Consider the following 60,948-nt stretch of genomic DNA (forward strand, 5'->3'; position numbering starts at 1 on the left):
TTTAATTTTTTTTTCCTCTTTTTATGAGTAATGTTTGATGTAATCTGTCACTCTTACGACATATGTGTACAGCAAACATAGTATTACTTTTGTCTGATTGACTGCTTTAGTACCACCTTTGTATTGATTGTTTACTGACACACTTTTATCACAGTTGGATCTATGGAGTAAGAAATAAATAAATACAACTTTTTTGACTGTCGACAGTAAACTGCATACTATCATTAGAGGTTACTCTGCTCCACTTTTTACAAATCTTTAAAGAAATTCGATTCAAAACAGGGTTTCTTTAACACTTTTGTTTTTCAAAATATTTCAGTAGTTAATACAGTCTTTTGCAAAGTAATCTATATTCATATCTCTTCATATAACCTTTTCTTTCTATTTTAGATCATTTACAAAAAAGTGGAGCAAACTTTCCTTGCCCTTCGGATACCTCTCACAGAATGTCTAAATTACAGTAAAAATAAGGTTTACAGAGGGCTGGAGTAATGTTTTACTCTAGGAATGAAAGAAAAGGCAGCAGTTACATTAGAAATAGTGATGGCTACTGCACCCTAACTTTCAACACCTTGCGGACTTATTGGTTATTTTCCTTCGAATGCTGTTAAACATAACATAGTGTTGCAACCTGGAAGAAGTGGCACTTAAATCTACTGTACTACTGCTCTTCTACACTCTGCAAAACTTGGTGTCAGGATCGTGAGCACACATTCAGTCGTGCACGTTTTAAGGAGGTTTAGCGCATGTGGAAGTGGGGTGACGTAATTGCCTTATGGGCCAAGTACTTGTGGATTTGACAAGCAATGTGCATGGTTCACGATGTGCACACCTAGACTTTACAAGCCAACTGCAAGTTTACACGAGTGCCACCAGGTGGTAGCACATTGCGGCAGACTTTTATCCCTGTTCGTTCGGTGTAAATACTGCTAGATGATAGCACACTCCTCAGATACGCCAGTGCACTCACTATATAGTAAAATTAGATCATACATCAGTATATTTTATAGTTATACCGACAGAAAAACCTATTTTGTGTGTTTCTAATGGAAATGGAAATGGAAATGATATCCTAGCCTTCTTGACAGAGCATAGGGGAACGATGCAGGAGACCCGCATTGCTGTGCTAGGCGAATTCCTGATGGAGGCGGCTCGCCATTGCCTTCCTCTGACCGTAATGTGGATGAATGATGATGATGAAGATGACACAACACCGAGTCATCTCGGGGCAGGTGGAAATCCCTGACCCCACGAGGAATTGAACCCGGGACCCTGTGCTCGGGAAGTGAAAACACTACATTGAGACCGTGAGCTTCAGACATTTCTGAATGAGTTACAGTGTATTACGTTTTGAATTTTATCATACAGTAATCCATTTGAGTTGCTAAGAATCATAAGGGCCTGAAGCACATCACCGTTGATTGTGGCATTGTAGCATTTATTCGTGGTTCTGAAATCTGCCGATCTTATGGTGAGTCAGGTTTATTTGAGTTGTACACCCACACTGTAAGTGATGAGTAGCACTGTGGTGTAGTGCTTGTGATACTAAACTGATGCATGGAGGGTCGTGAGTTCAAAACTCACCTGGACTGTACAATTTTAATTTCAATATTCGGTTTGAGTACATTCTAGAAGTATCCACGAATGTCAGGAATCATTGTACTGGAATTTTCTGTGGCTGTATATATACTGTATGTGTTCTGGCCAGAGGCAGTTCACTCCGTGCTCTTGTATGTGCAAGTGCTGAATAAACCTTCATTAAGTCAAGTTAGTGTTCGTCATTCATTGAATTACACCTTCTTCTATGTGACATTATTCTGGTGGACGTGCTGGGAATTGAAACTTGTGATAGCGCACATTATCAACGACACAGTGTCTCCATCAGGTCATAACAGAGGCGCCATTTACGTGGCGAGAATCCCGAGTTTGAGCCCTATTTGACAGATCCCAGTCTATCGGAGACAGAAGAAGAAGAGGACGGCTACGATGACAGCAACTGTGTGCCACCACATGAGACATCCTTCTGGGTTCTCTGGTGACGATGGCCAAGATCCAAACAAGTGGCTGAAGGTATATGAGCATATAGCCAAATTTAACGAATGGGATGACACCGTGTGTTTGGCTAAAGTATTTTTCTACTAGGAGGGCACTGTCAAGCAATGGTATGAGAACAACAGGGAGAAGTTCTCAATCTGGGAAGTATTCCAGGCGGAACTGCGCAAGTACTTCGGTGACACACAATGACAGAAGTGCAAGCTGTCCAGGAGAAACTACAGCATCCTACATTCAAGACATCTTGGAGCTGTGTAAAATAGTGGATCTTAGAATGAAGGAGGAAGATAAGGCTGCACATCTCATGAAGGGTGTTGTTGAGGACATGTATCAAGCCCTACTCCTGAAGGAGGTTTCGACAGCAGGTGACTTCATAAAATGGTGCCAGTATATCGAGACAATGCACCAAAAAGAATTACAGACAAGAAGTTTGAACGGCTTCCAAATGTCGTATCGATGTCTGTGATAGAGGAAGAAACTGATTTCACAAGTGTTCTTCATCAGATAGTGAGAGAGAAAGTTCAGAAGGCACTTCAATTGCACGGTGAGCAAAAACCTGAGACGCTTCAAGAGGTCATAAGGGAGGAAGTGGCCGTGCAGATCTAGTAGTTCTAAGTTCTAGGGGACTGATGACCTCAGATGTTAAGTCCCATAGTGCTCAGAGCCAGAACCAAGGGAGGAAGTGGAACAGACACTGAACCCAATCTCTCGCCCTTCATTCCCCTTTAAAACGGTGAGAAAGTCGAGACCCAGGTGAAGTTACGTTCCTAGAATGCTTCATGAGGAACCTGTTTGGGCACCAAAGAAGACCGACGCCTATAGGATCCAGGACAACGAACCAGTATGTTTCCACTGCGAACGATTGGGACATGTGGTGTGCTACTGTCGAGAAAGGCGTCAGATATTTTATGACGCCCGCGCCAGAAGACAGCAGACCGATCTTAGCCGACGCCAACTCCAGGACGACGAAGATGAACAGGAAGATGTGGGTGCAGAACTACGTAGGTCACCATTGCCGCAAGCTAACCGCTAGAGAGGACACTCCCCAACATGCCGATCGAGGTCTCCATCGCTGTTTAGAAGCTCCAGCCGATCACCTAGCCACTGCAACCTGGAAAACTAAAGTGTACGACCTTCCTCAGAGGTGAGGGCACCGAAGATAAAGATCCTCCGCTGTCGATCTCTACAGAAATGATAGGAAACTACGTTGATATCCTCACGGATGGCCAACCAGCCCGAGCTCTTGTGGACTCTGGAGCATCATATTCAGGCATTTCGGAGAAGTACCGTCGAAAGTTGCACAAAACCACATTCGTCAACAGCAAAACGTCTCTGCTGAAGGTGGCTAATGAGAAATACGTAAAACTTACAGGAAGATGTGTCATTCATGTGGGAATTAGTGGCCATACACAGCCCTTGGAATTCATTGTCTTACAAGAGTGTAGTCATGACATCATTCTCAGATGTGACTTTTTGAAAGCTTCTCAGGCAATTATAGAGTGTGGTCGCTTGAAGATTATGCTAGACGAGATGAGATATCGTGGACAGGAAGATGTGCATCTGAGTGTGTGGAGACTATGTGTGCTGGATGAAGTGATCATTCCCGCAATCAGTGCTAGAAAGGTAAGTATCACGTGTCGTACCATGCGTCAACCCATAGATCTTGTGGTGGAATGTAAGAGAAGCATACCACTGAAGAATAACTTGGCCATCTCAGCCTCTGTCGTCTCGAATAAGAACGGATTCAGTGAATTGCAGATAGTTAACTGTCGCCGAGAACTGCAGATCCTTCCAAGATGCATGTGCATAGCAAACGCCGAGCTATTAATTGAAGAACTGCTGAGTGTCATGGAAACCTCCCATTCCGAGTCTGTGGGTGAAATTAGTGCTACCACTACGAGACAAGATCTTGTAGCTTGACTATCACCACATTTCACTAAGGAACAACAGAAGAAGCTACTTTCCATTCTTCAAGAGTTCTCTGAATGCTTCAATCCACAGGTGAAGAGGAAATTAGACAAATTGATGGTGAACCACCAGATTAGCACTGGAGACCATCAACCAATAAGCCAGAGAACTGAACGTCGAATAATTTGCGACGAGGTAGAGAAAATGAATAATGACATCATTCAGCCTTCGCAGAACCCATGGTCGTCACCAGTGGTCCTCGTCAGGAAGAAGGATGGCAGTTGGTGCTTTTGTGTTGATTACAGGAAGCTTAATAAGATAACGAAAAAGGACGTTAACCCCCTTTCACGAACTGATGATACACTAGATTGTCTGAAGTGGGCTAAGATTTTCTCACCCGTAGACATGTACTTGGGATACTGGCAAATCGAAGTAGATGCGGTTGATCGCGAGAAAACTGCATTCTTCACCCCTGATGGCCTGTATGAGTTTAAGGTAATGCCGTTTGGTTTGTGTAATGCACCAGCAACTTTTTAACGAATGATGGATAATCTTCTAAGTCACCTGAAGTGGATGATGTGTCTCTGTTATTTAGTTGACATTATAGTGTTCTCAGAGACATTTGATGAACACGTCAAAAGACTGAGGGCCATTCTTAAGTGTCTCCAACAAGGTGGACTGAACCTTAATCCAAGAGAGTGTCTCTTTGGAGCAAAAGAAATCAAAATACTTGGACACCTTGTGTCAAACAAAGGTGTGCGACCAGACCCAGGAAAGGTGAGGTCTATAACGGAATTTCCTATTCCTAAAAGTATTACTGATGTGCGAAGCTTCCACAGATTATGTTCTTATTACCGTCATTTTGTTAAAGACTTTTTGTGTCAAAGCCAGGCCACTCCAAGAGTTGTTAAAAGCCAGTTCTAAGTTTATCTGGGGTGGTACTCAACAAGATTCTTTCGATGTCCTGTGAAAATCTCTGATGACTGACCCTGTACTTGGTCTGTATGATGAGAGAGCACCTACAGAACTACCACACAGACGCCAGTGGGCATGGGATCAGTGCTGTTCTGGTGCGAATTTCGGATGTAAAAGAGGAGGTTATAGCCTATGCTTCTAGGACACTTACAAAAGCTGAGAGAAACTACTCAACTACAGAAAGAGAATCTCTTGCTGTGATCTGGGCCATGTGCATATTTCTACATTACCTCTATGGAAGGCCATTCACAGTTGTTACAGACCATCTTTCACTTTGTTGGTTGACATGTATTAAGGATCCAGCAGGACGACCCACCAGGTGGGCACTACGTCTTCAAGAATATGACATTACCATAGTGCACAAAAGTGGAAGAGAACACCAAGATGCTGACTGTCTCTCAAGAAACCCTGTGCAAGACCAGCAAGACTTTGATGAAGATAGTGACTGTCTCACTGCACTCCAGGATCTCTCTGCTGAGCAGAAGAAGGATGCCAAGATATCTTAAATTATGCTTGCCTTAAATCGGTCAGAGGATGTGAAAGGACAATTTAAGGTAGTTAATGGATTACTTTGTAAGAAAAATTTGATCCATTTTAAAAGAGGTGGCTACCAATGATCCCTAAATACATGTGCATAGATGTTCTACAGAAATTCTGTGACACACCTGAGGCTAGACATGTAGGATTTATTAAGACCTACAATACCAGGTTTATTTAGGAGTGTCCGTCACTATGTGTCGCACTGTAGAGAGTGTCACAGAGTAGAAAGTCAGTTCCTCAGAAACCACCTGGCTGACCCATACTAATTCCACCAGCCGAAACACCTTTCCAGCGTGTTGGGATTGACCTCCTTGGACGATTCCCAGTGTCTGCTAGTGGCAATAGATGGATTATTGTTTGCACTGATTATCTGACACGCTATGCCATCACAAAAGCCGTGAAAACAGCTGAAGCACCCGAGGTAGCCAAATTCATGGTGGAAGACAATGTATTAAAACATGGTGCCACAGGTCGTTAATTATGGATCGAAGGAATGTTTTCAATCGAATCTTGTGACAGAGATAAACCGTCGGTGCAACTTTACTCATCACATGACGACTGCCTATCATCGGCAAACTTATGGGCTTACTGAAGACCTTGGTCGACATGCAATCAATGTTTGTCAATGTTGAGCAGAGCAGTTGGGATGAGGTGCTACCTTTCGTGATGTTTGCCTACAACACCGTCAAACAAGATACCACAGGATTTACGCCATTTTTCCTGGTGCATGGTCACGAGGCGTGATGGACACTGTGTTTCCGTTAGATTCTGACAACGTGGATGGCGACTACATCAGCCAGGTGTTAACCAGAGCTGAGGAAGCTCGGCAGTTAGCTCGACTCCGCACGCTGCAGGCTCAAGAAAACGATCGCCGAAGGTATGATGCGAGCCACCGCCCTGTTGTCTACCAGCCTGGTGACCTCGTCTGGATCTTTGGAAGGTCGGTCTCTCTGAGAAGCTCCTCAGGCACTACTTTGGGCCTTATAAGGTTGTAAGACAGTTGTCTGATGTTACTTATGAAGCTGAAGATTTCAACCCCGACACAAGACGACAAAAGATCAGAGATACGGTCCACATCCTTCGAATGAAGCCCTACAAGGATCCTGCCACCCAGAGTAAATTCGAAGTTCCAGCAACAGGCAACAACTGAAAATGTGACGAAGAGCGTAAAGGCAAAAGAAGTTGTAAGAAGATCACTGCCAGGGCGAGCATCAGTCATTGGGAGTCGGAGCGTGCAGGACCGATGACTCATTCCCGGACTAGGAGGATGTAACGCCAAGACACTGTTCCCTTAAGGAGGGAGCAGTGTCGCAGAAGAAGCTGAGTAGCACTGTGGTGTAGTGGTTATGATACAAAACTGTTGATGGAGGTTCGTGAGTTCAAAACTCACCTGGACTGTACAATTTTAATTTCTATATTCGGTTTGAGTACATTCTAGAAGTATCCACGAATGTCAAGAATCATTGTACTGGAATGTTCTGTAGCTATATATATACCGTATGTGTTCTGGCCGGAGGCAGTTCGCTCCGCACTCTTGTATGTGCAAGTGCTGAATAAACCTTCGTTAAGTGAAGTTAGTGTTCGTCATTCATCGAATTACACCTTCTTCTATATGGCAATATGAACATTCACAAAAGCTGTCTCACTGGTTTCTCCAACAATCACTTAAATGTGGGATCATCAGCTGTGTGCTTTAAGACCTTATGGATTTCTGTGCCTCATCTGTACTCTAGCCAATTGATCGGGTAGACATTACTACTTAAATTAATCATTTCCACAAATGGCACTTCGTCTTTGGAGTTGGTTGTTTACCATGCGAGGATCAGCTTTCGCGTACAGAGTAAATATGAACTGTGTCAAATCTATTTTAAGTGCTAACAGAAAAGTAAAGCTATGTTGACGGGCCGTGAATCGTGCTCGGGTAGCTCATTTGGTAGAGGACTTGTCCACGAAAGGCAAATGTCCCGAGTTTTAATCTAGGTCTGGCACACAGTTTTAATCTGCCAGGAAGTTTCATATAACTGCACACTTAACTGCAGAGTGAAAATCTCATCTGGGAACAGAGAAGTAAATAACCAGAAAAATTTAGCTTCAAAGTGACTATGACCATCGAGACCAGATCTGTTGATTGAGAGAGTACGAAATCAAATAGACGTGACTGTAGACAAACATGTAACAAGGAAGCGTACAATTAGCATAAGTTGTAGTGTGGGTGCAACATAAGAACATCTGATTCTCAGCTTGGGAGTAAATTTGTGGACTAATACATCTGTTGGGGATCTTGTACATTTGTCTGAAAATATGGAAAAGCACAAAAACTCATTACTCACACAAAAATGTGATATGAAAAGTTGCAAAAGTTTACCCATTATTTCAATCTTGCCCTAAACTGTATTTAATTATGTATAAAACAACAAATTCCACAAAAACAAGTCTTTCTTTTGTCAGATAAATTATGCATATTATTATTATTATTATTATTGGCAGTGGCTGTAGTTGTTTAAACTTGTTGATAAGCGTAACTGTTACACAGCAGACACTATTAGTTTCACAGTCTCAAATTTATCTAAATTTGTGAACACCCAGAACATACACTCATGAGCTGCTACTGATTAGAAATAAGGGTTACAGAGCTGCAAAGTTTGACCATAGGAATGAAGGAAAAATAGCATTCATGTAAGCATAAACAAATTTTATTACCAATATATTTTTACAGATCAAACATTTAACACAAAAGGTAGTCTACATTGTGAGTTATTAACTCCAATATCTACCAAGCGCTGGCACACAAAAAAATAAAAATAAAAACAAAAACCACATTGGCTTATCTGTTTTGGAGGCTGAATGGTGCAAGTTATTTCATCAAAGTCACACTTCATGTCTTTCAGGATTTACCACTTCTGTGATTTCTCAGACGTTTTAATTGAACTGATTGTAGCTCTATCATCAGTAACATCAGTAATTAATTCAGGAAAATATTCCCCTTCCAGGCTGCTTTCATGGGTCCAAAGAAAGCAATGTATAAAGGCCATGTAATACGGGTGCTGTTTGCTGGTGGACAGATTAATGAAATGTTATTCTCACCAGAGAGCTCTAGGACATAGTTTCTCAAATGTGAGGACAAATTATGACAGATTACTACCTTCTTTCCTTCTAGCTTTTTCAATCTCAGTAGCATCAACTTAGTGAACCTCTCACTGAATGTGTTACAGTCAAATCATCCAGTAGGGCTATGTGAGTAAAGGCATCCAGTGCACCCATTTTCTGTCCGTGTAGATCATAAATGTACTGATTTGTAAACAACGAATGTAGGCAAAATTTCTTCCTCGTCCTTGCCGGCAAACATTACAGATATGCTGCTCTTGGGGGAGTTACGAATGTTTCCTGAATATTTTGAACCTGCTTTTGTGAGGACTTTCTTTTTCTCGGGATTGTCAGTGAGATTGGTTTCATCGAAGTTCCATATACTGCTTGCTGGGACATTTTTCAGTTCAGCATGCAAGTGTCAACATATCCTCTGAGAAGATGCTCTCAACAGTAGCTCTACACCTTTTAATATTGGTTGCAAAAAGTACAGAAACTTTAGGGCGCTTTTTGATGAAACCCAAGAGCCATTCATGGCCTGGACAATTGTCTTTGAATTTGGAAAGTATACATGTCTGCATGGAGAGGTATGACTTCACAATCATTCTGAGTTCCATTGGAGTGACAGGAAACCCAAATTCACTCAACTGCAAAACACATTTTACATACTGTGCTTCTTCTTTATTAGTAAAAATCTGAGGGAAACCTGGACATGAATTAATTCCTCCTCTGACTTCAGTTTATTGATTTTGGTTCTTGCTGCAATATTAAAAAGGTTTTCAGCTTTCCTCTGCAATATCTCATTCCTCCTAGTGGCTTGTAGGCATTTCACAAGAGTGTCTGGGCTGTAATACAGTTAAGCCACTTTTTAATAAAGGAGATAAAGAAATGGGTCAAATTTCTGTCTAATTTCATTTTTTCCAGCATTCTCAAAAAAATTAGAAAAGGTAATGTACAATCAGCTTTACAACCATCTTATCACAAATAACATACTGTCAAAGTCGCACTTTAGATTTCTAAAGGGGTTTGATATTGAGAAGACTATCTAAACTTACAGTGAAAATGTACTTAATTCATTAAACAAAAAATTGCAGGCAACTGGAATATTTTGTGATGTGTCAAAGGCATTAGACATCACAATGTCTTTTTAAGTAAATTAGAATACTACAGTGTAATAGGAAATGCTGTAAAATGGTTCAAATCTTATATTTCTGGCAGGAAACAAAGGGGATTATTAGGAAAGAGACATGTATTAAGCTATCAGGCATCATCCAACTGGGAAATGATTACATGTGGGGTCCCACAAAGTTCCATCTTAGGGCCTTTACTTTTTCTCATGTATATCAACAACTTTTCATCAGTAACATTACCAGATGCCAAGTTTGTTTTGTTTGCTGATGATACAAACATTGCAATAAATAGCAAATCAAGTGTAGTCTTAGGAAGATTGACTAGTAAAACATTTGTGGACATTAATCACTGGTTCCTAGCCAATTCTTTGTCACTAAACTTTGAAAAAAAAAAAAAAAAAAAAAAAAACCACACTACATGCAGTTCAGAACTTGTAAGAGATGTCCCACAAGTACATGCCTAACATATGATGACAAGGAGATGGAAGAAGTGGACAGTGTTAAATTCTTGGGATTACAGCTTGATAATAAATTCAACTGGGAGGAGCACACCACAGAACTGCTGAAGTGTCTAAACAAATCTCTATTTGCAATGCGAATTCTGTTAGACAAAGGGGACATAAAAATGAAAAAGCTGGCACACTATGCTTACTTTCATTCCATAATGTCATATGGGATTATTTTTTGGAGCAATTCATCAAGCCAAGCTACAGTTTTCTGGGCACAAAAATGTGCAGTGAGAGTTATATGTGGTGTGAATTCAAGAACATCCTGCAGAGGCCTGTTTAGGGAACTAACTTTTGCACCATTTCAGTGCAGTAATGTGCTCATTGCAAATAAGTATTGTAGTATCTCTTTATATGTTTATTACTTTATAAATAAAAAGAAACATTTTTTATTTTTTTATTTTAAATTCAGTGCATTAATGTGATCTTAGTAAATGAGTGTCGTAAAATGATCCTTTCATATAGTTCAAATGGTTCAAATGACTCTGAGCACTATAGGACTTAACTGCTGAGGTCATCAGTCCCCTATAACTTAGAACTACTTAAACCTAACTAACCTAAGGACATCACACACATCCATGCCCAAGGCAGGGTTCGAACCTGCGACCGTAGCAGTCACGTGGGTCCATACTGTAGCGCCTTGAACCACTCGGCCACTCCGGCCGGCTTTCATATAGTGTTCATTAAAATAAATAAATAAAAAATTAAATAAAATAAAATTACAATCATTCCACTTGGGACCTGTGGAAGGTTCATTAGCTTATTTGCTTTAGTTGTAAAGATTTGTCATGTATTAATGTTTTTCTGACATGTTCCACATCTTGGAGGACATCCTCACTATGGATCAATTGGAAAGAAAGTAAATCTAATCTAATCTAATATCACCTACTGCCAACAGTTCTCTTGTATTTCAGTGGCGTTTTCACCTATCTGAAAGTGGTTACAAATGTTGTTCACAGCCAGGAGCACACCATAGTGGTAAACTAGGTCTGAAATGTTTGTAGGAATGAAATGCACCCTGGGGATAATTTACTCCACTTCTATTGTGGTGCAATGTTTTCCCAAAATAAGAAATTTCGTAACCTACAAAAGTAAACTGACAATGACACAAACAATATTCCAATAAATGAAAAACTACAATACTTTTCAGCAGTTAGACATCCTGAGTAATTAAAATAATGGTGACTGGTTAAGAATGCGAAAAAAAAAATTTTCCAGCACACTTCAGCACGTGTTTACTTTGATGCCTGTGAAAAATTCAAAATGGCTGAAATGGACCAGACAAGCAAGTTTGCCAACTTAAAAGTGTTATCTGACTTAGAAAAAATAGTTCAAAGATACACAGCAAGTAGGACAGCATCTAGGAGCCAACTTTTTTTTTAAGTGGAGCAATGTTTGACTGTATAGAGCAAAGTGACCCAGAGACAGTATTGAAAACATTTGAAAATGTAAACATACATCAGAAACACTTGTATCAACAAGAGAAAAATAAGTTTGAAAATCGGATGTATAAAGCCTGCAAAATTCAAAAATTCATGTTACTTCTCTCATCATAGTTCATTTGTTCATTGATGAACCAGGGACCTTCCTGAGGTGGGATGGCTTGTGTACTTCAGTGATTACAGACAGCCATACCTTAGGTGCAACCACAATGGAAGTACTACCTGTGGGGATTCCAGACAAACATGAGATTTCTGATAAATGAAATAGCCCTCTCGCTAGTTGCACGTGCAACAATCTGGATGATTGATCTGGCCTCATAACATCAGCCAACATGGGCTTGCTATGCTGGTACTGTTAAGGCTGAAAGCAAGAACACATTACAATCATTATTTTTCCCAAGGGCATGCAGCTCCACTGTCCAGTTAAATGATGATGGCATCCTCGTGGGTAAAATATTCCTGAGGTAAAATAGTCCCCCATTTAGCTCTCCAGATGGAAACTATTCAAACGGATGTCATCATTAGGAAAAGCAAAACTGGCATTGTCTGGGTTGGAACATGGAACGTAGATACCTTATTGGGCAGGTAGGTTAGAAAATTTAAAAAGGTAAATGGATGGGGTAAAGTTAGATATAGTGAGGATTATTTAAGCTCAGTGGCAGGATGAGCAAGACTTCTAGTGAGGTAAGTACAGGGCTATAAATACAAAATCAAATAGGAATAATGTTGAAGAAGCCTAATAATGGATAAGAAAATAAAAGTCCAGCTGAGCTGTTGTGAACAGCATAGTGAATGCATTATCATAACCAAGACAGACACAAAGCCAAACCCAGAATTGTAGAACGAGTTTATATGCCAACTAGCTCTGCAGATGATAAAGAGATTGAACAAAATGTATGATGTGATAATAGAAATTATTCAGATAGTTAAGGGAGGGGAAGTTTTAATTGTAATGGGAGACTAGAATTCGATAGCAGGAGAAGGAAGGGAAGGAAAAATGTTAGGTGAATATGGATAGGGAGAAAGTAGTAAAAGAGGAAGTTGTCTGGTAGAATTTTGCACAGAGTGTAATTTAATCATGATTGATACTTGGCTTAAGAATCATGAATGAAGGTTATATTTGTGGAAAAGACCTAGAAGCACCAGAAGGTTACAGAATGTCAACATTATGTTAAGTCAGAGAGATCAGAACCAAATTTTAAACTGTAAGACATTTACAGGTACAGATGTGTACTGATTAGGAACCATAGATTAAAACAAGAATTTGCAAAAAGGTAGGATGTGAAGGAGATGGGAGCTAGATAATTTGAAGAGAGGAGGAGTTGCTGAGAGTTTCAAAGGCCCATCTGAAGCAGAGGAAGAGAATACAGTAGAAGATTGATGGGTGGCTTTGAAAGAAGAAATAGTGAATGCAGCAGAGGATCAAATACATAAAAAGACAAGGCCTAATATAAATCCTTAGATATCACAGGAGATATTGTATTTAATTGATGAAAGGAGAAAATGTAAAAATACAGCAGATGAAGTGGGTGAAAGGGAATACAAACATCTAAAAAATGAGAGTGGTGGAAACTTGCAAAATGGGTATGCAAGAATGGTTAGACAACAAACGTAGGTCTACTGAAGCTTGTATAACTAGGGGAAAGATAGATACTGCCTGCAGGAAAATTAAAGAGTTCTTTGGAGAAAAGAGAAGCGGTTGTATGCATATCAAGAGCTCAGATGTGCTAAGCAAAAATGGGAAAGATGAAAGATGTAAATGGCATATAGTGGAGCTATACAGAAGGGGCAAATAGAAGTGGCTCGGATGAATGGAAATGACCGGATGTGAATGTACGCATATAACCACACTCCATGACACCCAACAGGATGGAGCAACTGCCCATACTGCTAGCCAAACCTTGGAGCACATTTACACAGTCTTCATGCCCGACAGAATTGTTAACAGAGCCCTAGCAGGCCATCCAGAGCATCTGATCGGTCAGTGTGCAATTGCTTTGTGTGAGGAGTCTTCAGGTCTAACGTGTATTGCAAGAACCCTCATAGTCTTCAAGAACTGCAGCAGAACATTTCGGATAACACTGCAGCAATTACAGCAGTCCAGTTTCAATCTGCTTTCAGCATCTTGCTGACCAGGCAGAGACGAGTGGTGGTCACTTTCAACATCTGTTATGGTCAGGTTAGTATTGTATTTCCTTTTCTCTGTGGTGCTGCTTTGTACCCTGGAACTCTGTTCTCTGGGACACTTTTCTTTGCCCCACAGAGAAATGAACGTGAAGGCAATATTAAAGGAAGGCAAGAGAAAGTAAATAAAGAAGAAATAGGAGGCACAATCCTGTGAAAGAATTTGACAGGGTGCTGAGAGCCCTAAGTCAAATGAGGCCCCTGGAGTACACAAGATTCCCTCAGAACTACAGATATTTTTAGGATAGAAATCCAAGACAAAACTATTCCACCTGGTGTGTAGGACTTATGGCGCAGGCAAAATGCCCATACAATTCGAGAAGAATGTACTAATTCGAGTTACAAAGAGAGCAGCAACTGGCAGGTGTGAATATCACCAGACTGTCAGTTCAATGAGTCATGATTACAAAATATTGACGCAAGTTATTTACAGAAGAATGGAAAAGCTGGTAGTAACCAGTGTCAAGAAAGACCAGTTTGGTTTCCAGAGAAATGTGGGAACACACAAGGCCACGTTGAGCCTAAGACTTAGGTTAAGGATAGGCAAACCTATGTTTATAGCATTTGTAGGGTTACAGAAGGTTTTGATAATGTTCACTGGAATATTGTCTTTTAAATTTTGGAAATAGAAGGGGTAAAATATAGGGACTGCATGGAAACTATAGGGCAGTCATAAGAGATGAAGGGCATGAAAGGGAAGAAGTGGTTGGGAAGTGCTGTGATGTTTTTTCTGAAGAGTTTGTCTGAAACATGGATGATAATAAATTCAGAGGAGAAGGGAATAATAGCTTTTGAAATGTGGGCCTACAGAAGAATGCTGAAAATCAGAAGGGTAGATCATGTAACTACTGAGATGGTAACGAACTGAAATGAGAAGAAAAGGAATTTGTGGCAGAACTTGAATAACAACCAGTTTTGTACTGGAGGGAAGTAAGGGAGGTAAAAATTTTGGAGCAAGACCAAGAGATGAATATAGTAAGGGGGCTGAAATGAATGTAGGTTGCAGCAGTAATTCATAGACGAAGAGGTCTGCACAGGGTAGAGTGGCGTGGAGAGCTGCGCCAAGCCAGTCTTTGGCCTGAAGACCACAACAAAAACAATAATGCATTGATCTAACATAATTCTCCCGGAGACTCAGTCCAGAATACTTTGCTCTGAGAATTTTTCAAAAGGCTATTCCTCAGAAGATGCTACAATGGCTCACTTTGGTCACTTTCAATCCCTTGCAACTTATGGAATAGTTTTTTGAGACAAACTAAGAGTCAGTCAAATAAAATGTTTACTTGACAGAAAAGGGCTGTGCAAATCTTGACATGCAGTCCTACAAGAGCACACGCAAGCCCTTATTTCAATGATGTACATAATTACAGTATCAGAAGAAAAATTACATTAATTACACCACATTAAGATTGTCTTCAGCACAACAAGGGGTGCAAAATGCTGCAACCAAAATTTTTGATCACTTACACAGCAATATAAAATATCTGACAGAGATGATGATGATGAAGTCCCATACTCCGTGACGGAGCGTAGGAGAACGATGCGGGAGACCCGCACCGCCGTACTAGGCAAGGTCCTAGTGGAGGTGGTTTGCCATTGCCTTCCTCTGACTGTAATGGGGATGAATGATGATGATGAAGATGACACAACACCCAGTCATCTCGAGGCAGGAAAAATCCCTGACCCCGCCGGGAATCGAACCCTGGACCCCGTGCTCGGGAAGCGAGAACGCTACCGCGAGACCACGAGCGGCGGACATCTGACAGAGAGCAAAGTAATATTTGAAAATAAACTGAAAAAGTTTCTCTTTCACAACTCCTGTTCTGCAGAAGGATTTCTACTATTATTTTTGTGTCATAATTGCCACTGTAGAGTCTTGTACCATGGGAAGCAAGGAGAGGACATTGTTTTGTTGCCAGTATCCTATTTCTACAACACAACTGCATACATGTACTAACAGGATTCTTTATTCACAAGAATAAGAAGCTACTTATCTTTAAGCAAGTTGTTGTGGTACAAGCTCTTCCGCAATAATCCACATTCGCCTCACTGCTGGTGAAGTACAAGTCCAGCTATAATCACTAGACTCTCTAAGCCGGTACATGAACTGATGGATGCCAACTAGAATAGTGACTGAGCTAGTAACTGAGCTGACTCTCTGGTCAGGACTAAAACTGTAACTGACTAGCTCAAATGTTCAAATGTGGGTAAATTGCTAAGGGACTAAACTGCTGAGGTCATTGGTCCCTAGACTTACACACTACGTAATGAACTTATGCTAAGAACAACACACACACTCGTGGCCAAGGGAAGACTCGAACCTCAGGTGGAATGGGCCACGCAATCCGTGATGTGGTGCCTCAAACTGCCTTCCAGTCTGTGGCAGCAATCTAAATACTTGCAGTCAAGGGGGCATTGTCGGCATGTTGCTTGCGAGTCTGTCTTTGGCCTCTCTCCTGACAGGTATGCTCGATCCAGCACCTACTATCGATCTTCTCACAACCTCTTTGCCGACCGGTGTGCTGGCGACAGCTTACGCCAGCACAATTATAAAGTAAAAAAGATGGTGGGTGGGAATTACTAACTCTCATGTGTAGGTCTCCTTTTTTTATTAAAAAAATAATAATTGAAAAAATTGAAATAGCTTGTCAATGATCAGACCCATATCACTGACCTCAATTTGCAGTAGGATTTTGGATCATATACTGTACTCAAACATTATGAATCACCTTGAAGAAAATGACTTATTGATACATAATCAACACGGATTCAGAAAGTATAATTCTTGTGCAAAGCAGCTAGCTCTTTATTCCCATGAAGTAATGAGTGCTGTCGACGAGGGATCTCAGATCGATTCCATATTCCTAGATTTCCAGAAGGCTTTTAATACCGTTCCTCACAAGCAACTATTAATCGAATTGTGTGCATATGAACTATTGTCTCAGTTGTGTGACTGGATTTGTGATTTCCTCTCAGAGAGGTCACAGTCCGTAGTGATAGATGGTAAATCATTGAGTAAAGCAGAAGTGATATCTGGCGTTCTGCAAGGTAGTGTCATAGGCCCTCTGCTGTTCTTGATTTACATAAATGATCTAGGTGATAATCTGTGCAGCTCCCTTAGGTTGTTTCCAGATAACACAGTAATTTACCATCTAGTGAAATCATCAGATGATCAATTCCATTTACAAAATGATCTAGAGAGAATTTCTGTATGGTGCAAAAAATCGCAATTGGCACTAAACAAAGAAAAGTGCGAGGTCATCCACGTGGGTGCTAAAAGGAATCCAATAAATTTTGAGTATACGATAAACCACACAAATCTAAGGGCTGTCAATTCGACTAAATACCTAGGAATTATGATTATGAGGAACTTAAATTGGAAAGGCCACATAGATAATATTGTGGGGAATGCGAAACCAAAACTGAGCTTTGTTGGCGGAACAGTTAGAAGATGCGACAAACCCACTAAAGAGACAGCCTACATTACACTTGTCCATCCTCTGCTGGAGTATTGCTGAGCGGTGTGGGATCCTTGCCAGGTGGGATTGACGGAGAACATCGAAAAAGTGCAAAGAAGGGTAGCTCGTTTCGTGTTATCGCACAATAGGGGTGAGAGTGTCACTGAAATGAAATGTGAGTTTGGGTGGCAGTCACTGAAACAAAGGCAGTTTTCTTTGTGGCGAGATCTATTTACGAAATTTCAATCGCCAACTTCCTCTTCCGAATGCCAAAATATTTTGTTGACACCCACCTACATAGGGAGAAATGATCATCATAATAAAATGAGAGAAATCGGAGCTTGAATGGAAATATTTAGGTGTTCCTTTTTCCCAAGTGCCATTTGAGAGTGTAATGATAGAGAGGTAGTATGAAAATGGTTCGATGAACCCTCTGCCAGGCACTTTAATGTGATTTGCAGAGTAACCAATGCTTGTTGAAGACAAGAGCCTGCAGACTAATAGTGATTACCATAGTTATAACATAGGCAACTATGTGTCCCTCCAAGTACAGCAAACAAGAACAACTTGTACTCAAAGACATGTGAGCTGCATTGGTGTCATACTTCATTATACACTGTCATCGTATATAAAGAGGTTCAAAAATGAAACAACTTTTAAAACAGAGACAAAAACATTTCTTATTGATGAGCATTTCTACAATGGAAGTGGATGTCCTAGCTTTCAGAAATACTAGACTATTGTTTGCTGTTGAGTACTTTTGAATCTGTTAAGAGATGTGCCATCTATAATGTGCATGTCTTTTCACAAGAATGTTTCTGCTGTTCATTTCCTGTTTCCTCTGTCTCAGATCAGGTGCAGTACACCTCCTGAGAGAAGGGAACCCGTTGCCAGAATAACTGTGACGGTTATAACGTCAACAGATGTTCATGTGTTCACATTTTCAGAAGTGTAGTATAACATGTTCATCTGTTTATATCTTTCAGAATTTTAATGTAACAAAGTTCAATGTTGTAGTGATATCACTGATTATACTTCTTGCACATGATGTATAATCGTTGCAGAATAGGTATATGTGGTTCTCTTTCCAAACCACATAACAAGCAAGGTGGCTAAGGCAGTATTAATGCAATGGACTTTTGTTCAGGAGGAGCATGGTTTGTACCCTCTCCAGCCATCCTACATTAGGTTCTCACAAGTTTCTTATATGAATGCTGGGATGGTTCCATTGATAAGGCCTAATCCTTCCTGCATTGAATATTTTGTATATGTGTATATTATTTCTGTAATGTATCTAGCATGTCATATACTGTTGTGCCAAACAATCAAAGAATGAATAAATAAATTTTAGTCTAGCTGTTCTGCCAAACTTGCGAATTTCATCACATTTATTCAATTAATACTCAACCCTAGAAGTGTACACCATGGTCACTCTGATCCTTTAGTTTTTTTTTTTTTTTTTTTTTGTTATTGTGCGTGCACCACCGCACGTACGCAGACCACTGCCACCAGTTTAAATGCAGCATTGAGCAAGACCGAGTAGAGGACTGACATCCAAAGCTGTGAGACGTCATTGTTTAATTAATTTGACGTAAATGTTTTTTAAGGCTCACTGTGACCCTGGAGTGCACATTGTGTAATTGTTCTCTTGCTGAGTGTGAAGTTCATTTATGTGGAAATGGCATGTGGGACTAACATTTTACTAACAGAAGATGCTATGTGGGAACTATTGTTGAAAGAACTCAATTGTGAAAGTCAAACAATGAAAACTCCAGGTAGCAATATCAACAATGTAGGAAAAGATAGACTGCTACTTAACATAAAGACGACATGTCCAATTGTGGAGAGGTACAATTAAAAGGCACTCAGATGCTCACATGTAGCTTTCGGCTACAGCCTTCATCAGTAAAGAAATGAAATGAGCGTATGGCATTGTCGGCCAGGAGGCCCCATCCGGGAGAAGTTCGGTCACCGAGTGCAAGTCTTATTTCAGTTGACACCACATTGAGTGACTCACGTGTCGGTGATGAGGATGAAATGATGAGGACAGCACAACACCCAGTCCACAAGGGGAGAAAATCTCCAACCCGGCTGGGAATCGAACCCAGGCCCATTTGCATGGGAGGCAAGCACATTACCACCCAGCTAAGCAGGTGAACGTCAGTAAAGAGAGAGAGAGAGAGAGAAACACACACACACACACACACACACACACACACACACACAAGCAAGCACATCTCATGCGCACGTAATGGCCCAAGATGCTGGAGTTGGCAGTCGTGTTTGTCTGAAGTGTGCTTGCTTGTGTGGTGTGGTCTCTGTCTCTGTCTCTGTCTCTCTCTCTCTCTCTCTCTCTTTCTCTCTGTCTCTCTCTCTGTCTGTCTCTCTTTACTGACAAAGGCTGTGGCTGAAAGCTACATATGAGTGTCTTTTAATCGTGCCTGTCTGCAGCTTGATGTGTCTGTCTTCTTTTTGGTAAGTAGAAATCTACCTTTCCCTACATCGTCTGTTGTGAAAGTGACATAAGTGACTTTCCGATGGAAGTGATTCTAAAGCTGATGTTCCTGCAGTAGTTATGGACAACAGAGAAAATTACCAGTCTACTGAATCCTCAGACAGAGATGAAGGAAATACAGTCATCCACAGTGAGAGTGGTTATTCTTGGAAAACAGTTGTCCGTAATAGTTAAGACCTGCCAGCTGCCAATAACAATGTAGGTCCATGTCCTAAGAGTGTGGAAGTAATGAATGAACAGATTTATGAATAACTGAGAACACCTCAAAATATTCATGTAATATGTGCAGTTCATTAAATGAATAGCATCTTCATCAAATTAAATGATAAAGCCTTTGCATATGCCTCACTTCCAGGTTCTTCACTAAAAAGTTTCCATAGCCATTTTCACTTAGTCTCAAATTTTCAATTTATTAATACTAATACGGATTGAAAAAGTACATGAGGGAGGTGAAATAAAATGAATTTGGTTCATGAGAGTCCAGTTTCATTACAAAATATTATATTTTCTGGCTATTTCTCTAGCAAATAATTGAGGCTCAGTGTGACCCTTATGTACACTTTGTGTGACAATTTGGTGGGTTAACTAATTGCATATTGGTAAACCCTAGCTGAAATGAAAGCAGTTTGGTAGTATCACATTTTGACAGAGTTTGTTAACTGCAACCTTGGAAAGGAAGAGACAGGAGCTGTTACCAATGGTTCCAAGAAACACCTGATGATGTGCTTCTTGAACCTGAATAATCAGGGTGTAATTTCAAAATCAATCAATTCACTTTGACCTCCACCCACCACACCTCTCCTGAGCAAATAATTTGACTTAAAAACTACAACAACAACTACTGCTACATGCTGGACAATTCATATTACACAGTCTAACAACAGGGTATACGACTTAGTTACTATCGAGATGTTACTGAGGCACTTTTTGTAATACGAGCAGTATATAAATAATGAGTATCAATTTGGTGGTTCCTCACTTTTAAGGAGAACTTGAACTGACACATGCACAATGTAAAATTTTATGTGGTATGCCTATAATGTACCAGTTTTGTCTTAGTTACAGAGCTTTTCTTATGCTCACATCCCATCAGTTCTGAAACAACAATATTGCAGAATTATGTTTGATGATTCAAATACATATTTTTTCCTATATGAGCCATGAAACAGACCTCACAGACCTTACACTAACCTTATGTGCACAGTAGAAACTTCAGTGCCATTAACTTTCTCTATATCAGAACTAGAAAGCATACATTCACCGCAGACTAGTATAAACTGAACAGCCAGACCAATATGGCATTCAACCTGTAGAAAAACATTTCCCCTGTAAAACTTTTTTGCAATGCGACTTCTGTTTGAGAACTTTGCACAATTTTGTGTATGTAGATAATTTCAAAACCTTCATTGCCCTTATCGAGCATTTTGCACAAGTTTTCAGTGCCTTTGAGCTTCCTACTTGACGTACTAGTAGCAGGGGAAGGTGTACAACTTTTTCTGGGGTTCTGTGTTTCTACTCCATTGATGTATCTAGGTTCTTCCACTGTTGAAGACAGTGAAACAAAGATGAAATAGTTCACGGATGAAAGGCCAGATGTCAGTGTCCAGCACACAAAATATTTCATCAAATCACCACGTTACCATCACTATGTCTGTCTGCGCACCTATGCCAAAATATCGTGCCTGTTGGACACTAACATCTGGTCATTGACCTGTGAAATATTTCATCATGAATTATGCCAAAAGAAGTTGAAGTGTTGCATACTGAAATAGTGTTTCCCATTGACTACAAGTTGTTCTTCAGTTTCTTCTGCTAATTCACACATTGTTTTGAATACCTCTCCAATAGCCCCCAGCTGTCTTCCCAAATAACTTTCGTCACCATGACAAAAAAATTTCCATTGCTATTATATTGGACCATAGAAGTGGAGTGCTCCCACGAAGGATGACAATCACTAGACTTTTTGGAAATTCAAGCGGCATTTGGCGATACAGTTTTTGAAGAGATGGTCATTATTTGTAAACTCTTGAGATGTACAACAAAATGTAAAGAAGAGCAGTGGGTACACCCCCTTTTGAGTGACAGGCTAGCAAGTGGAAAGTTTTACACAATATTTCATAAACTTAAACAAAAACCAAAACATTTTTTCAATATTTTTGAATGAGGGTTGAAAGTTCTGATGACTTACTTTGCATTTTATTTGTGTTAACATACAAAGATACAAACATAAAAGTGTCTGTCCCAGCTGAACACAAGTTGTCCCAAGCATCTGAAAATATTATTTGACTGATTTCTACTCGTGCTTCAATTTTCGGATTTATATCTGAATAATCCTTCAAATTTGTGTTGAAAAGTCCTGGTCTTTTTTCCACTTCTTCTGTTAGAATATCATTATCATTATCATCTTTGTGCACAGCCATGTTGTGCAAAGGTATTGATGCTGTGAGTACGTGTCACTTTGTGATTAGTTGAAAAACAAATACAAAGTAGAGAATGCATGTAGAGTGACAATTTTGTCACTTGTGCATGCACAGCAATAAAAAACTTAGTGATGAGGTAACAGTTTTGACGTGGAATCGTTTGCAGGCTGGCGGAAGAAAGTGTCACCCCACGGTCACATCATAACACGGGCACAGCTGTGTATAGATCCACAGACAGGTTAAGAGTGACACAACAGTCACAGAGATAAAAGTCACCTGTGTGCACTAACTGTAAATAGAAACAATAATCAAGAATTTTCTTGAAATAACAATACATGTAACAAATATACCGATGTCAAAGATGTAAACAGAAAATGAGAGCATCGTTTCCAGGTTGGCAAACAGTGAAACTAATCATCGGAAAATAGGAGTCTTGACATCACGATGAAAGTTTGGAAAATTTCCAGTGCCCTGACTGTCTGCAGTAACAAAAACTACTTGCACCACCTGGGAAAACTGATGAATTAATATGAATAAAATTGTAGTAAAACAGCATGCAATACACCATTTTGTAGAGGAAGTCCAATAAAATATTTCAAGACAATAAATAATTATTTTCACCAAAATTTCAATTCCACTTACCCTTTTAAAGAAAGAAAAAGCAACAACACAGAGATCTACTGGTGCCAAAGTGACACTTTAAAAATATTAAGTATAAATTGCAATACAGACAGGTAGAGGTAAACTGTTATCTACAACCGACCTAATAATCCCATCCCCTGTAATCTCCTCATCCTCATTGACTGTACCTTTTCCATCTATATTATTGCCGCTGATATCGATGTCGAAAGTAGATCCCCTCCTAAACTCTGCAGTGGGGTCAGTTTAAAGACCTCCTCTGAGGTGGCATTACATCCCACAGCTCGCCCGTCCTGAAAGCGACACCTCCCCCAGTGTCGTCCTAGCACCTCTCGACCTCCTCGGATGCTTCACTGCGGAGGTCCTCGATCCGAGTGGAAGTGAACACATAGTAGTTCTCCTCACTGTCTCCTACACACAACCTCTTCCCCACGCACCCCATCCCACTCCCCTCGAAAACTCCCGTGCCGACAGGAATACCCATCAGGAATCCACAGATAACCAGAGTGGAAGCAACGAGCATCCCGACAATGTCTCCCGTGCCACGGCCTCCCTGTGGGAGACCTTGTCGGAAGCAGTATCCACCCACATCCTTACCGAGGCTGCAAACCCCCTGGCCCCACTCTCCCCGCACGATCCCTGCTCTGAGAGCCCCCGTCACATGTACCACTCCTCCCTGAGGACTCACAACTGGGGTACACTCGTCCGCCACAGGTAAATACGGAGATGCATCAGGAATTTACTGAATGCTAAAAGAAGCTGTGACTGATACCGGATGTGCACCAGACTCGACACTATACTCCCTGTTAACTCTTCCAAGTACTGGAAAGCATTCCATAAACTCACTGGCAGTAACCCCATACCTCACTACCCACTTCTCCACCTAACAATAAGAGCAAAGCTGACCACTTTGCATCCTATACCTCCAACATCTCCTCCATACCTGATACCCTTATTTTGATTACTCCCTTTTCCCCACCATCCACCAACACATCCCACCGAAATGAAATTTTCACTCTACAGAGAAGTGTGCACTGATATGAAACTTCCTGGCAGATTAAAACTGTGTGCCGGACCGAGACTCGAACTCAGGAGTCAAAGGTCAAATCTTGGTCCAGCATGCACTTTTTATCTGCCAGGAAGTTTTACATCCCACCAACCTTACATCTACACATCCTCCACATATTCCACCAAATGAACTTCGACCACCTCCCCCTCTCAGACCATGAACTCTGCTCCGACGTTTACCCATCCTACCAGCTATAAGACTACCCCATCTATTCCACCTCATCAGGGCTACCTCGCCCTCCTCTCCCCACATTTCCTTTTCCCCTGTGTGCCTTTCTTACCCCACCCCCTTTTTCCAATAACTATTATCCTCATCAATTACCCCCCCCCCCCCCCCCCCGCCCCACACACACCTACCCCACCCCCTCTTCTGCCAGAACAGCCACTCCTACCTCCTATGCACCAGCCCTCCATCCTTATGACACCACATTTCCAACCTTCTCACAGGCCAACCTTTCCCTCTTCAACCCGCTAGCCCAGAGTCGGTCCTTCCAGTTGCTTTTTTCAAATATCAGTGTTTTGGCATTGTGTTTTAAGTGTCTCATTTAATTTTTATTGTCAACTGGCTGCACAGATGCCGACTCCATGGGGCCAGAGGGGGCCCGATCCCCCTCTAAAACTCTTTGGGGGGGGGAGGGGGGGGGGGGGGAGCGGAGCACCTCCAATCTTCAATAATTTAAGAAACTTATTAGTTATATTATGCTTTGTAAAATCACAAAATTACGTTGGAGTTTTTTTTATTTTCCTTGTTTGACAATAGTTACCTTTTAAAATACATTCAGTAATGAGTTAAAACAAATAAGTATTACAGTAGTAAGCAGGTTCCCTGAAAACGAGTGGTGTGAATCATGATTGTGTTACAGTGCTGTGGGCACACTTAGAATTTGTCCTGGTGCGAGAACCTTCGGGTAAAGTCTGGTGCCGTGGCGCAGTGCTACGGCCACGCTGACATCAAAAGGACTGGAGCAGAAGCACCTGGAACACGCCGCTTCGCGTCGCCTTGACACTTCAAGACTTCACGATGCTGTGGCTATATAAAGCCCACCCTGCTGTCTCAGTCATTCAGTGCGGATAGTTTCGTTCAGTGCATGCTGTTCTGACTTTAGTGTCTAGTACACTATTTTATATGGCTATATTTTATTCATTTACTTTAGTCTCTTAGTGTATTGTGAATTAAGTTTGCAATGGATAAGTTTGTTACTAAAAAGGTGCACTTGGAAGTTGATGATACTGCTAGTCAACCTCAAACAATTATTGTGCCATCAATTGCTTCATCATCTTCAGGCGAGAACCATTCACAGCCGAAACCTCAACAATCCGGTAAGGGAAGATCAGTTCAGAAGTATTGGTTGATCAAATATACATGGCTAGAATATGAAGCATCTACTGAAAAAGTTTTTTGCAAAACCTGTAAAGAGGCAGTTGCTAAAAATCTATCACAATTTTCTTCAAAAATAGAAGATGCATTTAATTCTGTAGGGTTTTTATAACTGGAAAAAAGTCTTTGGAAAAATTCCGTCTTCATGAAAATACATTTATGCATAAAGGAGGTATTCTGAAACTACATTCTATCACTAACTGAAGTGTGGCCTCCCAATTGAATGAACAGTTAGATAGTGATATGAGGAAAGGCCGTTTAGCTCTTGAGACAACTTTTACTACCATGCAATTTCTGTGCTGACAAGGACTAGCAATTAGAGGGCATGAGGATGTAAACTCAATTTTTTTCAACTGTTGGAACTCCAAAAGAATGTCATACATGAGTTTAATAATTGGTTAGGGCATTTGGGTATAAGTGGACGTTGCACAATGTTCAAAACGAGATCATTGGTCTACTAGGAAAGTCTGTGTTGAGAAAGGTATTAGCTTCAATCAAGAAGAGTGAACATTTTTCTATTATGGTTGACGAAACAAGTGATTCTTCGATTCACAAACAAGTATCATTTTGTATTCGTACTGTCAGTGATTCCTTAATCATCAACAAAGACTTTATTAGCTTATACAAGACCCCAACACTGAATCACAAACACTGTTTAGTATTTTAAAAGAAGTTTTTGCCCATCTTGATTTGTCAATGGATAACTTAAGAGGGCAGTACTATGATGGTGTCTCGAATATGAGAGGTAATTTCAAAGGACTAAAAAAAGTTCATTTTGGATATACAACCAAAAGCACATTATGTGCACTGCACTGCTCACAGTTTATTCTTGGCAGTTGTAGACAGTCTTCGCCATCTTACGTCTATGAGGGATATTATGGCTTTAGACAAGGACTTAATAAACATCATAAGGGAATCCAACAAAAAGATGGGACTTTCCTGAAGCATATGCTTTGAGAGTGCCAACGACCAAGCTGGTCTACGACCCCTTCACCCAACTCCAACTATGCAACCTTCTCGTATCTTGAGAATATTGAAAAACTTTGAAGAATTTCTAGAGTTTTTTGAAACATTTTCTGCAGAGGACAAAACAGAGGCAGGTTACAAACATGCACACTACCTTGAGACAATGTTATAATTCAAGACTTATTTCTTTTTACATCTTTATTGCCATCCATTGAAGCCAGTAGAGGATGCCAATGAAAAAATTCAGTGCCCTCATCTAAGTGTTGCTGATCTGGAAAAAATATATGAGGGCTTGATTTGTATATTGAATGGAAGTTGTGATAGTTTTGAACACTTTTGGGAATTGTGTTTAAAAGAAAATCCTTCACAAGTTGATGATCCTTCACTTCCTCGGAATTAAAGTATACCAAAGAAGTATGAAAACAATTAAGCCAGCTCGCTGCACACTTTCAAAACCGCAAAGGTATGCTACAAAGCTATTTACATTGAAATTTGTGAAACAGTGCACTCTTGCATTACTGAGTGGTTTATTTCAACTGGACTCACACAAGTCATTGCAATTGAACAAGAGTGCTTGCTTTTAGTAAATAGAGGTAAAACAAATTTGAAAAAATCAACAGAGTTTCTCAAAAATGACCTAGAAATTGAGAGACTGCACTTACACTTGAATATGTTAGCTGATATCACTAATAAAAATACTGGTCTTAAAAAACATGCCTGGTGTAAGAAAATATATTACACAAGAGCCTGCAGTTGGAGGTATGTAATGTGAAGTAGTGAAGTGAATTAAGCTTCTCCAAGTAGTTCCAATCACAACAGTAACAGCAGAATGGCCATTTATCTCCCTTAGACGTCTGAAGTCATATATCCAATAAGCAAAGTGACAGAAGTAATTGAAGAACTTCAGATTCAGATTCTTTATTCACCATTGACGACCTGAGGTGGAATAGGCAATTTACATGGATATCATATAACATTTTCCTTGAATAGTACCTTAAAGCTAAATGAGCATTGCAAATAGTGCCCATAGATGATAACATACACCATAACATAAGATAAATACATTCAGTGGCATCACATAATGAAATCCTTACAAATTAATGTCGATTGATTTTATATTCATAAATTCTGTTATATTGTAAAAAGGATCTAGTAGCTTGCTCCTAAAGCTACTCATGTGAGCCAACTGAGAAGAAAAAGGAAGTTTATTAAATATTTTTAGACTATTGATTAGAAGGGAATTCCCTGTTCTTGTCAGCCTGTGCCTAGGTATGTCTAATTTTGTTTTGCCTCTGGTATTATGGTGGTGTATGTTTTCCCTTATTTCAAAATCTGCTATATTGTTTTTTGCATACAATGCTGAGGCGTATATATAAATATTAATAACTGTTAATATTTTCAGCTAAATGAACAGTGGCCGGCAGTGCTCTAATCTACCAGAATTGCTCATTGCCCTCATCACTTTCTTCTGAATTTTTAGAACTTCAGTGATGTGAAGCTAGTGTCCCCATATCAGCAGTCCATACTCTATATGAGACTGAAACAGTCCAAAATAAATAACTCTTAAATATTCTTTTGTCACCAGGCTCCTCAGTTTCCATATTAAATACGTAACTCGAGACAATTTTGTGCAGGTATGGTTGATGTGTGTTTCCCACATTAACTTAAGAGTCTACATGAATTCCTAGAATTTTAACTGCTTTCACCTCTACCTCTTTTGACAATCCTAGTATAATCTGTTGGTTTTTATCAGGATTGCAAAGCAGTGTATTTGATGAGAACCAATTTAGTGCTGCTTCCAGGACATCTTGCATCATATCTTGCAGAACTGATATGTTCTCATGCTAAGCAAGCAAATTTGTGTCACCAGCATAACAAATAACAATTTGGGGATACAATGGGGTAAATCATTAACTGCAATCATAAAAAAGAAGGGTCCAATGACAGAACCTTGTGGGACTCCTGTCTTAACTTCTAGCAATTGTGAGTCTTTGTTTCTGACAGAGGCAAACTGCTTCCTATTGTTTAGGTATGTTTCAATTAATGCCAATGCAGTGTCTTGTACACCATAGAATTTGAGTTTAGCAAGTAAGATATCATGATAAATGCAGTCAAATGCCTTACTTAAATCACATAAAAGAAGTGAGGCTTTATTTTTATTCTCAAAGGCTGTTATTACTTCATTTACAATTGAAAGAACAGCAGTGGTGGTATTTCTTCCCTTGCGGAAGCCAAATTTACTATTAGAGAGTAAGTTATGCGACTCAAAGTAGTAGTTTAATTGGTTATAAATAAGAGATTCAAATATTTTCGATAAAATGGGAACTATTGAAACTGGTCGGTAATTTTTGAGATCTTCATGCCCACCGAGATGTTCTGGATGAATTGGATATCGGACCAGTTATCAACGAGTTCATTTTCAGACATCCAGTCAGACGGTTGACATTTGCACCTTTCTAAAGACACTCTAGCCTTAATAATGGCATTTGCAGCAATATTAAAAATCTTTATAAAATAGGGAATTAAATCCATACATACTGTTAAATTTTCAGTTTCGAAATATTAGTACTAGTTTAGTGGTGTATTAGTATATTACTATAGTACTGCATTAGTTATTTTCAAATACTTAAATATTTTTAGGGTGTAAGACCCAATTAAAACCCGCTATTTGCATGCTTTTTGACTGAAAGTATTAAGCATACTGTATTAACTGTATTAATGCGTTAACCTTGACATTTTGTTTTTATTTAATGAATCCAGAGCATTTTTCAAAGTAAGCTTAAATTAGCTATTTCACTTACTAATCAAAATGCTATTACTGTCCGACAGCAATATTGAATGTTTTATTCTTTTAATGATAGTTTAAGATTTATTTAAATATAATTTCAGTTTCTTCAGAGCTATGTATTCACTGTTTTAGTAATAGTCTATAAGCATGATTATTACTGTAAATTAATTTAGCTTTTTACGAAAATACCGCGTGTGTTTATGTTTTGTTTCTTATTTCAAAAACAAGAAATGTGTCAGTTTCAGTTTCAGTTTATTGAGCACCCGTTTTATCATGTACAATGATATGCGATTTGTCATATGTTACATACAGAAAAAATATGAATAACAACATATTATGTAAAAACTATCAGTGAATAACCTGAATTAAATATATGGGCAAAACAATTATAGCTTACACGATATAAATTTGTAACAATATAGGACACAAATAAGTTACATATATTCTGTGTATAATGGACAGCAACAAGAAACAATGATTATAACACTCTATATTGACAGATTAATTAATTTTTGTGTGTACATAAAAGAGTCTACCCCACGACATAAGTTTGTATATGAGTAACTTACAAGATAGGTGAAGGCACTCTATCTTTCTGAAGAATTCATATATTCACTAACACTGTAAAAACTATTACTGATTAACATTCTTTTGAGTTCACTTTTAAAACTGCTCAGCTGCTGAATCCTTTTTATTTTTAAGGGAAGAGCACTATAGAGAATTTTTGGGTGGTATATTGCACTCTTGTTGTATTGGGCTTTCTTATGCACTTCTCTGTGAAATTCATTACTCTGTCTTGTTGTATAGTCATGGAACTCACTGTCTAAAGAAGAAAACTGCGGGTGAGACTTCAGAAAGCATATACTTTCATAGATGTAAATGGATGGAAGAGTCATGATTTTATATTCCTTGAAAATTTCCCTACATGGATCTCTAGGTGCAGCTCCTTTTATGATTCTTATCGCTCGTTTTTGAATAATAAAGGAGCGTTTTGCCTGACTTGAATTGCCCCAAAATATGACACCATATCGCAAAAGACTATGCATAAATGCATAATATGTACACAATACTGTTTGATCACTGCAGGAATTTTTGAGCATTCTAAATACATAGCAACATTTACTTAACTTTTTATTGAGCACATCTATATGCTTGTCCCATTTTAGATGCTCATCTAACCAAATTCCTAAGAATTTTGTATTCGGCGTTTGTAGTATATTCTGTTGGCCTAGCTTCACAGTTACATTGGGCTTCATATTATTTGAAACATGTCTGTAATTCATCCATAATGTTTTCCCCTCATTCACAAATAAACTGTTGTCCCTGAACCATTTACTTGCTTCAACTGCTGTTGTTTCAATTTTGCTGTTAAGGTCAGTCTCATTCTGAGCTTTAATAAAGAGACTTGTATCATCAGCAAAAAGTACACAATCAGCTTGTGTTAAATAGTTTGGCAAGTCATTTATAAAGATCAAGAACAACAGGGGTCCCAACACCGATCCTTGGGGCACCCCATAACTAACTTCCTTATAACCAGAAAAGTATGACTTTCCATCATGAACTATTTCTACTTTCTGGGATCTGCCAGATAAATATGACTTAAACCATGCATGAGCAGTACCACGGAGTCCATAGCAACTAAGTTTTTTGAACAGTAGTTTATGATCAATAACATCAAAAGCCTTTGATAAATCTAAAAAGAACCCACAATTTACTTCATTATTATCAATGGAATTTAGGACAAGTTTTAGAAAGTTGTATATAGCTGTTTAAGTTGTTCTATTCTTTCGAAAGCCATTTTGTTCATCGACCAATATTCCACTTTTTTTTAGGAAAGTAGAGAGTCTTCCATACATTACTCTTTCTATAATTTTTGAAAAACAAGATAACATTGATAAAGGCCTGTAGTTTTTTACATCATAATGATCCCCATTTTTGTATAATGGTTTTATAATTGATTGATTCAGCTTTCTAGGGAAAGTGCCAGTACTGAAAGATGCATTAATTATATCTACAAGAAGAGGAGAAATATATCTGCTGTGTTTAATGATTTTGTCTGGAATGCCATCGGTGCCACAGGATAATTTATTTTTTAGTTTGCTGATGGCATTCTCTACCTCATGTACTGTTACAGGATACAAAAACATAGTTTCGGAATTCAATGTGATGTTATGACTGATGTCTGTACTGCTTTGGGTTTGTATGAGGTTTTGAACTACACTTGTAAAATGACAGTTGAATATATTGGCAATTTGTAATGGATCATTTATAGTTTTGTCCTCAGTTTTAATAACAATGTTGTTTCTTACTTTGCTTCTTCCTAAGTTACTATTGATCACTTTCCAAACTGATTTCATTTTTTGTTGCCATTATTTCTACTGATATATGAATCATTATTTAACTTTTTTGCTGTAGTGATTACTTTCTTGTATAATTTCCTATAACACTTAACACGTTGTTTCAAAGCAGGATTTTGCCTTGCTGATTTACTTAACATTCTGAGTTGCTCTCCAGATTTTCTTATGCCCTGTGTTATCCATGTGTTAATTTTGCCTTTTACTTTCATTTTCTTAAGGGGAAAAGCAATTTCTATGTTATGTTTGTAATCTGCTAGAAATGACTCAAACTTCATGTCTATACTATCATGTTTATCTAGATCCCAACTTGTATTTTTTAACAAGGAATTAAAAATCCTAATGTTGTCCTCATTAATACATCTCCTGTGGATGTGTTTCTCACTTGGCCTAGAGTTTTTACAGAGTACATTATTTATACTAAGTTTTAGTGCTTTATGATCAGAGAATCCAGTGTCAATCACTACTACAACATTGTCTAGTTTATGTAAGTCAAGAAATATTTGGTCTATTATTGTTTCAGAGTTCTTTCCATATCTAGTGTATTCAAAGATAGTTGGTGCTAAATTATGCGAACAAAAGACATTGGTCAATTTTGTAACATTTAAACAGTTGATTTTGAAGTTGACATTGAAATCTCCAAGTACAATAATGCTTTCTGTAGAATGTCTTAACTCACTAAAAAGACTTTCAACACTGTCCAAAAATTCCATAAAATTACCTGATGGGGAACGGTATACACACACAATAATTATTTTAAGGTCTGTTAGTTTGCAAACGCAATATTCAAATACTTTTTCAATGTTTTTTATCTTACTAAACTTGATTTCTTTATATTCAATTCCTTGTCTGACATAAATGCATGTTCCTCCCCCTTTAAAAGTTTCAGGCTTATCGAGTTTCCCGGAGTGTCGTGTTACCGAGACTCCAGTTTTAGGGGTTCTAATGTTGATCGTATGATTCTAAAACGCTTAAAAAACTTTAAAACTCACTAGTTTTCATCTAAAATTTATAAAATTTCCCGGGGCAAGACCTCCAGTATGACCCCCTCCACTCCTATATTTGTTATAAGTCGGCGCCCCCTGATTTGCTCAAGAGCGGATTGGCTGTCTGTACTACTGACAGCCCAACCCACCCTCGTTCCGCGATCCATATGCGATTATGCGCGGTGGAGAGAAATGAAATAACAACAAATGAAAAAAGGTAATTTTCATATGGGTCAGTGTCACTACCAACTCGTTAAACATACTGGGACGGCAGATGGTAAGAATGCTAGTCGGGGGCAAGAGCCCTTTCACTAAATAATTATTATGCTCAGTTGATACCTCAGCAGACGACAAGACGCTAGGCGCTCTGTGAGCAAACATCTCTGAACAGAACAGCTGATTTTCCGCGTCGAGTTCCATAGACTTTTGTTGAAAGCGTCGATTGAGTTCTATTTACATCTGTGATCAGTCTGCAAGATGGCGGCCCGTGTTGTCGCAGCTGCGACGGTGAAAGCAGTAAAAGGTGTCAGGAAAGCAATACCAACTAGAGCAGCACTCGTACTAACGCCAGCAGCTGTCAACAAAGTGAAGGAGCTGATGAAGGCGCGTCCGGATAGCATAGGATTGAAGGTGAACTTCTGGAATTTTGTGAATGTTCACAACCGTGATGTAATGACCCCAGATTAGGATTGTCTCTTACGTTTGTTTTTCGTTTGGCATTACGCAATGCCGAGGGCTTGCGCATTGTTTCGTCAGCATTATTTGTCATTTTGTATCACACTGAGTATGGGCACCAGATAGATTGACTTAGTTGTATGCTTGATGACCCTAGTGACATAATTTTCGCATCAATCATACGGGACTTGCTTTTCGAAAATACATTGGAAAACTCTTGCAAATAAATACGTTGCCAAAATATCTATTAATATTTTGGGATTAGTTAACGACGCGATACCGCGCCGATATAGGCCTACCGATGATGTCTTTAACTTGATGAATATACGACCACAATAAACCTATGTACCCTGTTAAGAAACCGCCAACGATATGTCAATAACAGCAGCATAATAAAATCTGACGAACAGGATCTCTACAAGCTTATGGGTTTTGAGCTGCGAATATTCCTGTTATTAAACATATATGAAAAACGTGAAAATGGGAAAAGAGAGCTTTGATCACGCTCGCGAATTCCACTCTGGAATGCGCAGTTTATATAAACAGGCAGACAGTGGCTTCACAAACTCGCAGCCGAACTATACCTTTCAACCTAGCCCATATATCGCTGGCTACATTACACTACATTCCAGTCCGTCGTGATTACGTCATAAAATCCGGCCTTTTGCAGACGATGCAGTTATCTATAATGCAGTACTGTCTGAAAGAAGCTGCATAAATATTCATTTAGATCTTGATAAGATTTCAAAGTGGTGCTGAGGTTGACAGCTTGCTTTAATATTTAGAAATATAAAATTAGCACTTCACTAAATGAAAAGATGTAGTCCTATTACTATAATAAAAAGGAATTTTTGTTGTAATCGGCCAGCTCGTAAAAATACCTGGGCGTAAAACTTTGTAGGAATATGAATTGGAATGATCACATAGGTCCAGTCATGGGTAAAGTAGATGGTACACTTCGGTTTATTGGTAGAATATTGGGGAAGTGCAGTCAGTCTACAAAGGAGGTTCCATACAAATCACATATGGTACCTGTCATGCTTAAGTGTGCGGGACACTGAGGATATTGAACACATACAGAGAAGGGCAGCATGAGTGGTCATAGGTTTGTTTAATCTGCGGGAGAGTATCACAGACACAGAAGGAACTGAACTGGAAGGCTCTTGAAGGTAGATGTAAACAATCCCAAGAAAGTCTGTTAAAGTTTCAAGAACAGGCTTTAAATGATTGCTCACGTACGGATTGTGAGGATAAGATTAGAATAACTACTACACTGCAGAAAGGCATTTGATCAATCATTCTTCTGTGCTTCATATGTGATTGGAACAGGAAGCAACCTCAATGACTGGTACATTGGGTGATGCCTTCTACTATACACCTCGAGTGGTTTGCAGGGTATAGATGTAGATGTAAAAAAATGACATTCATAGATATAAAACAGTCAAGTACAACATCCCCTAATGGGTCTCCATCACTATACCTTGCCTCTGTTCCTAAATTTCTGTATTGAAGAACATAGTAATGTAATTGTTCAAGTCAAAAAGTAGTTTAAAGTAGGTTTGGAAAGCTGATATACACACCTGTAACATACGGAAGATAACTAGATGTGAACCATATCCAACTGGCTGACAATTCTTGAAAAAGGACCACTGCACTTCGGTTGCAAATAAACTTAAAAGATAGTCTCCATGGAACCAAATTTCCAACTCTCAAAGGTTATCTGGTGGAAAAGGAATTTTGCCGTCTTATTTATTTATTTATTTCTTACACCATGGATCCAACTGTGACAATTTCACATGGATGTAGTGTGTGTCAATTTTTACATTGTCAATGACAAGTACTTGTACACTATGTTTACAGGTAAAGAATATAAAGTTACTTAACCACTACAATGATCCATAACACAATATAATGGAATGAGAATCCTTAGACCTACAGATTACAGGTATAAAACAAAGTAAATTAAACCTGAAAAGGTCATATAACCCAGACTGTTAAATATAAGCAGTTAACACTAAGAGAGTTACATATGTGACAAGAATGTTCAGCTTAATGTTCAATTTATATGATAATACATCTTATTTTAAGGCCGTTTCTCACTGTTTCATAAACTCTTCCAAACTGTAAAATGACATGGCTAAAAGAAATTGCCTCAGAAGCTCTTTAAATGTAGATTTGTTGGCAATTTCACATTTGATTTCTGGAGGAAGAGCATTAAATATCTTTATACCAGAGGACTGTACACCCTTCTGCACAATCTTCAAATTTTTACCTTCAGTGTGGAAATCATGTTTCCTCCTTGTGTTATACTGATGGTATTCACATAATGTATGTTTAATTTAATTTACAAATGTTGTTCTTTGTAATTGGTCTTGGTAGTGTGTCTAATCAAAATGGCTGTCTCTAGGAAATAGAAGATACTGAAAGATTTGCTGTTGATATATTTTATATTAAATACTGTGTGCACCTGCTGTACCAATGTAATCACATAGGATCAAATTTAGTTCACTTTGGTATTTCAGTTTAGACTTTCAGCTTATTGCGGGGAGCTTGGCAGTGTACAGTTTTTTTTATTTGAAACCAGTTTCCCCAAGGGCTTTAGCAAATTTCAGAGGTGTAATTTCCCTTTCACTGTCAAATAGAACAATGTCATCAGCTTTTAGGAGCCATGGGCAACTGATTTCTTTGAGTAGGATATGAAAATTGGTGATGTTGCAAGTTTTCATGGATTTGGGGGTTTTCCTTGTTTGCGTTTGGTAATTGTATTGAACTTTGGTTGTTAGGTATTATGGTTATTGGTTTATAATCACTGGTTATGTTTTTGATATTAGTTGTGTGTTTTGGTTTGTTGTCCTGTAGACTTCATTATAGATAGGGTACATAAAGTTTTGAATAATAAATTTGACGATTTGAGTGGTTTGTTTTTTTTAGTACTTCATTTTAGCTGCCTTGTAGGTAAGTGAAATTTGTGGTATTGGGTTTGAGTTGTGTGTGGGTTTGTAATATTTGAGGCCTTCGTATGAGCTATATAGGTCAAAAGAAATTTGTGGTACCAAGTTTTCGAGTTTTGTATCGGTTACTGGTATTCTGGATCTTTGTTTGAGCTACACAGGGTGACTTTTCTCCACTGTTTACAAACTCTAGGGATTGACTGATGATTCCACCTGTCTGCTTTCACCCATGGTGTAAGGGTGTGATGGTGTGTGATGTCATTAGGGCACAGAGTTTCAGTTGGTTGATGTGGATGTAGATGATGTCTTGTGTTTGCTGGCACTGTGTGTGTGTGTGTGTGTGTGTGTGTGTGTGTGTGTGTGTGTGTGGTTTTGTTTTTCGTAGTTGTAGGTTTTGGTTTTTTCGTATCAATAGTTATGGTTTACTTATATAGGTCAAGGGAAATGACAGATTCTAGTTTTCGTAGTTTTTTCTGTAGGTATTGGTTTTTTGGTATTGTCAGCTGTGGTCAAGGGAAATGTCTGATTCCAATTTCCGTAGTGTTTGCTGTAGGCATTGGTGTTTTGGTATCATCAGCTGTGGTCAAGGGAAATGTCCGATTCCAATTTCCGTAGTGTTTGCTGTAGGCATTGGTGTTTTGGTATCATCAGCTGTGGTTGACCTATATAGGTCAAGGGAAGTGTCAGATTCCTGTAGATTTTGTAATAATTTTTTTGTTCATCATTCTGTGTGTTTTGGGATCGCGGTGTTTTTTTACTATTATATTTAGCTTGTCCCCTCCCTAAAACCCTCAGTTGTCCCATTAGTTTGATTGTATTTTAGGAGAGAGACATTATTGTCTTATACATAAGTATTTTCGTGTTTGTTGCCATGTGTATGTAGTGATATCGTTGGCACCATATTGGAGACGCTTAGCATAGCCATTTTCGCCATATTGATGACATCATGGGTCAGACAAGTAGAATCGGACACTTCTGTAAATCCTAAAGGCAAATGGCAGTGGTTGGCAGGCAGCAAGGTTGTATCAGGAGACCTATCCCCACTGACAACCACCACAGCATTCAATGCCCGCGACAGTGTTTCACCGTTTGTCTGAGACAGGGCCGTTTCAGGAAGCAGGAGATCGTGCAGGACATACCCAAAATGTTCGTACTCCAGTCTTGGAGGAAAATAGGATTTAACACTGCGGAAGGCAACCACCATGTTAGTATCGGGCAGTTGGCCTGCGAGTACAGGGTAAATGGAACAATTGTGTGGAACTTTTTCCACAACAATTTTTACTACCCTAATCATTTACAATATGTGGAGGACTTACCAGTGACTGACTTTCCACATCAGGAGGGGTTTTGTCAGTGGTTTCTTCACCAGGTAACCACAATTCCAGGTTTTGTCATCCATCCTACTCACAGATGAGGCCACCTTTAGGCAAAGTGGGGAAATACGGAAGCGTCCGATCCCACCCATCTGCTTTGACCCATGACATCAAAAATATGGCGGAAACGACCATAAACCACGATTCCAATATGGTGCACATAGAGTCGGTACGTACACGTTATAAGGACGAAAATATATCGAAAAACAAACACACACACTTTCCACAAAAAACCTAATTACACTAACGGGACAAGGGCGGATAATGGGGTGTTTTTGGGTGGGGGCAAACTAAATACAAACAAATTTAGACACCCACCCCCATACAAAACCACACAAAATGACGAAAAAACCTACTTCACGAAACTCCCCAAATACCACTAAACATATCATCTGGAATCGGACACTTCCCTTGACCTATATAGCTCAACAGCAGCTAGCGATCCCATAAATTAGGATCCAACACTTCCCTTGGCCTATATAGCTCAAAAACATCTCCCGATACCAATATCAACATACACAGCCACACAGTGGTATCGAACACTTCACTTGACCTGCGCACTGTAAATTTTATCCGTCATATCCATTCCTGAACAAAAACAACAATCGATTAATTTTACTAAACTTACCACACGATGTACAGCGAACACCACTAAATTAACCTTCACACAAAATCGTTAACTCACTGAAACGAATTCCACTACAAACACAGCCGACACTCGAACAATTCTGGATAATGAGCAAAAGCAAACTGAGCCTGTTACACCACACAAACGAAAATCCTGAACATACCACCAGAAACCACAACAAACCACAACACGACGTCATCTACAAACTCGCCACACTCACAAACCAAACTCCGCGCCGTCATGACGTCACGGGTCAAAGCCGACACGTGGGATCGGATGCTTCTGTCGACCCCAAAGTGGTATCTTCAACTTCCATAATAGTCATCTGTGGGATAGTTTGCAGAACTGTCACGGTATGGTCACAACGAATCATCAGCCTCGGTGCAGGCTGAATGTTTGGGCTGGGATAATTGACTAAAGTATTTTGGGACCAATCTTTCTTCCACGTTGCCTAACAGGCCGGAACTGTCAGCATTTCTTGCAGATGACTTTCTCCCCTGCTGGAAGTAGTGCCATTGATGATTCAAAGGGTAATGTGGCTGCCCCATAATAGTGCTCCAGCCCATTTTGCTTTTAACGTCCGGACATATCTCAGTCGTGTGTTCCCTGGTCAACGAATCGAACTAGGGGATCCAATTGCACAGCCTGCTTATTCATTGGACCTCAACCTATGTGATTTCTGGCTATGCGGCCATCCCAAAAGTATGAAATGTTCAGTGCTATTTTCGAGGATTTCAAATTGATTCCATATTTCTGGAAGACTCTTGCACTGTGCTGCACAAGCGGCTTGTAGTGAAATAGCGTGCTTATGGAATATCATCTCAACTTTGTGACTGGATTCATGATTTCCTGTCAGAGAGGTCACATTTTGTAGTAATTGACGGAAAGTCATAGAGTAAAACAGAAGTGATTTCTGGCGTTCCCAAAGGCAGTGTTATAGGCCCTTTTCTGTTCCTTATCTATATAAACGATTGGGAAGACAATGTGAGCAGCCGTGTAAGGTTGTTTGGGGTCGACCGAAGCACCCGATCCCACCCGTCGGCTTTGACCCGTGACGTAAGGCTGTTGTGGTGTGTGACGTCACAGCGGCGCGGAATTTAGTTTGTGAGAGTGGCGTGTTTGTAGGTGTCGTTTTGATGTGATCGGTGGTGCTCTCTGGAGGTGTGTTAGGTGATGTTTTTGGTTTAGTTTGCGAGTGTGGCGTCATGTGTGAATTTTGGTAAATTGTTTTTTTTTATGTCTTTAGTAGGTATGGATATGACTGACAGGGTCAACAGTTTTCAGTTGTCGGCTATGATGGGGACAGTGCGTTGTCTCTAATAAAATTTCAACTATTCGGATTTTTGGATGAAGTCATGAAGTGTTCAGTGTGTCATGAAGAAATGAGGCTTACTTAAAGTTCCGCCATCTTTTACCAGTATGTGGAGATGTCATAAGGATAACAGGTCAAGGGAAGTGTTCGATCCCAGTGTGTGGCCGTGAATGTTGGTATTGGTATTGGGAGGTGTTTTTGGGCTATATAGGTCAAGGGAAGTGCTAGGTCCTAATTTATGGGATCGGGAGCTTCTGTTGAGCTGTATAGGTCAAGGGAAGTGTCCGATTCCAGATAATATTGTGTTTAGTGATATTTGGGGAGTTTTGTGATGTTGGTTTTTTTTCATCGTTTTGCTTGGTTTTGTATGGGGGGTGGGTGTCTAAATTTGTTTATATTTAGTTTGTCCCCACCCAAAAACCCCCTATTTCCCGTGCTTGTCCCGTTAGTGTCATTAGGCTGTTTGTGGAACGTGTGTGTGTTTTTCGAAGTATTATAGCCCCCATAATGTGTACGTAACGATTTTATATGCGCCATATTGGAATCGTGGTTTATGGTCGTTGCCGCCGTATTTGTGACGTCATGGGTCAGAGCAGACGGGCGGGATCAGACGCTTCCGTATTTGTTTGCTGATGACGCTGTCATTTATCGAAGATCAAAACAAATTGCAAAACAGGTTTAGAAAAAATGTCTGTATGGTGTGAAAATTGGCAATTGACCCTAAATAACAAAAAGTGTGAGGTGATGCATGTGAGTGCTAAAAGGAATTCGTTAAACTTGCATTACACGATAAATCAGTCAAATCTAAAGGCCATAAATTCAACTAAATACTTATGAATTCCAATTATGAACAACTTAAATTGGGAGGAAGACTTAGAAAATGTTGCGGAGGAAGGCTAACCAGAGACTACACTTAGAAAATGTAACAGGTCTACTAAGGAGACTGCCTATACTATGCTTGTCTGTCATCTTTTAGAATACTACTGCATGGTGTGGAATCCTTAACAGATAGGATTGACAGACTACATTGAAAAAGTTCAAAGAAGGGCAGCATGTTTTGTATTATTGCAAAAATAGGGTGTAGAGTGTCTCTGAAATGATACAGTATTTGGGATGGACATCACTAAAACAAAGGCATTTTTCACTGTGGAGGAATCTTCTCACAAAATTCCGATCACCAACTTTCTTCTCAGAAAGTGTCAACATTTTGTTGATGCTGACCTACGTAGGGAGAAATGATCACCATAAGGGAAATCAGAACTTGCACAGAGATAAGAGTGTTCTTTCTGCGCGCTGTACGAGCTTGGAATAATAGGGAATTGTGAAGGTAGTTCAATGAACTCTCTGCCAGGCACTTAAATGTGATTTGCAGAGTATCCATGTAGATGCAGAACTTATTGCTGTTGTCTCCTTAGTTTCATACTGTTGCTGGAATTAGAATATTTCATGGATTGTTTGTTTGCAGCTCTAATGACTAACGTCACTGTCACCAAATTGAAATGCGGGTGAGCAGCATCTCAGTGTCGCAGGTTGAGGCAGACTTGTTAATCCCGAGTTTTCTTTGTTGGGGATTTTATTTTGTGAGGGAGATATTCTAATACCTGTCAAGTATTTATTATTTAGCTTTTGTGTGGATTCTCTGCATAACCTTCCGCATCTTCGCCAGCAACGCTGTATCAGATTTCCTTCCTCATCTTTCTTTAATATAGCTAATGTTTTGTTTACAATAAAGTTGGTATTTGTGAAAAATTGACCTCTATCTTTCCTTTCTTACATTACAACCATCTCGTGTTGATTGTTGTCAGTAGTTGTTAGAACTCTGTTAGTTGCTGTGGTGTTCAGTCCACAGACTGGTTTGATGCAGCACTCCTCTCCGCACAACTGCTGCAGCCTACAGCCATTTGAAGATGTTTACTGTCTTTCTTCCTTTATCTCCCTCTACAGCAATTTTTGCCCACCCCCCTCCCACCACACACACTTTTTCCTCCATAACAAGACTGCTTATTGGCCGACATGTCAGGATGTTTCATACTGACTGATCCCTTCTCGTAATCAGATTGCACCATAAATTTTTCTCCCCAGTTCAATGCAGTACCACATCATTAGTTATTTGGTCTACCCATGTAATCGGGCGAAATTTCAAAGGATTCTATTTTCATCTTGTCTGACATGCTTATCCTCCCATGTTTCACTTTCAAACAAGGCGATACACTAGACAAACACCTTCAGAAAAGACTTATTAACCACCAATTTTATATTCATTTCTCTTTTTCATAAATGCTTTTTTTGCTACATCCAGTCTTTCTTTTCCTCTTCACTTTGGCCATCGTCAGTTACTTTGCTGCCAAATAACAGAACTTCTGTTCTATTTTTAGTGTCTCATCTCCTAATGCAATACCTTCAGTATCATGATTTAATTTCGCTGCATTCCATTACCCTCATTTTCTTTTCGTCAATGTTCATCTTGTATCCTCATTTCGAGAAATTATCCATTCCATTCAGTTGCTCTTAGCTGTCTCTGACAGAATTAAAATGTAATCAGCAAACTTCAAAGTTTTTATTTCTTTTGCCTGTCCTTCAATTTCCTTTCCATATTTCTCTGTATTTGTAGACTGCAATCCTGTCTCACTTGCTTCTCAACCACTGGCAGGTCCTTTGATTTCGATTTGTGTGTTTTCTGTACAAGTTGTATTTAACCCTGCTACCTTTAGAACTTCAAGGAGTATCTTCTGCTCACCATTGTCAAAACCATTTTTTTTAAATTAGCAAACTGTTTAAATCCAAAACTAGTTTTGTTTGACCTTATAGCGTGTTTAGTATGATTTGGTAATATTCATCTTCTTGTATCTTACTAAACTGCTTGGTCTTGCATCAGTCCTTATATATAAAAAAAAGTAAGAATCAGTGACAACTGGTTCTTGATTAATGTCAGTACTTTTGTAAAGATACAGTGAAAAATTAGGTATTCAGAAAAATTGAAAAGTGGCGATATCTTTAACATTAATGAAGAAATTGAAAGAATTTGTTTTCTTGTATATTAAGTTTTTTTTGTACAGGGTTTCATAAAATTTTATTTTTAAAACTATTATTTTTTGAAATGTGAAAGTTTCATCTACAGCACTCAATTATTGCGATTCTTTATTTACAGGAGTTTCTGTGCTGAAGTTATTACTTCATACATTTCAACTGTCTTTTAAATTATGTTACAGATTACTAATGACTAAAGTGTTTACATTTGAGTAATTGGTTAAGACATTATAAAACTTTTTTCCTTAAATTTCATTTCTCTAATTTTGCATATTGTATATACAAAAATTGCATTTCATTTGTGAAGTACTATCATCTTGGGTTTGAATTTATTTATTAAACTGAACAGAAATTTGTATACATGAAATTCAAAATTGTTCAGTTTCGTAATCTTGCGTATGAAATGATATAATGAACTTAGTTATCTTCAGCTCGTTAAAGTACTTCATATAGTGTAACGTATTGATTAGCACAGATGAAAGGAATAAATACAATCATACATATTTGACAACATAACAAAAGCTATGACGTATCTAGTAGTACATTAAAATTGTGTATCACTTACTACTATGTGATATCTAAGAATGTAACGTTAGAGATTCCATGTCAGTAAAACTCACATCCAAACCCCAGTCCATAGAAAACTTGTCATTAGACAAAAGTACGTGCAGTTAAACCACCAGCCTTTCAACACGAAATGCTTCCTTCCGTACAGCCTAGCGACCCACAGCAAACATACCTGCTCCACCACCAAATCCCTACGTGTCTGTTGTGACCGTCTCTTTCAGGCTTTCATGTCCTACAAATAGCCGTCAGACCTCAAAGGTGCTCTCCTTCTCTCGCCCTCTGACTAATACAGCTCCTGCTTGCAAAATAACTCGGAAGCGCCCCTCTCCCTTTTGTCATCCACGATGATCCAAGTCTTTTATGCCTCAATACTCTGTCAAGGTTGCTACTTTAAGCCGAGCCCTGAAATGATGATGCCCACGCTGCCCAGCATCACCTTCCTTCAGTCTCCTGACCCCCATAACATCAGAGTCTAGCCTCATCACCTCGCCAAACCATTATCCCTACCCAAGTTTTCTATCTGTTCTAACACTCCTCTTACAAAAGTTGGAAGTTTCAGTGTTGTAATTCCTGTATTCAGATTTGTCATTTGAATGCAGTCCATCAGAAGATACGTTCCCTCGAATGTTTTCCCGATCTAATACTTATCTCGGTATGTGATGTCTTTATTGTCTTTTTCAGGTGTAATGTGTGTTGGAATATTGTCTCAGGTTTTTAAAGTACAAAGGGTGGGGTGGGGTGGGGGAGGGATAGCAGGGTAGCAGTGGGTGACAATGAAGTGCTGCCAGGGAGCATGAGGTGGAGAGAGGGTTGGGCAGCTATGTGGGGTTGGGAGGTTAGACAGAGGGCAGGGGGGGGGGGGGGGGGGAGATAGTGCAAAAGGAGACAAGTAAAAATACTAGGTGCAATGGTGGAACGAGGGCTGTGTACTGCTGGAATGGGAAGAGGGAAGGGGCTGCATGGCTGAGGAGAAAGACTAACGAAGGTTGAGGCCACGAGGGTTGCAGCAACGGAGGATATATTGCAGAGAAAGTTCCCACCTGTGCAGTTCAGAAAAAACTGGTGTTGGTGGGAAGCATCCCTATGGCAGAGGCTGTTGAGCAGTCATTGAAATGAAGTGAAGGATGTCGTGTTGGGGAGAGTGCTCAGCCACAGGGTGGTCCAGTTGTTTCTCGGCCACAGTTTGTCGGTGGTCATTCGTGCGGACAGACAGCTTGTCGGTTGTCGTGACTACATAGAATGCAGCTCAGCTTAGCTTGCAGATCACGTGACAGGTTTCACATGTAACCCTTGCCTTTGATGGGATAGGTGATGCCTGTGGCTGGCCTGGAGTAGGTGGTGCGAGGATGTATGGAAAAGGTCTTGCATCTAGGTCTGTTACAGGGGTATGAACCATGAGGTAAGGGGTGGGAGCAGGGGCTGTGTAGGGATGGACGAGTACATTGTGTAGGTTCGGTGGACGACGGAATACTACGGTGGCGGGGGTGGGAAGTAGAGGTGGGTCGTTCGCGAACTAACAGGTCCAAAGGAACGGTTCACCAAGATGAACGGAACGAGTGAGGAACGAATTCTAAGGAACGGTCTTTCGTACTTCACTTCAGTTGCGGGTTTCTACTTATAGTTCCCGGGAACAGGAAACAGTCACTCTCGTTCCCGCAACGGCACGTCAGACGGCCCCGTTCCCGTCTGTCTCGGTCTCTGTCTCTGTCTCGCTATGGCGGACTCGTCCTTCTTCGCACGGACACTCGTCGCAGTTCCACTGCTGACTGCTCATAGTTAGTTCGGTACGAAGTTGTTATTCGTTTCGTTCACTTCGCACGCCCATTCTAGATCTGTTTCAAACCTTTTGTAAACTCTGAACTTCTGTTTCTTTTCGTACTCTATTCAGCGACCACGACTGGCAATTTAAATGTATTTTATAATTACGTAAACTACATAAAAATTACGTGGTATGTAATACGTACATATTTCCAGGTAACATAAAGGTGTATCAGCTTACTTCACTATTTCGATAAACATCAGAAGATGTTGTAAAAAAGCAAGATATTTTGTTATTACACAGGCAAAGGATGTCGGCACAGCACACACAAGTGACCATAATCCGTCTTTGTTTTATCCAAGGTAAAAGATCATGTTCATTGTTATGGAAGGCAGAGCGACTTACAACCGAATGAAGCCCGCACTTCGTAATCGAGTGTATGGTATCACATTTTGCAAAGAGAATAGTATAACTCCTACAATATTGTTTCAGTGGTACAGGGTGGCCCATGAAAAATTGGCCCAGAGTTCTGGACTGCTCATTGTTGCCTACCAATCATCATCTATTGTTTCGAAGTAGTTGTTTGCATTAGCTTATTTGTTATTCCTTCACTGCCTAATTAATACACGTTTATCCAGTCCGCTCGTAGCGGTCAACAAATCGTGCGTAGTTGGAGTGCGGTCTGCACTCGGGGCCGGTTTTTCGTGGGCCACCTCATATTAATTCACTGCGATCAGCCACATAACGCTACAGTTGGCTAAACGAGATGTTTTGCAGAATCACGAAAATTACAAGTGTGTGAGAATTCTTTTACGAATAAAAACTCTTTACTCGAGGAGGGAGGCAAGTGCCCCCTCTCGGAGCCTTCCATCTTCAGTCACCTATGCTACTAATTTTCAATTTTTCATCAGAACCATGTACAATGAGCGGTGAAAGAGGAAAAATGAACGGTTTCCAAAAAAGAGCTATCACCAGTGAACCGGTTCCTAAGGATGAACGACTTTGCTCATCTTTAGTGGGAAGGATAGTGGGCAGGGCATTTCTCGTTTCAGGGCACGACGATAGTTAGTCGAGACTCTGGCAGAGAATGTAATTCAGTTGCTCCAGTCCCAGGTAGTACCGAGTTAAGAGGGTAATGCTCCTCTGTGGCCGGACGGTGAGACTTTGGGAGGTGGCAGGAGACTCGTAAGGTAAGACGTGGGACATTAGTTTTCGTACACGGTCGGGAGAATAATTATGGTCTGTGAAGGCTTCGAGATCCTCGATATATTTCGAAAGGGACTGCTCGTCACTGCAGGTGTGAGAAACACGAGTGGCTAGACTACACGGAAGGGACTTCTCGGTACGGAACGGGTGGCAGCTGTCGAAGTGGGAGTTTTGCTGGTGGTTAGTAGGTTTGATATGGGCGGAGGCACTGATGTAGCCATCTTTGAGATGGAGGTCAACATCTAGGAAGGTGGATTGTTGGGTCGAGTAGGACCAGGTGAAGCAAATGGGGGAAGCTGTTGAGGTTCTGGAGGAACGTGGATAGGATGTCCTCGCCCTCGATCCGTATCGGAAACGTGTCACGAGTCAATCTGAACTAGGTGAGGTGTTTAGGATACTGGGTAGTTAGGAGGAAGGATTCCTGTAGATGGCCCACGAATAGGTTGGCACAGGATGGTGCCATCTGGGTGCCCGTAGCCTTACCCCGGATTTGTTTGCAGGTAATGCCTTCGAAGGAGAAGTAATTGTGTGTGAGGATATAGCTTGCCGTGGCGATTAGGAAGGAGGTGTTGTCGGTTTGGAAACCGTCAGGCATTGGGAAAGGAAGTGTTCAGAAGCAATAAGGCCATGGCCGTTAGGGATGTTGGTGTAAAGGGAGGTGGCATCAATAATGATGAGCGAGGCACTGTGTGGTCGAGGGACACGAACCGTGGAGTATCAGTGGAGGAAATGGTTGGTATCTTTCATGTAGGAGGGTAGGTTACGGGTAATAGATTGAATTTGTCGGTGTACGTGAGCAGAGATTCTCTCAGTGGGACACAGTAACCGGCCACAATGGTTCGTGCTGGATAGTTTGGTTGATGCACTTTAGGAAGCATGTAGAAGGCGGGAGTGCAGGGAGTGGTGAAGGTGAGCAGAGAGGCGGACTCAGAGGAGAGGTTCTGAGATGGCCATAAGGATTTGACAAGTGACTGGACATCCTGACGGACTTCTGGAATGTGGCCATTGTGGCAAGGTTTGTAGGTAGATGTATCTGACACCTGGTGGAGTCCTTCTGCCAGGTAATCCGTTTGGTTCAAAACAACGGTGGTGAAGCCTTTGTGCTGGAGTGTGTTGCTTTGAACCATTTCTCTACCTCTTAATCCATGTTTACTTCTCACTCCACACAATGGGTAGTAATAAAAGTTTTCATTGTTGTTGTTGTTGCTGCTGCTGCTGCTGCTGCTGCTGTTTTCTTCTCCAGTCTGAAGACTGGCGTGGTGTTCCTGTGCGTTGTAGCTGGTTATTTTGTCTGTGGCCTGTTAAGTTGATACTACTAATTGGCTCACATTGTTACTCTTCAAAAGGCTCAGATGCTGTTACCAAAATATTAAATTAGTTACTGGAAGTATCGTGCTCAATGTAACATGAAATTTTGTAAATGAGTATGGTACTGCTTCAACTGACATGACATATTCTTGGCTTCAGTGACAGTAGCTCTTCCTATTAATATTTGTTTATCAGGAGCACTACAGTAATCTTTCCATCAATGGTGGACAGTGTGAGATAAGACAACAGCACAGAACACATATTTGACAGATAAGAGATTCTTTCTCGTTCTCCGTGTCGTCCTCTTCGTTGTCGTGGCACAATTTACTCGCTTGTACACTGTGCTCCTTCTGCATGTGAACCTGCAGCACAGAGTAACTGCCAAATGAGTGAGTGTCACAAGAAGTAGTAAAACTGCTGTTGTTGCTTCACCTTGAAGATGTGCTGAATCAGGGCCAAATCTGAATGGGGTGCAGAGGAGGTACTTGTCCAGGCGGCAGAATTTTGCAGCAGCAAATTTTTGATGGAATTTTATTTTTAGATTAAGTATAAAATATTTATGCCAAATCTTCATAAAAAATAGTCATAGAACTATAGATATATAAAAAAAGTGCAATCAAAAAGTGATACCATTCAATAAAACTAAAGTTCTTCCAAGTTAATCTGCAGGCTTTTGTGGCCGTTGTCACTGAAGTTAAAATCTTCTGGGTTATTAGGCCGCGTCACGTTTCTTCTAAAACGTTAATGTTCGACATTTTGACCCCTCTGCTGGGATCTTCCTCAGGATCTTTTGGTGTCTGCTACTGCTAGAACAGTGTTCTAGCAGTAGTGGATAGGATTGACGGACAAACTCAAAGTTCAAAGAAGGGCGGTTTGTTTTGTATTATCGCGAAATAGGGAGAGAGTGTGATGGATAAGATATGCAGGTTGGAGTGGTAATCTTTAAAACAAAAATGTTTTTTGTTACAGTGAGATCTTTTCAAGAAATTTCAATCGCCAGTGTTCTCCTCTAAATATGAAATGATCACTGTAATAAAGTATGAGAAGTCAGGTGCTCGCACAGATAGATTCGTGAGTAAATGTTTTTCCTGAGCTATGTTAGTGTGTGTATTAGTAAAGAAATAGTGTGCAAGTGATTAGGTGAACACACTGCCATGCACGTAAGTGCAAGCTGTATAGTAGATGTAGTATCAGATATTCACAGGAAGACTTGTTAAGGCTGCCCATGTTAGAAATAATGGAGAGAATGGTAATGGAGCTGAGAACCAGGTTTAAAGTACTGGAGAAAATTGGTTTTTTCTGTGGTATCCAAGCTCAAGAAATGGAAGTGGAGGGAGTCAAAGGTCAAAGCAGCAGAATTGGCAGGTATCTATGTAGGATATTTTAACAAGCAAGAATTTATTTTTGAAATTAAAAGTTTTGAACACCGTGATCTGGCAATGTAGAGAGGCTAGCAAGATCATATTGCATCATCCACGTTTAGTTAATTTATAAAAATAAATTGGTAGAGGGCCTTAAAAATATTCCTTATCGTGCCAGTTTCTATTTCCTCTAGAGAACGCAATTCCAGCCAGCTGAAATGAATTAAAAACTTTTTTAAGGAATACACTGCCATTTGACTCTATATTCCCTATGTACAATCTAGATTTCAGATTTCACACCATTGTCAAGTACAGTGAATGGAGACACATTAATGCATTTTGCTGTGTACTGTGGAGGATGACATATTATTTTACACCATTATTGAATACAATGTTCTTTTACATCTACATGATTACTCTGCTATTCACAATAAAGTGTCTGGCAGAGGGTTCAATGAACCAACTTCAAGCTGTATTTCTACTGTTCCACTCTTGAATGGTGTGCGGGAAAAAACAAGCGCTTAAATTTTTCTGTGCGAGCCCTGATTTCTCTTATTTTATCGTGATGATCATTTCTCTCAGTATAGGTGGGTGCCAACATAATGTTTTCACAATTGGAGGAGAGAACTGGTGATTGAAATTTCACGAGAAGATCCTGTCGCAATGAAAAACGCTTTTGTTTTAATGATTGCCACTCCAATTCACGTATCATGTCTGTGGCACTGTCTCCCCTATTTCACGATAATACAAAACGAGCTGGCGTTCTTTGTACTTTTTCAATGTCACCTGCCCGGTGGATTAGTGGCGAGGTCCGTTGTGGCGGCCAGCCTGTGGATGATTTAGGTGGTTTTCCATCTGCCTTGGCGAATGCCAGCTGGTTCCCCTTATTCCACCTCAGCTACACTATGTCGGTGATTGCAGCGCAAACACTGTCTCCACATATGCGTACACCATGATTACTCTACCATCCAAACATTGGAGCTACACTCATCTGTTATGAGATGCTCCTGGGGGAGGGGGGGGGGGGGGGAGTGACCACTGGGGGGCAGGCCGAACCACACAATAAGCCTGGGTTCGGTGTGGGGCAGCGGTGGGGTGGGTGGACTGCTGTGGCCTATTGCGGGGTTGTGAACCACTGAGGGCTATGGCGGGATGAAGCCTGTTGTTTCTAGGTCCCCAGTTTAATACATTACAATAAGCACAGCAAAGGTGATTGAATCTGAGTATAATAGTCATAGAGCACAATGTGCCACTTCCATAAACTATGATGAGATCATAAATATTTTTGCAGCAAAAAAATTCGGAAACTGAAATTTTAAATTTAATATTTGCGCAATGAGTACTGGTTATCTTGTATTACTTTTTCGGATTTTTAAATTGTTTTGACTTTAATCTTAATTCAATCAGTAAAATAAGTTAATTTAATGAGATGGTGGTATTTGTTTTGAAATATATTACTTATATTACTTTTATGAAACTGTTGATTTTTATGAGTGTTGGGATGAGAGAAGGGATGGAAAGTTTAAAATTGACACCCCCCCCCCCCCCCCCCTCCTCCCCGAAAAAGTAAACAGTTTACATGCAGAAATAATAACAAAAACTTCCGAACAGTTTGATCCTACATTACTTAACAAATGAAAATACTTTAAACTGTCATGTTCATCGTTGTCAATAGATAGCTGTTGGCTAACACTTCCCTTTCCTCACACACTCGTTTGATGCAGCTCTCCGTGTCAGTCTGCTGTTTAGAAGCCTTTCTGTCTCTGCATAGCTACTGCACCCTACACCCGTTTGAACCTGCTTGATGTAGTCACATCTTAGTCCTCCTCTGTGATTAAGGCCTGCCCCCCCCCCCCCTCCCCTCCCACACCCACCTTCACATGCACACACATCCTGAGGCATCAAGGAATCATGATTTGGTACTAGAGTACCAAATGATGATTCCTTGGTGTCTCAGGACGCGACATATCAAACAGTTCCTTGTTTTAGTCGAGTTGTGCCACAAATTTCTTTCCTACTCAATTTTACTCAGTACCTCTTTCTTAGTTGTTTAATCTACTTATATAATCTCTAATATTATTCTCTAGCACCACATTTAAAAGTTCCTGTTCTCTTCTTGTCTGAACAACAAATAAGTCACCAGGTCCAGACGAAATCCCAATTTGGTTTTACAGACATTGGTCCCTTACTTAGCTTGCATTTATTGCAAATTTCTCACTCGGTGCTAAGTCCTGAGTGGCTGGAAGAAAGTGCAGCTGACCGCTGTACATCAGAAAGGTAAAAGAACATACCTGCACAATTGCAGCACATTAGTTTGCCGCAGAATTCTTGAAGATATTCCGAGTTTGAATACAATAAATTTCCTCGAGACGGGAAAACTTCTGTCCACGAATCGGCACAGTGCTAGAAGAAGTTGTTCGTGCAAAACTCGACTTGTTCTTTTCTGACGTGATATCTCGCTAACTGTGGGTTCCGTATTCCTAGATTTCTGGGAAGTGTTTCGCACGGTACCCCACTGCAGAGTATTAATGGAGATAACAGACATCAGTGGCTCGAAGACTTCTCACTTGATAGAACCCGGTACGCTGTCCTCGACAGCGTGTCCTCGTGGAAGTGTGGTAAGACTGTGCTTGTTCTTTATGTACGTAAATGAGAAACTTAACATTAGGGCTGGTGACTGTGGAGTAGATGAAGTTATGAAATTCTGCTACCTAGACAGCAAAGTAACCCAAGTCGCTCATACGGAGGAGGACATAAAAAGCAGACCGGCACTGGCAGACAGAGCATTCTTGGCCAGGAGAAGTCTACTAGTATCAAACATAGGTCTTGGTTTGAGGAAGAAAGTTCTGAGAATTTATGTTTGGAACACAGCATCGTGTGGCAGTGAAACACAGGCTGTGGGAGAACTGGAACAGAAGAGAATCGAAGCATTTGAGATGTGGCGCCACAGATGAATGTTGAAAATTAGTAAGGTAAGAAATTAGGAGGTTCTCCAGAGAATCGGCATGGGAAGGAATATATAGAAAACACTGACAACAAGAAGGGACAGATGGTAGGACATCTGCTAAGACATCGCAGAGTAAGTTCCGTAGTGCTAGACAGGGCTGTAGATAGTAAAAACTGAAGAGGAATACAGAGATTCGAATGCGTCCGGCAAATGGGTGAGGATGAGGATGTAGGTCGCAAGTGCTACTCTGAAATGAAAGCATTGTCACGAGAGAGGAATTTGTGAAGGACTGCATCAAACCAGTTAGAAGACTGATAGCTCAAAAGAAAAAAAAAAATCTGATGGACAACGGACGGAGTGAACAGGAATCTGTGGCTGTTTGCTGACGGTGCTGTGGCGTACAGGAAGATGTCGAGGTAGCGTGTGGAGTATGTATGTAAATGTACAGCTGTTTACCATCCTCGCTTCAGTTCGATACATGGCTGCACTCCACAAATACCACCAGAAAAGAGTTCCTAAAACTTAAATCTTTGTTTGACATTAACAAATTGCTCTTTTTCAGATATGCCATATTCGCTATTGCCGGAGGGTACTTTGTGTCTCCTCTACTTTGGCCATAGCCAGTTATTTTGCTATCCAAATAGCGGGACTCCTATAGTGCCTCAAGTATCTCATTGCTTAATGTAATCCCCTCAGCATCACACGATTTAATTACACTGTATTCCATTTACCTTGTTTTACTTTTATTGATGTTCGTCTTGTCTTTTCGAGACACTATCCATTCCGTCCAACTGCTCTTGCAAGTCTTTTGCCTTCTGACAAAATTAAAATGTACTATGCCGTGCTGCTGTAATCTGAGAAGGCTCATATAATGTTGCGTCTTGTATGTAAATTATCTGTGTACTTTCTTGTCTCGATTTAGCACGTCATCGTAGGTTTATTTTCCCAAAGATGTATCGAGACTATAGATTCGTATTTTGCAAGTAAAACTTACTGTAGTAAAATTGTTTATCGTTCATTGAAATAAATAGTGTAACTTAGTATACCGTATATTGTGGCAGTGGCATAACAGCTTCAAATGTTGAAAAGGTACAGACGTGATCTGCAAATCACAAAGTTATCATTTCTCCTCCGTGAACTTTAATTGCATTTCCAGATTTCTGTTTGGTTTCCTTTACTGCTTCCTGAATGTGCAGACTGAATAACGCTGGAGATAGGCTACAGCCCTGTCACATTCCTTTCTCAACCACTGCTTCTTCTTTGTGGCCTTAGACTCTCATAACTACAGTATGGTTTCTGTAAAAGTTGTAAATATCCTCTTCCTCTCTGTATTTTATACTGCTGCCTTCAGAGTTGTGTATTGCTGTCAACGAAATAAGTTAGTTTGTCAATAATACGTTTAAAGTCATGTAACACATTTCTAGTATAAGTTCTGCAACCAGTGCTTCTCGACGAAAGATTTATTTCACCATAACTATTTTCGTGCCTGAGCTCGTCAGGTGGCAGTGAGGATTTCTCATAAATTTCATATTATTTTGGTCCTATGAAGTGAAATGTCAGGAGATTGGTTATTTTCTCTACAAAAGATTTTCATTATGAAACTTTCTGGCAGATTAAAACTGTGTGCCAGACGGAGACTCGAACTCGGTTTCGCAGGGGAACTCCTGTGAAGTTTGGAAGGTAGGAGATGGGGTACTTGCAGAATTGAAGCTGTGAGGCCGGGTCATGAGCCGTGCTAGGGTAGCTCAGTTGGTAGAGCATTTTCCTGTGAAAGGCAAACGTCCCGAGTTCAAATTGCAGTCCAGTACACAGTTTTAATCTGACAGAATCGGCAAACACTTTGCCGAAGAGTGAAAATTCATTCTGGAGGCTTGTCATAGTGTTAAAGATATTTACATTTTATTTACTTTAGGGAAGGTTATTCTTTATGCAGTACGGCATAGGGTTGTGTGTAATTAATATGGACAATGCTAAATGTGAACATGACAAAAAGACAAGATTCGTGTTATATAACAGGACCAAAATAATGTGAAATTTCCACAAGAAAACCTCACTACTGTCTGATGGTAGGCTCAGGTCTGAAACTAGTAACAGTGTAATAAAGCATTCATCAAAAAGTGCAACTGATTGCAGATTTTTCCTTCAAACAGATGGAAAAAATTATAACACCCAAAAAAATTACATCTACATCCATACTCCACAAGCCACCTGTCGGTGTGTGGTGGAGGGTACCTTGAGTACCTCTATCGGTTCTCCCTTCTATTCCAGTCTCGCATTGTTCGTGGAAAGAAGGATTGTCGGTATGCTTCTGTGTGGGCCATAATCTCTCTGATTTTATCCTCACGGTCTCTTCGCGAGATATACGTAGGAGGGAGCAATATACTGCTTGACTCTTCGGTGAAGGTATGTTCCCCAATTAATTAATGTAGAGTACTGAAATTATGGGAATGCATTTTTCTAGATAACATATTTAAGTGGTCAACACTACAAGATCACAGGTTAATGTGAGTGTGAGAGAAGCCATTGCAAATGTGAAATTCTAGTAAATTAGTAACCAGTGTCACAGCTAGAATGTTGAATGCAAACTCCCAAACGGGCACACATTGTATTGTACAGACGCGAGACGTCAGTTTGTCGGATGGTTTTCCAAGCTTGCTGCACTTGGTCAGTCATGACGGGGATGGTTAATGCCGGTTGTGGATGACGTCGGAGATGCCATATAATGACAACCTGTACGGCTCGATTGGAGAGAGATTTCGTGATCGAGCAGGCCGAGGCGACATGTAGACACACTGTAAAGCGTGTTGCGTTACAACAGCTGCATGTGGGTGTTATCCTGCTGGAAAACACCCCCCAGAATGCTGTTCTCGAATGACAGCACGACAGGTCGAATCACTAGATTGACGTACAAATTGACAATCAGGGTGTGTGGGATAACACCTGGAGTGCTCCTGCTGTCATACGGTTTGCATCCCAGATAATAACTGCAGGTGTAGGTCCAGAGTGTCTAACACGTGGACAGGTCGGTTGCAGGTACTCTACTGCTCTCCTCGTAACAAACACACGACCGTAACTGGCAGAGAGGCAAAATGAGCTTTCACCAGAACACCAACAGATCTCTGCCCTGTTCTCCAGTTAGGTCTCACTTAACACCACTTGAAGTTGCAAATGGTGGTGGTTCGAGGTCAGTGGGATGTGTGCTACAGGGCAACGGATCAGTAACAGTTTCTTGTGCCAATGCTGCTTAAGTTGCTGCTGCAGATGCAGTATGATGCATCAGAGCCATACACTGAACGTAATGGTCTTCCCTGTGGGTAGTGCCACTCGGCTATCCGGAACTCGGCCTCCTTGCGACCCTACATTCCCGTGACCACCGCTGCCAGCAGTTGTGTACAGTGGCAACATTACCGCCAAGTGATTCCGCAGTGTCCGAGAAGGAACCTCCAGCTTCTCTTATTACACACACTCTTTCAAAGTCGGTGAGGTGTCGATAACAGCGTCTTCGTCACCTTAAAGGAATTCCTCACTAACATCAGCTCACCACGTCCAGTCTCAGAGGTAACTAGCAATCGCGACCGTTACAGCAGGTACTTAAAGCAAATCTGAGTTGCATCCTCATAGTGGCATTAAGAGCAGCTGGTGCATAAGAATCATCTTTCAGATGTAGAAATATGCCTACCAACTTTTGTTTATATCCCACAACTCCTCCTTGGTGTCCCAAGGGTGTGTGTGTGTGTGTGTGTGTGTGTGTGTGTGTGTGTGTGTGTGTGTGTTTTTGATGAAGGCCTTACTAGCTGAAAGCTTTGTTTCTGATAGTCGTTTTGTTGTGCCTATGTGCGACTCAGCATATCTGCTGTATGGTGAGTAGCAACTTTCCTTTTCGTGTGTATTTAAAAAAACAGCTGCAAGATTCTTGAACTGTTACGAATAAAATAATGTCCTATGTAAAATGTAAGGCTGTCAGATTTCAGTGTCCTAATGCCGCACCTCACTTATTCCCCAGGTGGGCGTGCGGCAGCGCGGCTGCAACGGGCTGAGCTACACGCTGGAATACGCCGCCGAGAAGGGCCGGTTGGACGAGGAGGTGGTCCAGGACGGGGCGCGCGTCATCATCGACCGCAAGGCGCAGCTCACGCTGCTCGGCACCGAGATGGACTACGTCGAGACGCGCCTCGCCTCGGAGTTTGTCTTCAACAACCCCAACATCAAAGGCACCTGTGGCTGCGGCGAGAGCTTCTCGGTGTGAGTGCGGCAGTCGGAGGCGTTCGCCGCACGGGAGAGGTCTCGCCGTTCTGCGTCTCCTTTCCGTCTCAGCCCGTGTCGACACTGTGGCGACCTTGCTTAGCTCAGTAATGTTCCTGTTTAGTTAAGTTTTTTTCCTGCTAGATGTACCTGCCAGTTATGACAGTACTAGATATATGGTGCTACCTGAGTGTTTTCAGGATTTGACAGTTTTGGAGAGTGCAAGAGTAAAAGCGAACTGCAGGATCGATACTGACTTTTTTCACAGCAGAATCCTCGGGTAAAATGTTCTCGGTTAACTCACTGGTGAAATTCAGATGACGTCAGACATATTTCAGCAGTCTGGGTGGGGCTCTCAGTCTCGCGATACGGCAGCTTCCGGTCGTGCACCCTGTGTCGTCGTGACATTACGGGGTGGGGAATGCCGAAGTGTTGCCCTCTCCTGCCAGACGGTGAGTTTACACGCACACTGGCTGGTGTCACTCGCACACTCTGCATGGTAAACTGTACGCTCCCTCCTCGCCTGGTATTTCTCTCACGTGACGTTAACGGGGGAGATGCACAGCTGGCAGGTCGGTGATGGTGCTCATCTTTTGTGCACTTGCGGTTTATATTTAGATGTAACAGACACCACTTTGGTACAACACACTTGTCAGTCTTTTTTTGAGAAATAGAGGTTCAGAACCTTGTGATCCTGCCACGTACCGCACGAAAGTGCCGGTTGTCGAGCGGCGGTGTCAGCGTGGCCGGTTGAGGTGGCGTACTAAAAGTCTGCTCAATCCTACTGCACCTGAATTGTCCTCCAAACACTCTTGTTGGTACAATGAAAGTTTGTTTAGAAAACATCAGTATAATAATCATAGTAATACATTCGATCTTGTATTGCAGGAAAATTATACCAGGCTATGCTTAGAATAGTGTGAAATTTATTGAAATAAGCATATGAATATCGTCATCATCAATCATCATCATCATCCATTATCGCACCTCAGTTACAGCTCACTGTGAGTGTGCGACAGTGATCCGTCATTAGTCAGTCAGTTTACTCATTGCCGAGTGTCATGACCTTATTTCTCGAGTACCTGAATCTTTAAAAAGTTGTCTCCACTCGGAGCTCTTCAGTGCTTCCCAATATGTGGAGTGATAGGCCACTAATCTTCTTCACTTTACCCAGTCAACCTGTTCCTGCTCTTCCTCGTAGTCTTCTGCCTTCAGTTTTGCTTCACGAAATAATCTTTCTGAAATTATCCCCTTCCCTTCTCAAAAAGTACCCATGAAAACTGTATCTATCTTTGACTGATGCAGAAAGCTAAACTTGTTATGCTAAATTCTTCTAGAAGATAAGCTCCGGTTCTTCTTTCTGTCCGAGGTACACACATCTTCCGCCAATACCGCATCTCTAAGGCACCAATTCTGCTCGTGTGACTAGCTTACACAGTCCAAGTCTCGCAGCTGTATAACAACACAGGGAGCGCCAGTGATTCCACCGAGCATATCTTCTTTGTTTTGGATGTTGCCTGGTTCTGCCAGATCGTGGAGAGTTTGGCTGTCGAGACTTAACAAAGGAGATTTTGATGTTTTATTTCCTTATCATAGTTTCTTATCATTGATAAGAGATCAGATATACAGTCATTCAATACCTCCAGATTCTCCAAGCAATCTGCAAGTTGGATTTGATCTGTATTTAGAAATAAAAAAAATGCTTTTCAAAACAACCACCATCATTATTTCTTCTTCTTCTTCTTCTTCTTCTTATTATTATTATTATTATTATTATTATTATTATTATTTTCATTATTATTTTCTGGCCATCGAGGACCATGTTAAGTCCTGTTATATTTGGCAGTGAACTTCATTTTCTTTGAAGCGCAGAGTTTGATTGGGTTTGCTTACGTTCCTCAATCCACAAGGACGGCCTTTTCTTTTTGGTCGCTCGTCTTGGTATAGCTTGTTTGTCACCAATTTCTTATGGAAGAGATCTCTATCACAAGCATCTTAAGATTTGATTTGTAAGAGTTGGAGGTCCTAGTAACCTTTTACTGGAAGTCTGTGACCCTTTGTCAAAGTTTATTAGTACATGATCTGTTTCAAGGTTTTCCTAGTGTTTCTGGGGATCGATTTGAATCTAATTACTGACATTTAGTGATCTGTAGCCACATTTATGCCCTACTCAAACTTAGATTTGTAATCTCCGTACTCTTTCTACTGGATATTGCGACTTGAAAAATTTCGATCTTTCCTGCAGTTCGGACAGGAAATGGCCAAATTGTCTGGCTTCTGGGTAGTTGCCAAAAGTGGGTCGGTGTGACTAGCAAGTTGAGAATTTCACATCTGGAGACCAGTATGTAGGTCACTTGTCCTGTGGGCAGGATAGCGTCTAATCACTCTTCCATACTTTCATTCTCAAATATGTAAGAAGCTTCGATATTTGCAACCGATTAAGCAGGTCGTTTTAGAGTCGCAGCATATGTGATTCTGACCATTGTAGATTCCTTGAGGGTCCTTTTTTGAGCTCTACTGCTTTCCGAAAAATCTGATCTGTTGCAATATTGAAGTCTTTAGAGGAATATTTGGGGGAAAAAATATCAATAGACAGGAAGGCAACAGAGTAGGTTTGAGTAGAGTAGTCTCTCACCTTAGCTGTTTATGGTAACATTGCTGCTAGACGGCTGACCCTCTCGTACGGTATCTGACAGCTTCGTAACACGTACGTCAGTCCCAGAAATGCTCAAAGTGCTTCATACTAGAGTGGCATTTGTTATATTTAAGTACGTACTAAAAGTGCGTGAAAGATCGCTGAAGAAGTGTCTTGTGTACACTTCCCTCATAAGAGTGTAGAGTCACTGTTAAAGTTATCACAGTCTGATTTGAATGCATCACCTAAAGTGATAGTCCTGCAATTTCCTGCTCTCGTGGTACATGTAGCAGCTTTTATGCTTCGAAGTTCGTACCTGTGATCAGATTGCTGTGCTGTTCACTGGAGTTGCTATTGTCAGATTGCAGTGGATGTTGGAAGTTGTGGGAATTTCCCATAAAAAATATGGCAGCTGGAGGGTGCAGCTTTTGTATTACTGGAGGCCTGGAAAATGCTTGCAAAACCACGTACATCCAGTATTCGAGCTCTGCAAAATAATGGGCACTTCTGTATGGATGTGGTATTGTAGCTCTGCTCATTTGTGTTATAGTGTTCAGAATGCAGCCTTCTGCTTTGTACAGGGTCAAAAGTTTCCATGTCTCTCCTGTTAGTCTTCCTGCTTTGTTACGCAGATCTTTGAACCGAGACTGGTGTTTGTTTCCACCGGGCCTTTCCCTACTACAAATTTTTCAACAGTTTTGCAATTTGTAAAATAGCTATAAAAATCACTTCTATTGTGTGGGAGCTAGCATAGTTTGTGATGGGAATTAATTTTTCTAATTTTGTCTGGACAATGTGAGTATACTTTACCAATTTCAAATAAGAGGATTCCACATTTTCAATAAAATTAGGCAATAAACTGTTATAATGTTGATTACACTCATTATTTTCTGTGCTATCCTAAAGGTTGTTGACACATTATGTTAAAAAGAAAGTAACCCTAGATTCTCTGCAGCAGGTTCACAGGAGAAAGTTTTACAGTTTCACACACCTCGTGTAGCCCATAATTATTTCATCATGCCACCATTCACTTAAAGCTGGTGAAAAGCTTTCTGTGTCAGCAACCACAAAGGACAGAGCAAATGTCAGTATTAAGTTTTTTTTTACTTCACATGACCTTTTTTCTGCACCTCATACTGTTGTCCTTTCAACTGAGCTGCCACAGATGTACGAATACAGAAATCCAGCCAAACGTTACCTTTCCGTACGGTGCAAAATTGATAATTTTATGTTATTAAAAATAGGAATGCAGTGATCCAAAATTAATGAAAGAAAATAGTAAAGAAAAGCAAACACTGTTAACTTCTAAAATGCTTGTTGTAAGTGATGCAAGATAGTTTCCTGTCTAAAGCTCTGTGATTGTGACTCTATTATACAGTATATACTGCCCATGTTCCAAAGATCAGCTGTTTCAATGCTCCCACTGTTATCATTCTTCATTGACTTTACCTTTAGCATAAAATGTAGTACTTACTTTTGTATCAGCTCCACAGTATTGTCAAACTGTGAATCATTCCTGCAAACCAAATACCAGTATATATTCTAAACTTGTACATAGATTGTGCACCTCTTGTGGGCGATGAAAACAAACTTTTTTCTGTACATAGCACATTGTTAAACTGTACATATTGATATTTTTGTTGTTTTTTTGTTATTAAAAGCCAAAAATTTCTGTTGCGGAACTTCATTTACATTTTTTTTTTGCAATTGACCCGATTTTCCTTGCATATGAAAACACCAGCTTTGTCCTCATATATAGAACTGTAACCACAAATAAAAATTATAGATAATTGGAACAAACAGTATACAACTGTGTCAATTGCGTGTAAACACAAATATCGTGATTACAACCCTCATTGGCACAAATTATGATGTTGTGTTCAGTACAAATTTTCCTCCTATAATTTTGTAACATGTTTCATTTCATTGTGCTGAAGAAGATGGACACATCTGTTAAAAATGAGAATTGGTATGCTACTTAACAAGAGTGGTTCTTCATGTTTTGTACCTTATCAGCACGAGAGAAAGTGGAGTGCAAGAGCTCCGTGTTGACCACATAGCAGTCTGAAGTAGAGATGGGCATACTGATTCATCTGTGGGAACCAGTTCACTGGTTCCTCTTTTTTTGAACCATTCATTTTTACTCGTTCACCTTCCCTTTATTTAACTGCACATACTATGCGGATTTTAAATAAATTTGTAAGAAAAAAATATAAAGTATGCCAAGTATTCCTTCTGCATGGTACGTTTGTTGATTGCCTCATATGGACAGGTTATTTACTTCATTTCCTTAGCTGAATTAATCACATTTTTCGTGTGGCATGAGGGACCAGTGACCCAAAGCCAGGTAGAGGTGTCGGAGCAGACCGAATGGAAGTAGGAATTAGGAAAACCAGTTACAACACAGCACGGACCATTCACTCCAGCCGCCATTTCTTTTGAGGAAAGCTAGTAATTGTAGCGAGCACACCGTCTTCATTTTAAGTTCATTCATAGAAAATAATATATACTTGCGATTGCATTACTAGCGTGAAATAACTTTAAATAATCTGGCTTGCATCGAA

The 60,948-nt window shown here is 40.3% G+C and overlaps 1 protein-coding gene across 1 annotated transcript; it reads left to right on the top strand.

The window, feature by feature from the left end:
• Window positions 1–32,867: 32,867 nt before the first annotated feature.
• On the top strand, window positions 32,868–60,066 carry LOC126426859 (iron-sulfur cluster assembly 1 homolog, mitochondrial). Its single transcript, XM_050088883.1, has 2 exons — window positions 32,868–33,023; window positions 55,511–60,066. The coding sequence occupies exons 1-2, from the start codon at window positions 32,871–32,873 to the stop codon at window positions 55,751–55,753; spliced, it is 396 nt and encodes a 131-aa protein (XP_049944840.1). The 5' UTR covers window positions 32,868–32,870; the 3' UTR covers window positions 55,754–60,066.
• The last annotated feature ends 882 nt before the right edge of the window (window positions 60,067–60,948 follow it).

Source organism: Schistocerca serialis, chromosome 11 (genome assembly GCF_023864345.2).
Source record: "Schistocerca serialis cubense isolate TAMUIC-IGC-003099 chromosome 11, iqSchSeri2.2, whole genome shotgun sequence".
Classification (NCBI taxonomy): Eukaryota; Metazoa; Arthropoda; class Insecta; order Orthoptera; family Acrididae; genus Schistocerca; species Schistocerca serialis.

Excerpts from the sequence above, each read along its gene's own strand:
- LOC126426859 (XM_050088883.1), top strand. The coding sequence starts at position 32,871 with ATGGCGGCCCGTGTTGTCGCAGCTGCGACGGTGAAAGCAGTAAAAGGT. Across the intron at positions 33,024-55,510 it reads CGGATAGCATAGGATTGAAG|GTGGGCGTGCGGCAGCGCGG; the intron begins GTGAACTTCTGG and ends CTTATTCCCCAG.